Source organism: Lycium ferocissimum, chromosome 6 (genome assembly GCF_029784015.1).
Source record: "Lycium ferocissimum isolate CSIRO_LF1 chromosome 6, AGI_CSIRO_Lferr_CH_V1, whole genome shotgun sequence".
Lineage (NCBI taxonomy): Eukaryota > Viridiplantae > Streptophyta > Magnoliopsida > Solanales > Solanaceae > Lycium > Lycium ferocissimum.
Genome location: NC_081347.1, coordinates 66,453,747 through 66,516,525, shown reverse-complemented (window position 1 = coordinate 66,516,525; position 62,779 = coordinate 66,453,747). Strand labels below are relative to the sequence as shown.

Genomic DNA, 62,779 nt, shown 5'->3' with positions numbered 1-62,779 from the left:
AGTTGGTTATTCTTCAGAACTTCAAAGACTGCTTCTAAGTGTTGTACATGTTCTTCTAAACTGACACTATAGATGAGAATGTCATCGAAAAAAAACAAGTACAAACTTCCTGATAAAAGGCCCAAAAACTTCTTGCATAAGGGCTTGGAAGGTGGCAGGTGCATTGGTGAGCCCGAAGGGCATCACCTTGAATTCCCATAGTCCATGATGTGTTCTAAATGCTGTTTTAATTTCATCACTTGGCTTCATTCGTATTTGGTGATACCCCGACCTCAAGTCCAATTTAGAAAAGAACTTTGCTCCATGTAATTCATCCAGTAGGTCTTCCACAACTGGAATGGGGTACTTGTTTTTAATAGTAATATCATTTAACCTTCTATAATCCACACAAAAACGCCAAGTTGAGTATTTCTTTTTTACCAAGATTACGGGCGAAGCATAAGGGGAAGTACTGGGGGTAATTATTTGTGCTTCAACCATGTCTTTCACCATCTTTTCAATGGTATTCTTTTGTTCGTAAGAATACCTGTAAGGTCTCTGGTTAACAGGCTTGGATCCTGGCACTAGCTCAATAGCGTGGTCACAAGATCTGTTAGGAGGAAGTCCTTTGGGCTCTAGGAAAATTTCTGCAAAACTGTTTAAAAGCACATGAACTGGCATGGGTGGGCTGTCCCCTGTATTAGCGATATCCATTGTCGATAATTGGGCTGAGATGGAGCCTTGGCCCACTCTGAGTAAATCTTGTATTGCTTTAATGTCACTAATGACATTCGGCCCAGTTACATTGCAACCCATTAATGTCACAAGCCTATCCCCTTTAAAAAATGAAATGCTATGAGGCCTCGTATTTAATACAATAGGAGCAACTGCATCAACCCAATCCATTCCAAGGATAATATCAGCTCCCCCTGCTCGTAATACTCGCAAATTAAAAGAAAAATTTTCACCATTCATTTTTCATTTAAAAACTGGACATATTTTGTTGCAAAACATCATCTGGCCATTAGCTACTCGCACATGCATGGACCTGGTCAATTTTTCAGTCTTGAGGCGCAATTGTTGCACCAATAATGGGTCAACAAAACTGTGAGTTGACCCACTATCAATCAACACGCTGATATTTTGCCTTTGTACGAGCCCAATTATGCGTATTGTGGTAGGGGCATTATCCAGGCCCATCATTGCATTTAGGGACACTTCAGCTTGTTCCATTTCCTCTCCACCCTCAACTTCTTCAATTGGTTCCACTTGCTCCATTGGTCCATTGTCCTCTTGACCCTCGGCCTGGCCCTCCAATGTATTTAATGTTTTGGGCTTGCATCTATGCCCTGGATGAAAGGGTTCGTGGCACCTATAACACAAATTCTTTTCTCTCAACGTCTCTATGGTAGGTTTTGGGCTTGGAAATTTAGATGGGACTGTTGGGATTTTTTGGTTGTAAGAGCTCAAAGGGTTGGGTGTCTTATAATTGGGTACAAATTGAGTGGGCCTGGGAAATTTGGGTGTGCTGCTCTTGGCATGAGCATTTAGTGATTGTTCGTACAACTTTGCCATGTTGTAAGCTGCCACGAGGTTTTTAGGATTTGCGACCTTGACCATGGGTCCAATTTCATCTTTCAGTCCACCAACGAAGCAAGTAACAAAATAGAGCTCATCCAAATGGGGTCTCACCACTTGGACCCTACAACGGAGGTCCTCAAATTTCTTTTGATAACTCTCAACATCAGATGTTTGTTGTAAACGATTAAAAGTGGTAATTATATCTAGTGGTCCCATTCCATCGTAACGTTCACAAATGTCATTACAAAATTGGCTCCAACAAATTTGACCCCTATGGTCAATAACATATGAATCGAACCAACTATCAAATTTATCTTTAACATTAACAGCCACGTATGTCATTTTAGCATTATCGGGTACCTGGTAGTAATCAAAGAAATATTCACATCGCCTTATCCAACCTCGAACATTTTTATCATCAAATTCTGGAAATTCTAATTTGGCTTTTAGAAATCTCATGTTTTGAGAATTAACATCTTGGTTAGAAAATAGAGTGGGTATGGTATTATGGGATTGTGTCATATATTGGGCTTGGGCAATATTCTGGGGAATTTGAGCATTATAATGAAAGTTTTGGGCTGTAGGGACTGGTTGGGCCGATGGAATAGTGTAATGGGGGTTATAGTGAGAAAATGGGGCTGGATTTTGTGTTGTATTGGCCATTTGGGCCGCTGGAACAGAGTATTGAGGATTGTTGTTGGAAAATGGGGCTGAGAATGGGTGATTTGGTCCATGGGCTAATGAAGGGGTGTGTGTTTCAGTGATAGTCATAGGGAGGAAGTGACCAAACGTTAAAGGGTTTCCTGATGTATTGACGCCTAGGGCTGAGTAAGGACCACCTGACATCGAAATACTTGGGAAGGGTCTCGAAGCACTAAGAGAAACTGGTAAGGTGGAGTTTATGGCGGTCGACAGGGAGTGAGAAAAGTAAGGGTTCATGGGTGCAAAAGAGCGTGTTTCATTTTGAGGAGACAAGTTATTATGACGGACAGTGATAGTGTTAGGGTTGGTCAGGGCTAAACTCCGGTTCACATTCGACGTCGCTGTCGCGACTGCTATGGGGGTTGAATAAACTTGGCTCAACGGAGTTGATGGCTGAGGACGATGAGCTCCATTAACCGATGACTGACCCGTTTCAGAATACAACCCTCCTTGCCATATACCCAGATACGAGCGACTCCCCGCATTAGAACCGTCCTTACTACGCATTTCCATCACCATGTTTTCCATCCGTTGGTTGCTTTCCATGTTCTTATGTTGCATCTCCTCCATCTGTTCCATACGTTTTGTTGAAACCTCCATAAAGGTTTGCAATTGTAACCCTAGATTTGCAGAATCTGTTTCTTCAGCAGATGATAACGGTGGAGCTGGTGGGTTCACCATGGTCCCCAAGATCAGTGGCTCTAGATACCAAATGTAGCACTCAAGCTACTGTTTTTTAAAACCAAAGAAAAATTACAGAAAAATAATAAGGGAAAGAAATTGTTTCAATATTCATAGATGATTCTAAACTCACACAAACGGAAATATAAAGGACAATGCTAGCTACAGCTGGCCCTATGGTTGTACTATTCGGGACAGGTGGCAAAATGCCACTTAGGGAAAATATTAAAAGCTGAAAATAAGGCCTAATATATTGGCCCATCTGAAATAGGACTTAAGACAATCTAGCACTAGTGAATATTTGGCCCAACTGCTGAATTGGCCCATTGTCACATTAAGAATCGTGACAGTTTCCATATCTGAAAAGAAAAAAGAGTTGATTGCTTACCATGTAAACAGCAAGTGAAGAGAGAAAAGTTTTTTTCATTTTCTTTATTGATGTCATATTACTTGTGGACAGTGTACTGTCCTTTGAGCAGCTCAATCTGTGGTCATAACAGGACCATTGAAATTCTGACACGTATATACTCTCATTTTAGCCTACTAAAGATGGGGAAAAGAGAATTATATAGTGCTATTTGTAATTTGTGTGCTTTCCTTTTCTTTTCCTCACAAAATTGAATAGGAGTGATAATAAAGCAAAATGAAAAGCAAATTATTTGATGGTCTTAACTTAACCAAAATTCTATTTCTTTTTTATCATTGGTATCCGATCCAAAATAGCTGAAGGGCTTGTCCCGTGCGCAAAGCATCCCGCATTAGTAGGGTTCAAGAAAGAGCTCATCTCAAGGGGTGTGATTTAGACAGTTTATTCTAATGTAAGCATTAGTATCCGTACAACAAAATGATCTAGTGATCTATAGATTCTGGAAGCGATTTCTTTATTCTTTCGAAGATCCAAAATACACTGGATGGACTAAATGTAGACGTGTCATTTATAAGAATTTCTTCATTTTGAGATCTCAAAGCTTATGCTTCTAATCAAGCTGACCATAGTACTTGATGGTTAAAAATAGATTTACGTTACATATACATAGTTTAATATTAGTGCAAAAGAGTTGATTATAACATCTTATAATCTATATTTTGAATTAGTATATCAAATTTATTATTAATGATTAGATATTATTGTAGATCAATTGAAACCTAATAAGTTTAATATATCATACATTTATACATTTTGAAATTTGGAGTAAATTAGTATTTTACACTAATTCCGCTTCCTAATTCTGGTAATACTGGTGCTTTGAGTGATGGGAGCAAATTCGTACTTTTCTGATGAGTAAATTAAGAGATAATGACAAAAATCATCCCCTTATATTTGAGAGTAGGTTCGAAATAGTCCCTCAAGCATGTTTTGAACAGTCTTGATCCTTTATGTTTGTCAAAGTTAACATATTCAATCTCTATTAAATATTTAACGAATTTTATCGGTTAGATTTGAGGGGAACTCTCAAAAAAATATTTAATCTAAAACCTATAGAAGTGCCATCAAATCTCAGTAATATAAAAAAACTTTACAAGACACAAGAACTAATGAACCAAAAATAGCACAAAGTGCACTAGAAAAAATGCAGCAAACTCTAGAAAGAAACCAAAATTAACAAAAACTATACCTCTAAATATTTAACAAGACAAAAAGTATTAACTTTTGACAAGGACCCGTTTGGCAATAAGAATTATTAACTTTTTTTCATAATTTTTTTTTTATTTTTTTATTTTTTTCAAAAATTAATGTTTGGTCATGAAAATTCCAAATAGAAAAGGTCATTTTATCATTTTCTCAGTAAATAAACATAGAATAAGTACATCTTTATTTCAAAGTTTGATGTGGTAAATAAAAATACCACAAAGAAAAAAGGAATTATATTTGGTATCGTCCACTTATAAGTAAATTCATTACTTGTCGTGCATATATGTGTTAGCTTTTTTAGTGGCTGTGAATGTAAAGATAAAAATGGGAAGCTCTAGTTCAAGTAAGGATGATTTTTCAGTGTTGGTGTTAGCATCGGATCTTGGTATTGATGCCCGACCCTTTTTAACCCATCATCAAGAACAACCCGAACCCGAACCCGAAGAAAGTTGGCATGATTGCCCTTCTCACCTTCCTTGTACTGAGGATCAAGATTTTGCTCATCTTGATTTCCTCCAATTCTTTCGCCTTCAACCCGGTTCTGATAAGTCGGGTAATCGGATCTTTCGGATTGTTGGAAAATACTTTCCCGGTAATTTCTTCTAAACCCCAATTTAGTTAGATAAAATTTTACTTTACAAATTAATGACCAATTTAAAGCTTGTTTAGGTTGGCTGAAATGACCAATTTTGAAAGAGGATGTTGTATTCTCTTTGTTTGTTCAATTTTTCGAGCAATTCACCGTGGGATTCGTCTTACTTTTCTTTTTAGTCCGTTAAAAAAAAAAAAATCTCTTTCTTTTTTGGCAACTCTTTAATTTCAATTTTACACATGTTTAGTTTAAGACCATAATATTTAAAAGTATTCTTACTTTCTTAAACTCCGTGTCAAGTCACCAGACAAACGACAGAGGAGTAATAAAGTAGTTGCTGCACCAAATTAACTATATTGTGATGTGTGAATAATAAGATGATCAAGTTTTGAGAGAGGGTATTGTAGTCTCTCTGTTTTTATACAGTTTTTATGCATGAAATTGTGACCGAAATTCTAAGCCTTGAGCGAGATATACATATATATATTTTTTTTAATACATGAAGGGAAGCTCAGTGCACTATGAGATATACATATTTCATACCGTTTTCAATTCAGTTTTCATACACAACGAAATTTTTAAGCCTTGAGCGAATTTTCCAAGCCTTAGATAAAATTTCGTATATTTCAAGCTAGTTGTGGTTCGGTAATATGATCAACTTTGAGAGAGGTTATTGTGTTCTTTCCTTTTGTTCTGTTTTATTATGCTATTAAATTTTGGGAAGTAGAAATTTATGAAAAGTGGATGCTTAACCCTTGGGATAAGGCAGTACTCTAATCGAGTTTTTTCAAGAAAAACTACTGTTAGTCTATATATGGCTGTGTGTGTTGCTTTGCTTTGTGGTTTCGACTGTGAAGATAAAAATGGGAAGCTCCTGTTCGAGTAAGGATGATTTCTCAGTGTTGGTATTGGCATCGGATCTTGGTATTGTTGCCCGACCCTTTTTGACCCATTAAGAACTCGAACCCGAACCCGAACTCGAACCCGAAGACAGCTGGCATGATTGCCTTTCTTCTGAAGAACAAGATCTTGATTCACTACAATTCTTTCGCCTTGAATCCGGTTATGATAAGTCGAGTAATTGGATCTTTCGTATTGTCGGAAAATACTTTCCGGGTAATTTACTCCAAACCCCATTTCAGTTACCTTAAGCTTACTTTACACTTTAGTGACCAATTTGGAGAATTAGTAATCTATTGTGTCTTGATTTCAAGCAGTTTTGAGGTTCGGTAAATTGATCAATTTTGAGAGAGGACCATTTTGGGGTGCTGTGAATATATTTGGGAAGTCGAGATTCATATGAAAATTAGATGCTTTGCCCTTGGATTCCTGACCCCTTTGTTCATTTTGGGATGGAGGAAGTAGTAGGTTCGTTATTAAAATGGGATGTAGAGAATATCACATACTCCCTCTGTCCCAATTTAATTGTCTTACTTTCCTTCTTGTCTATCCCAAAAGTATGACTTTCTATATTCAGTAAGTTGACAATTCAGACATCCTACGTGGCAACTTTAAAACCACAAGATTCAATGGATACTTTAGTACATTACACACATCTTTAATTTAGGACCACAAGATTCAAAAGTTTCTTTTTATTCCTTAAATTCGTCCCCAGTCAAACTAAGACACTTAAATTGGGACGCAGGGAGTAATTAAGTAGTGGCTGCAAAAAATTAACCACCTACTTTTCCTCTTCTCTCTCTCTGTGTCTCTGTGTGTGTGTGTGTGTTAGCTTCTGTTCTGCTCCAATAGCGTGCAGCTATGCTCAGTATTTTTGTAAAAGCTTAAAGATCAGTCTTTTGGTGATATGGTAATAATGGTTTCACTTCTATGGTCTCTACTGACTATCTGAACTGTTGGTTTCGACTGAGGCGTAGTAGTAGTTGTTGCTGCTGCTGCTGCTGCTGCCGTCTGATTGTAATGAGACAAAAAATAGCTTGCTTGATTGATAGTGTTTTCCATGCATCCGGATTCTGATGTCATTGTGTTTGGTCATGTTTTTTGTGTCACTGTTGCTGGAGCTTACTTTGAAACCTTCATCTGTATCTAATAAACCTTCAATATTCCTATTTTACTGTTTGTTTTTATTAGTTTTCTAAAAATAAAATTGGGGTATTTTGAGCGGGTTGTGATACTCTCGCTCACCTATTGTTTCAACGTCCTCGGCGTAAGTACACTCCAAGTATGCTTGCACTTGGTCTCGGAATTGCCACTAGTCTCTTTCTTTCTTCCAAGTAGCTTCTCTGGCCGGTAACCCCTTTACAATATATTGGGTAGTTCGGTAGTAGAGTTAATGGTTCCCTGGCCACGATTCTGCTATTTGATGGTTCATGGTAGTCTTAATGGACGCAGTCAAGTAAATAGATTAGTATGATGTTTCTGCCTTCTGCAATTGCAGACTGATAAGAAAGCTACGTTGGTGTTTGAGCTTTATTTTCCTTTACTCTTTTTGGTTTGCAACTGTTCCAGTGTCTATGTTGATGGAAAGAATGCACCATGCAAGCATGTTATGTTATCTAATGTCTGAAGTATGCTTTTCCCTTCAACAGAATGAATATCAAGTCAATTAAGTGCTAAAACTTGCTTTGAAGTTCTCTTACGTTGTTTTGAACAAATCATAGATTCATAAGATGGGTCATTGATAATTTCACGTATCAAGTAAGGAAAATGAATTTGGAGCAAATCTTTTTTGGGTTATCAATTACATGAGGGACACTTATGTGAGGAATTGACTAGAATGCTTCTTGTTTGATTCTTATAGGCCTCTATGCCAAGTTATATTGCTTCAACTCTTCAAAATACTTGTAAATAGATTTTATTGGATTTGCTTGCGTGAACTCATCGTCTGGAGTCATTTGTGATGCTACGATTGGTTCAAGACAATTATCCATTATTGTTCATTTGTGTGTAAAACAGTGGAAAAGCCTTGGCTTTTTCTTCTCCTCATTAGTTCCTATGGCCTTCTTGCTTCAACTCTGTTTTATCGAATTCAGCTGTTTGTTTCCTTCACATGAAAGCGCATTGACTATAACCATGAGATGATTGACTAGTCTCATACCGTACAATGTTGGACAAATACATATGCATGGATGGGAGACCTTTCCAAAGGCCTGATGTTAACCTCTAGGCTAAGTCGATTACCTCTTTGTTTTTCTTTGTGGTGACATCCACATCTTGCTCCTCCGCAGATTTCAAATCTGTTTAATTTTAATGCATGTTGGGATTCATTTGAAATTATTCGCAAAAAGATATATATACACGTGACCAGTGATATTCCATCTCACATTTCTTGGTTGCTGTTTCCTTTCTGTTTGTTACCTGAGATTTTTTTAACACCTATTTACAATAATATACAGCTCTAGTTATAAGTGCTGAGCGGCTGAAAAAGTATGTCTTCAACAAAATTAGCGCGGAGCTGCCTGAGGGGCCATTCTGCATTGTCTACATGCATAGTACTGTTCAGACGGAGGATAACAACCCTGGATTGACCATCTTGAGGTGGATATACGAAGATCTGCCTTCTGACCATAAGGACAGACTTCAGGCAGTATATTTTGTGCATCCTGGGATCCGGTCAAGGCTTGTTCTTGCAACGCTAGGCAGATTTTTCCTAAGTGGAGGGTAAGTAGTTAATTGGTTAGTTAAACTCTGCATTTTTCCCTGGCATGTTTAGTGACAGTGAAATGAAGTACCTCTATGAATATAGATAACCATCTTTAGAAATCATCTTTTGATTACTCATATTCAAATTTGTGAGGTATCATTTACTTAAAAAAAATTCTGGTGTAAGGGTCATATATTTTATCCTTATCAAAATTTGTTGGTTTACAGAAGGCCCTTGTAAATTAAAAACTGAGTTTTCATCTTGAAAAAGGGGGCCTTTGACTCCAGTTACAAGGAGTCCTTATCAAGTTGAGAGTTTCTGCAGGAACTTTGACCCCAATAATTACATTTTTTGTCGTGAAAAGTTGAAACCGTCTTTCCATCGAACACGTACGTTAGACCATAATGAGCATCAATTCCAGGACAAGCAATGCTTATGTCATTGCATAACCTCGTAACATGTAAATATTTCCCATAGCCCAAGTTAGAAGCATGTTGTTTCCTTCATTTGAGAGAAATACATAGGGCATTCACTATACTATGTTTTTCTCTTGGTGTAGCTTGTATTGGAAAATAAAGTATGTTAGTCGCCTGCAATACCTTTGGGACGACATGAAGAAAGGAGAGCTTGAGATTCCTGAATTTGTTCAAAAGCATGATGACATTCTAGAGCACAGGCCACTGACTGATTATGGAATTGAACCCGATCCCCTCCACCTGTCGCAGATGCCACCGACAGCCTATTCGTTCGGGAGACATGATTCTGGATGGTCATCTAGAGAGTACATGTCTTAGAAAAACTGCTAAATTCTGTACAGCATGGTAACTTATGTACCAAATCTAAGGGTTTTTTTTTTTGTTTGGGTTTAGTGATGTTTCTACAACTAATATGAGCTTTGCCCTAAGCTTTCTTCTGTTTCTCTCAAGTTCAACATTTGTGTTACCATAAATTGGTACTCCATAAGTGATCTTTATCAGAATATAGAAAGTGAAGGAAAGCTGCCCTCTTTCTAAATTCCCCCTTTTTGTGTTTATTTGTGTTGCTCCTTGAGATTGTAGGTTAAGAATAAAGGTATCCTGAGTAATACATTCATATGGTGTACTTTCTTATTTGGCTAGTATCTAACAAGCATGATTTGGCTGACAAGGAAAATTTATGGACCGATCTCATCATCTCCACTTTGTCTGAACTACGAGATCAACCAAGGATGCCTTGGACATCTCTTTGATGCAGTGGGACGAGCGACTTGACATACTAGGATCATGAACAAAAGTGTTGCCTGTCTCGGCAAATATGGGACCTCTTAACTATTCCTGTCCTTTTATGGGATCCTACTGGGATAGGTAGGCCTGAGCCTTTCTTTCCCTCCAGGGGTTAATAGCTGATCATAGAACCCTTTTCAATAAGTAGGAATCGCTATCCAACCACTCTCAGATTGGGTAGTCAGAGTCGGAGATGGGTAATTACTCATTCTTAAAAACCAACTTAATGCAAATGGCTAAAACAGAATCTGCTTTATATAAATATCAATTAAATAAAAAGCTGTTTCATGTATTTGACATCTTATGACATGAGCCAACAAGGTACACATAATGATCTTGGTAACAAAACAAACTTACAAAGATGCTTGTTTGTAGAATCCAACATCTCTTGTTCAGTTAGTGAAACTTTCTTATTGTTTTGGTTTTAGTGACAATGATTTTCATCTCAAAATTTCTTTTCTTCTTTGGCAAATATTCGACGTGGAACTCTTTGATATTGAATATTGCTAATTATACATGACAATGCTACTGATTGCCAGCACTAGTTGTGTTGTCAGTAAAGGGGTAACCAACATCTTTTGAAGCACTTTCTATTTCTGGTATAGTGCTATTTATTTTTTGCAGCTAGAAAGCCACAAGGAGGAGAGGGATATCCAAGTATGAAGTATGTGAAGGAAACAAGAGCTGTATTATCTCAAGGATTTCTTACACACGGTACAACTCTTCGGACCTCAAAAAGATACAAAACAAATAGAAAGATAAATAACACACCTCAACCAGTATACAGAGAGTCTCAGATCCTAAGAATACATGGTTAATACAAAAATTTAGAGGATAGCATAAGTATATATTACATCACTAGTTAAATAGATCATCATGGAATTTTCTTTATATGTGCCCAAATCCGAAGTATTTAATCAGAAGCAAACTTCACATATCCAGCAGCAGCATAGTGCAAAGAGGCTGCAAAAACAAAAGCAAAGAGCGGTTATATTAAGAATTCAACACGAACAATTAACATGTTGAACAATTAACAAATTGTGTGTAATAAATTTCCTTAACAGGATCAATATTTCAGGAGTTCAACTTATATACACTGACATCATAAAGTTCTTAAACACTAGTAGATCACTTTTACCTATAAAAATCGTGGCAATTGAACAGCTTTATTTTCAAGATTACTGATTTCATGCACCTTTTGCACGGTCTAATAATACTAAAGTTTCTTATACAATCTACGCATATAAGTTAAACTCATATTTCCGGCAGTCAAAGCAATATAGATGCAAATAAACATGAAAATCATTTTTCAGGCAGTCAAAGCGTGGAAGCCAATAAACATGACAATCAGAAAAACGTACCATCCTTCAAGGAAGCCCCTTTCTCCTTTTGGTTTACTTCTTGGGAAGCACTTCATCTTCTTCTTACTCTTTCCAGTTGGTGTAGATTCAGTAGGGTAGCCTTTAAGCAAAACACAAAAAAATAAAAAATAAAAATAATAATAAAAAAAATTACTCCAATAAGATAAGTGAGTTCAACTTCATGTTTCTTGTGTGTGTATGTGTGCAAGAGAAAGGGTTAATCCAATTCACCTTTACCGAAAAATTATATTTTCTTTATATAATTATTTGCTATCTGGAATCCACTGACCGAATCAATCCAATTCGGCTTGTGTAAGCGCTCCATTAAGGGGATCTTCAGACTCAGGATCCTATGCATCCCGCCATATGGCATGAACAACCGTACTAAAATCGTTCTTCGTCGAAAAGTTATAGTTTTCTGTATATGGAGTCAATATTACATACTTAATACATATATACATTAAATATTGAATATAAATTCTTAAAAGTACGTATATATTAGATATTGAACAAATTCCTGTCTTCGTATGATCAGTTGAACACAATAATTTTCTTTATATAATTATTGGCTATCCGGGATCCACTGACCCAATCAATTCGGCTTGTGTAATTCGGCTTGTGTAAGCGCTCCATTAAGGGGATCTTCAGACTCAGAATCCTATCTATCCCACCATATGGTCTGAACAACTATACTAAAATCGTTCTTTGTCGAAAAGTTATAGTTTTGTGTATATGGGGTCAATATTACATACATAATACATATATCCATTAAATATTGAATATAAATTCTTAAAAGTAAATATATATTAGATATTGAACAAATTCCTGACTTCGTTACTGCATAGGAAGATAGGGCGTGCTCGGAAAAGAAAAACATACCTGGAGGAGGTTGGTTCAATTGGTTTTCTTGATTTTGCATAATGAAAGATGTTCGAACACAGGACAAAGAAAGAGTTATATGGAGGAAAAGAATATATCACTATATGGCAAGTAAAGAAACTGATCACTGTATGCAAAAATGAAAAGGAATATGTTGAGAATTTTGTTTGCAAATGACCACCTTTTATATATAGTATAAGTATAGTTTTGTGATGGATGGATGAGGATCAACTAAGAGCCTGTTTGGAAAGCCACCTGGTAATTGGAATTGGTGTAATTACTACCCTAGTAATTACACAGCCTAGTAATTACACAGTATTGTAATTACAACGATCTGTTTGTTTGTCATAATGTAATTACAGTGTAATTACAACGTCTTTTGCACGATTAATTTAATTTAAAAATAAAATTTAATTATAAAAAATTTAAAATTAATATTTAAAAAATATGTGTCATTATAAATAATATTAAGTTAGTTATTTAATAATACATTGTTTCTTGAAAATATGTTAATTAATAATCATATATTTGTAACTAATATTGTAAAAAATAATTGATATATAATTTCAAATTAATAATATTTTAATTTAATTGATTATAAAATTAAAAGCATACCTTTTTTGTGAGAACATTATGGGATTGGATATTTGACAAAAATAAATATTTATAAATATAATGCCATAACACTATTCAAATGTTTGACAATAATTAACTCAAGGTAAGTGAAAAATAAACAAGCATACGATATACGAAATAACAAGTCAATAGTACTAAAGCAAATATTTTTAAAATCGAAAATATAACCTAAATTCAAAATCCGAAAGAATATTTTTAACATAATACCCTTATGTCAAATTCTAACGTTACATAAGTAAGTTTCAATATAACATAAGTAAATACTCCTATAATTCAAAAGAAACGAAAAATATAAGTCAATAACCTCATTCACAACGAAATTCTACTTTAATAACTTCACTTTTTATATGTCAAGTTTGCTAATGACTCATTCTTTCTAATATTAAGAGATGTAGTTTCAAAAATTAGAATATTAACACGGTTATGCTAAATGAATAAAATAAAAAAATAAAAAATACGAGCAATTACATGGAACCACAAGAAGTAAAGGTTGGAATGAGAAGAAAGGAAATGAAATATAAATTCTATAAAAAGAAAAATATATTTTAAAAAATACAAATAATTAAAAAGTAAAAATAAAAAAGAAATTAAATAATAGAAATAAAAATAAATTAAAAAAGAAAAGAAATTAAATAATAGAAATAAAAATAAATTAAAAAAGAAAAGAAATTAAAATAAAACTAAAAAGAAATAACTAAAAAGTAACCCTCCATCCTTGAGAATTGGAGAGTGTAATTACACCCTCTCAATTACACTCAATTCCCACCTACGTGTTTATTGGTGGCTTTCCAAACAGGCCCTAAAGGAAACTAGAAGGCAGCATCCGGTTTTTTTCTTTTTTTACTTTTTATTGGTGGCCCCACACGGTTTTTATTTGTCAAAAAATGAGATATGGGTAAAGTCGATTTGAAAGATAAGAACTTTTTGTCACCTTTCTATCCCACTTTTTGCTATAAAACTTCAATAATTAGTGTTAGAGTCCACTTGTGCGCATTTTTATTTGTTAAATTAGATATCAATTATTTTCTATCTGTATATTTGTATTAGATAAATCTTTCAATCAGGGTCGATAGGACTTACATGAAATAAAAAGAAATTATGAATGTTTTTGTCTCTATTGGAAATAAATTTTTTATCTCTCATAATTTTGACTAACTTCATATATCGATAGATCGAAATTACGTGACATTTATTGTCGGTTGGAATTAAAGTTTGATCTCCCATAATTTTGACTCATTTCATTAATTGGTAAGCGAAATTACGTAGTAATATTTTTGTCTCGATCGAAACTGAATTTTAGTTTTTCATAATTTTGATTCTCTTCATTGACTGATAGACTACTCTCATGAATAATTATTTCTAAAACAATAGCAGCAATCCACAGTATGAAACAAATGTTCTTTTTCTGTTTGCCTGTTTCTTCTTTACTTTACATAAAAGCTATCCTCAAAAGAGAAATATCAAATAAACAAACAAACAAAAAAGTTAATAAAATGAAAGAGGAGAAAGTGAAGATGATCACGAAAATGGTTTTCAACTTTGTATATTTTGATTGCTTTATCGTGCTAGATTCGCGTAGGGAATATTACTGGTAAAGAGGCCTCATCAAACTGATCTTTAAAAAAGGGAAAAGAATAACTGTAGTATGTGAAAATTTAAGAGATCGATATGAAAAAGCTATAGGAATATATTCTCAAAAATAGATTTTATTAAAACGTTAAAAGATTGGAAATTAAAGACAACACGGTTTTCCCTTTTTTTTTTTGCAATTTGAAAAGAAAAAAAAAAAAAACACCTTTGCAACCTATATTTTCTACATTTAAATAATAAAAGGGGAAAAGATTCCCCCACTTCTCAAAGTCTATTTCAACTTTTAAGATTGTATAAAATTATTATAAGAGGGAAAAAAAAGTCGAATTACATGTGTCATTCGGGCTAATTTACATGGACGATGGTAAATTAGTGGCAAGTGGAAACAAGGAATTTGCTGAGCTGAAAAACAAAAGTTTATATGATATGTTTGATAACAACAAAAAAAATTGATCGTAATTGTAACACATGGCGTGATTAAGCTATAGTCTATAGCTCAGAACCGAATTTAAGCATTTTCTTAATTCGAGTAAAGTCATAGTATTGGTAAAAGGTTATACCTTAAAAAACAAACTTAGTCCGGAAAATATTTATATAAGTTGAACATAACTACGCTTTTTTTTTTTTTTTTCTCTTCCCGGGACAATTCTTCATCAAATCATAAAGACTACTACTATGGTTTTCTTTAGTTTTACAAGTTTAGTCACTACATATGTATTTTTAGTTAAAATTGGCATTATAAAATTGCTTTGAATAGAATTTAGTCGATAAAAACGTTAAAATTTAAAAAGAAGATGTACATAATGGTAGTTCAATTAAGAATTTAATTGATAGACAACTTAAGAAGATTGTAAACAGAATTGATTATAAAATTCTAAACACAATTGCTTAACTGATAAGGAACTAATTATTTTTGTTCCAAGTGAATACTGGAATTTTCTGTTTGTAATCATAGTTTATTGGCAAGCCATTTTCAGAAATTGTGGTTGAAACGCTTTGGATTTGTTTCCTTAATGCTTAAATTTTTCGAAACCAGATTTGCTTATGTTACAACTTTCCTGGTATAAACTTGCTGACATTGCTTGTCACAAATTCAAATGAAGAAGGGAAATTATGATAAGTTGAAAGCAGCATAAAACTAATTAATTTATAAAAGGCTAAAGTAGAGTTAAATGAAGTGGTATTGACCATGAAAATTCAAATAATCAACCCCAAATTATTTAGAATTGCGGTGAAATTGTATTAGATTATATCATGATCACAAACACTACTATAAATAGAGTTTTTTCCAACCAACATTTAGTGGGAAATTTGTGCTATAAAACATGATTTTCTCACCTCATTCCTGCTGAATCAGCTCATTGGGAAAACGCATGGTCGGAAACAGTTTCCCATTAAAACGCTGGGAAACTTTCTAATTTTTCCGTGTGAAAACACTACTAGTTAAATTTTTGCCCACTAACATTCCATGGGAAATAGCCATTGAACCTTTTTCAATGGGAAATTCAGTAGGAAAATAGAAATTTTTTAGTAGTGAAATAATGCATCCACGTGGCTGATGATGACTTGTTTCAAATGGTCCAACTTATTATCACCCCTTAATGGATTGTGAAGTCATATCCGTAGTAAAATTAGTGAAAGTGGAATATATTAGGGGGAAAAGTCATTTTCTTGATATTTTCTCTTTTTGCCTTGAAGTAAGATATGTAGTAGGCTTTTTCACACCGCTAGATAGCGAAACAAAAGAGATTAGAATCGTTAGTGGGTTTAATATTCAATCTAATGAGGTGAAATGGACCTTAGTCTTAAGTGTGAAGTGATATCATCACACAATGACAAGTCAATTTTACAATTAACAAGTCCATTTATTATCATCATTAAAATTTTAACGGAGAATAACCTATATATACATAACAACAGGATATATTTACAAAATATGACGATACTTTTCAGTTTACAAAATATACTAACAGATTTCTTACAACACATGTACGAAATTTTTTGTGTATGAAATATGTATATCTCGCTCAGAGCTTAAAATTTTCGCTCAGAATTTCGTGTATGAAATATGTATATCTCGCTCAAGGCTTAAAAATTTCGCTCAAATTTTTGTGTATGAAAACTGTATATCTCGCTCAAGGCTTAGAATTCTCACATTTTTCGATGTTAAAACTGTATAAAAACAGTATGAAATATGCATATAACTGCAAAAAATTTGTATAAAATTCATGTTAGTTTTTTGGAAATTTAATACAACTACAACATCATTATATATAATTTCGATACAAATTTAGTACAATTTTGAATCTCGCTTCGAAATTCGGATGAAATATAAAACAACTACAACAATTTGTATACAATTTTCATACAATATTTAATACAAAATTTATTGAATATAAAATTCAAATATTCAAAATTTTCAGCAACAACAGGAGATAAAAAGCTTAAGTTCTATGCTTCTTAGTTGTTATACAAGAGCTAAATCAAAAGCCAAATGAACATTAGGCTAGATCAAGGGTCCATGAAATCATTGAGGGTGTCGCTTTGGTCTGAATTACATGCAGTACCACAACTCTAACCATAGCGGCTTATGGTTAGAATCACAGCAAACAGCAGGAGATAAAAAACTTGTCGACAAGTATGCTTTGTTGATGAAGAAGAGAAAGAGATAGAGAATCGCCTCGTTGAAAAGTTGGGATAGTGCCAGAAAGCATGGACGAAACAGAGCATCGACAAGCGGTTTTTTTTTCAGATCTGGGCAGATTGTGATAGAGAAGGAGAAGGGAAGGGTCGGTTGATTTTTTTTTTTTTTTTTCCAGATCTAGACAGATTGTGATAGAAAAGGGAAAGGGAAGGGTGAACTTTTATTTTTTTCAAATCCATTATGTTTTGTAATTAAATTGGTGTATTTTGTAAATAAGAAAAAGTATCCCTACATTTTGTAATATAGAGTCTTAAGTAGTATTATTAGGTCATTTTCCCATTAATCGTGCTTACATGAAAATGTTTTAACTGCTAACTAATCCATTTAGCTTAAGAACTTTTATTTTCGAAGAGGACTATTCAACTTGTTTAATTTCATTAAAGAAACTTGTTTAACTTTGGATTACTCAAGTTATAACCATCGCAAGGAATCTGCTTTTTTAAATACTCCCTCTGTCCCAATTTTTGAGGCCATTCGGATTTCGAGAGTCAAATAGTTTAATTTTGGTTCAGGAATTCGCATCAATCGAATCTTTACGTTTTTTGAAATAAATTTTACATATTTGAAAACTACATAAAAAGTACTATAATTCACAATAATTGATAATTCAAAATGTTAAAAGATATATGAAAAAATTATGAAAAAAAAAAACTTATTTGAATTTCGAAATCTACAAGGTGCCACCTAAATTGGGACGGAGGGAGTAATTATTATTTTTAAATTGGAAATGAAAAGTTTTATATCCAATAATCATCTATGCTCTTCATCTTTTATAGGCCTTGTTTGGGCTTGATGAGACAAGTCCATACTATCCTACGGATCAGTATGGGCCTGGGCCACTAAGCAATTGACTCCACTTCCCAAATTGCGCTGCCTCTAAGAAGCAGCTGCCTATCATAGGTCATTGGCACTTTTGTGCCTATTTTGAGCTGGTCTTCAATTTTTGGAAGAATGATGTATATATACATAAGAATAGGGTGTATTTACAAAATATGAAGGTATTTTTCAGTTTACAAATCATAACAATAGATATCTTACAAAACATATATGAAATCTTTTGCTCAAGGCCTAAAAATTTCACTCAAACTTTGTTTATGAAGACCGTATGAAATGTGTATATCTCGCTCAAGGCTTAAAATTTCTGCTCAATATTGTGTATGAAATATGTATATCTCGCTCAATGCTTAGAATTCTCACATTTTTCGTTTTTCAAAATTGTATAAAAATGATATGAAATATGTATATAACTGTATAAAATTTATGTTAGGTTTTTGAAAATTTAATACAACTACAGCAATATTGTATACAACTTTCATACAAATTTAACACAATGTTGATCTTCACTTCGAAATTCGGATGAAATTTAATCCAACTACAACATTGTATACAACTATTATATAATATTTATACAAATTTAATACAAAATTGTCGTCTTATTAAATGTACATAAAGAGAATAACACTAAAAAGCTAATTTTATGCCTCCATTTCTCAGATTTGTTGAGAAGTTTTGTGTCTCTGATTTTCGGAACCGAGAGAATAACGTTTTAGTAGGGTTTGTGTTTTGATTCATAACCCAAAAAACTCATAAATATAATAAAGATCTAAAACTCAATAAATTCAAATCAAAACTTCTATATCAAATCAACTGAAAGCGGTAGATCTTATCTAGAAAGGTAGCAAAAATGAAGAAAGCAACAGATCTGCTTTCATCACCGTAATTACCGTTCTCATTCAAATCAGATGAATCAACAGATCTAATGGAGAATTTCAATGGTTCTGAATCACACCTAAACTTTAACAATAGGAATGAAAACACTGTTAATACCCAAAAATGACTATGAACAGTAAGAATGATGAAAAAGTGGTTTGAAGAAGAAAAAAAATGTGTTTTTGTTGATGAAATCGTGGTTTAAAAATTGAGAGAATATCACGTTAAGAATATTTCTATAGAGAGAGAAATATTTTGAAAAGAGATTGGAATTAAATGGGTAATTGCCTAGAATTCAACTCAAAATCAGATCCCTAAAGTTTTAGAACCAAATCGTGGGTCTATGCATAACCCAAATCTGGTATGTTTTGTAATTAACTTATTATGTTTTATAAATAAGGAAAAGTATCCCTATATTTTGTAATATATGGTCTTAACTAGTATTATTAGGTCATTTTCCCTCAATTTCCCTTCAAATGGGTCGGTCTTTAATGTTTTCCCTTCAAAATCGAACTTATGCTTAGAGGGGCATAAGTTACGCATCATAATATTCACAAGTTATGTCAGCGTCCTTAAAGAACTTATGCCCCACTAGGGATAAGTTCAATTTTGAAGGCCAAAAATTAAAAACCAGCCCATTTGAAGGTCAAAAATTAAAGACCAATCCATTTGAAGGACAAAACCGTGCAATTACTCAGTCTATCATCATTTAATTGCACGGTTTGTCCTTCAAATGGGCTGGTCTTTAATTTTTTCACTTCAAATGGGCTGATTTTTAATTTTTGTCCTTCAACATTGGATTTTCCCCTGTGGGAAATAAGTTTTTTAAGTACGTGGAACATAAGTTGTGAGATTTATGACTCAAAAATATAAAATTATGTCCCGTGAAAAGTTGTTTGTTATGAGGGACTAAGATTAGTGACCAGCACAAAATTGGATCAGAAGTGCAAATGACCCAGTTTTCCTCGTTTCTTTCTAAGGCCCATTATCCCGTTTTAACTTATAGGTCAATTGGTAGAACTTCCTCCTCCTGCTTTACTTTTTGTTACTGTATTGAAAAGTGTTGAAATTTAATGTCAGTAATACATTATACGGTCGCTCAAAACCATTTACATTCGCTAGCTAAATATACACTATTATGTATCAAAATATACATTTGCTAGCTATTATTTCGACGGATGGCTATTTATGCCAATTTCTCAACTTTAAACCAAGAATCTTGCATTTCTAGGAATATTCAGAGAGGGTGGATTTGACCCACTGTTATTTTCACGGAACCTATAAACGAACATTAATGAAGTATATAAGTAAGAAATAGCAAGCAAACGACTATAATTCTTCCTATATATAAGATAAGGAAGCTTTCAATATTATGTTCATATATGATGGTTCATACTAGCCTTTCAAACAACATTCATTATACGATTCGTTTACTCTTGAACAATACAAGTAAGCTCTATCAAGACAAAAAAATTGTAAATAATTTAACAAGATAGGAGAAAGAAAATTATACAAAAATTCATATTTCAGGACGGGTAATTCGCACGAATGCCTTTATTTTGGGGTGGTCTTTAATTTTTTCCCCTCAAATTTGAAATATTTAACTTTTGCCCTTCGCTAAAAATCTCTTGATTTCGGGTTCGAACTCTCGCTCAGTTAAAAATAAATAATAAAAATCGCAAGGTAGAGTTTGGATTAGCAAGATAGAATTTTGCCATCAAAACTCTGCCTTAAGGCAGAATTTTGCCTTAACAAAACTCTACCTTACATCCAAAACTCTACCCTCGCAAGAGCGCCCAATCGAGATTTACACGCGGGTTTACTACTAAAAAAAAAAAGAAGGAAAAAACGTATTAAGTGGAATTGATTCCTAATGCTCTAGGTAAATAACTCAACCTTCAACCAAGTCAAAGACCATTTAGCCTTCTTGTACCATGTGTTCCAGTAATTAATATTATACTAATTTTTAAAAATATATACATAAAATACCTAATTTTACGGAAAAACTACGTATTCACGTGACCCAAATTATATATGAATCGCCCTTACTGCTCATGAAAGCGCAGTTTTACGCAAAATTACATTTTTATGAATCAAATACCGCTGCGCTTGAAAGTTCTTTATTTATTTTTTATTTTTTAACTAAGTTAGGGTTCGAACCCAAAATCTTAAGGTATTAGGTGAAGGGCAAAAATTAAAGACCACCAATATGAGCAACAAAAATTAAAGACAAGTGCTTTTGAAGGACAATCCGTGTAAAAAAAAAAGTTTCAGGACAATAGCGTGAAGTTCGTACTATATAAGTGATCTTCAACATCAGGTTGCGTCTTGAAGTTGGACCTATAAGACTAGTACTGAACTAAAAGTTGTGGGCTGTGTTTTAATGATATGGAAAAAGTACTAAAACTTTCAAAAACTCTTTTGCAGCTTCAATCAAATATTATCCGGATGTCTATTTAATACCTCTCTCCCCTTAAAAAAGAGTATCAACTTAGTTATTTACACTCCTTAAGAAAATGCAAATATATAATTTGATTAAAATATCTCTAATTAAATAGCTATTGGATTTGATTACTTAATAATTAATAAGGATAAATCTGTAAAAGTAAGGCTAATTCATTCTTAATTTGATAAGTTTACACTTTTTTTGAACAAAAAATTAGAATATAAGTGGACACTATTGTTGAACCGGAGGGTGTAATTTGATTCTCATACTTTAAATTTAATACTACCATACATTGAAACTAAGAGAGCATTAATTACTCCCTATGTTTCAAAATATTTGCTAGTTTTGACTTAGCAAGATATGTAAGAAATTAAAAAGTCTTTTGAAACTTGTGTGCTATCAAAAATAGAGATTTTTTTCACTGACATTTAATGAAAAATTTATGCTATAAAATATAATTTTTTAACCTCTTTCCCACCATACAATCTCACTGAAAAAATGCATTGTGAAAAATAAGTTTCCATTAAAACGCTGAGAAATTTTTTAATTTTTTCATGTGAAAATACTACTATGTAGAATTTTTCCACCGATATTCGATGCGAAATAGCCAATGAATATTTTTCCGTGGGAACTGTTCAGCGAGAGAATAGTAATTTTTTAATAGTGGTGGTTGTCAATTAAAGATATGTAGAATGCATTAAAATGTACTTTAATCTTATAGTCTTAAACATGTCATGTGAAATGTTGGAATTAAAGAGTTGCAAAAACAAAAACAAAAAATTTCTTTTCAAAATGAACTAAAAAGGCAAGTAAGACAAACATTTTGAAATGGATGGAGTATTGAGTAGGTGTTTCGGCATGAAAATAAAATATTTTTCACTTTATTTAGAATTTTGAAGTTGGAGTTGTGTTTGGTTTTTTGTTTTTATAAAGAATTTTTATTTGTTTGAATGTATTGAAAGTGAAAAAAGTGAAAATTACCTATTTTTCAAATTTTCATGACAAATATTAATTTTTAAATAAAGTAAAATTATCATGAGCAGGGTCCTTAAATTTCGTTGATAAGAAGGGGAAAAAAGGGACAAAAAGCAAGAAGTCTGGAATTTGTCATCGTCCCGTCACTTCAGACCTGTTGTCCACTTGACTACTCATATATCCAATCAAATTAAAGTCATATATATAATAAATAAAACGAAAAAAAAAAAGAAAAAAAAAACCCACAAAAATGACTCCCACTTTGAAAAACTAATCTAGTCTAATCTTAATTAAATCCGAAATCCATATACGTCAACCCCAGATCTTTTTCCCCTAAAAGAAAGAATCTTTAAATCTAAGCTTGTCGATTCTTTTATTTTATCTTAATCTTTCATATATTCTAATAATTCTTACTGTTTTTTTCACCATTGGCCAAAAAGTGTACGGATTGTGACAGGAGAAAAAGAAGAAAGAGGAAACAGTTAAGTAGAAGAAATAAAAAGTTATAAACGTCACCTGAAGATTTGGATTATGCTCAACTAGCATGATTTGGCTTTAAAGACTGATCATTAATTAGTTCCTACATGCTTATTATAACTAGTACTAGTACTAGTAGTACCATATTAAGTCAAAGGGCCACCTTAATCAACCTTTGCCAGTTGCCTTTACTAAGATTATATTGTTGTGAATGTTGAAAAGATTTGTCACTCCTTTTTGTAATTGTGATTATATTTATATGTTTACAAAATATAAGCAACTTTTATCATTTTGTACTTGTATTAGTATAATATTGCTATGATCTGAGTTTAAACAGAATAACATGATCGATTAGTGGGGGATCATATAGCCAATTCTCAACTTTATTAGAATTGAGGACTGTTATGTTAGTAATTGAAATTTTCTAGCTAAAAAAAAGTTAGTCAATCATTTTTGAAAATTTAGAACTCTAAAGACTTTTCTGCCATTCATAGGCCATTGCCCTAGAGGCCTAGAGTTGCAACTTGTTAAAAACAATAATTTTAAGTTTTAGAGTCAAACAAACAGCTTTCTTCAAGATATAGATATTGTTTTGTTTGTTCTCAAAGTTTATCAGGTCAAAGAATAACTTCACCTTTTTGCTTTTTTTGCTCATTTCTATAAGCTGTTTGCATGTTTGATATCTACTCCAGGGTCTTATTTACCCTAAATAGCTATAGTTTGTGTAGGGGCCGCCCGTAGCTAAATTTTAATTCTAGATTTTTTGGCATGCCGAACTATAGGAGATATAAAACATTAAAAACGAGCTACATGGAAGAATTCAATCAGATTTCTCCCCGTTTCATTTCTAATAAGGCGATACAAAGTTGTCAGTATTCAAATTTTAGGTATGACTTGCTCACTTTTTAGGATGGATGTTATAGCCTTGAAACATACATGAATTATACATTCCACTTTTGAAATTTTTGTATCTTGCAGTATTCATGATACAAATAGTCAACTATGAACAACTAGATGAAATCGTAGCTAAGTACAACCTTCAAATTTTTAAACCCCAAAGTGTAGTCATTTATGTAAAATTCAGAATAAGAAAAAAATTTGTCTCTTGGAAACATCAAAGTTCCAAAACTTGGAATTACTTTAATTATTTTCAATGCAAAAAAAACATTTCATACATAAACAAACGTATGTATAAATTAATTAAAGTGGTCACCAAGATTATATAGTGATCCAGCTAACAACATTCTTGTTACACTGAAATTAAAACCTTGACATTCTTATAGAATTATTTTCAATGCAAAAAAATTTATATGTGTATAATTTGTCACTCAAGATTATATAGTATTAACATCTTAAAACCTTGACATTCTTATAGAAAGCTTTAAATATTTCCTTTACCACCACACGTTGACCTTTCTAAACACTTTATATCTACTCCAACTTGCTTTACTTTTTGCTTTTAACCTTCTTAATTACTAGTAAATAAAGCTATAAAAATTAAAATTATATAAAAGCTAAGTCAAAAGATTCTGTAAATTAAATAACCTTTGATGTGCTCTAGATGCGTGCTGCGAGACCACATCAAAGGACCTTTTTTGGATGCAATAAAATTCTTTGAGAAAAAAATGTATCAACTTTATCAACTAAATAAAAGTACAGTTTGATAGAAGAAAACTTCAAATTATAGTTTTTTTACTTCTTAAATATTTAAATGTATAATGGATTTTTCGTAACTTTTGAAAGGTGTTTAAAATATACGTAATTACTAGTAATACGACTTGAATCCTTTAACTTGCTCATCTCTGTGCTTAATTTTACAACTGTAATCCCATATAATCTTATTAGAGCTTCTAGATAAAAAGTTCATACATAAAAAAGAAAATAAACGAAAAGAAAATACAGGTTATAAGCCAAGACACGAAAGTATACTGTATACCCAAGGGCGGATCTATAGTATCACTTATGGGTTTACGTGACTGCATAATTTTTGACTAGATTCCGTATATGTATTCTAATTAAAATTCACTAGATGTCTATAACTATTTAATCATGAATTCAATTATTATTGGACATTAATAGCCTGTTTGGCCAATTTTATAAAAATAATTTATTTTTAAAAAGATTTCTTGGCTAAAAAGTAGTTTGTGTTTGGCCAATTAATTTAAAAAGTACTTTTGATAAGTAATTAATGTTTTAAAAAAGTGTTTCTTATGTATTTTTCCTCAACTTTTAAAAAATTCTTCTGAAGTGTATCCCCAAAAGCACTTTTTTCTCCCAAAAGTACTTTTCAAAAAGTGCTTTTGAAAAAAAAACTATTTTTTTGGTGTAATTACTAGGTAGTAATTACACAAGAAGCAGTAATTAAAAACTTGTCATTATAGCCCTACAAGCCATCACCTAAAATAAAATTTAATTATAAAAATTTAAAAATTAATATTTAAAAATATTGTTTTATAAACATATTAAATTAGTTATTTATCGCCAAAATATCACTTTTTTTTTAAAATAAGCATATATATTAAAAAAATAAATACTTTTTTTTGGGGAAAAAAATAATATTAATAAATATAATGCCATAACATTATTCAAATAGACACAAAATCCATCAAATGGCTATAAATCTTGATCACCCCAAGGAAATTACTTACCTCACAGGCCCTCTTTCCCATCCGTTCTTCATCTTTTTGTACATTTTTAATTTGGAGTGACTTGGAAAACGGGAACAAGAGACAAAAAAGAGGATTTTACATAAAAGATGAATTTAAAATTAATTAATTAAATAAAGTATAGGTAACAAATTAAGGATGTGGTGCGAGAGATGAGAGTTCTTGTCAATTACACCCAATTAATAAGATTTCGGGGTTCGAGCGCTTCACCATATATAAAAAATCTTTGGTATCACCCAAAGGAAATTACTTACCTCATTGGTTTCCCCTAATGGAGGCTCGGGAACAAGAGACAAAAAAGAGGATTTTACATAAAAGATGAATTTAAAATTAATTAATTAACAAAGTATAGGTAACAAATTAAGGATATAATCGAATTTGATGCGAATCTTTGCGGTAAGGAGCGGTTTCCCCCAATGGGGCCCTAAAAAAAAAAAAAAAAAAACAAAAAAAAAAAAAACAAAGAAAAAAAGGTATATGCAACAAATTCCGTCATTTAGCCACACTCAATGTTGAATTCATGCAAGACGACAGATATAATTTTCTAATACCAAATCATGTCTTACATAATATGAGCACTTCTTTAATTAGAAAATTATAAATCAGAGCCACTCATGTTTCTTAGCATAGTGCACTTGATTAAATAAAATAACATTATTATTAAATATATAAAAGGGAACTGAAGAGCCAGCTCAATTCCCTCATCAGAGAAAAAAAGTCTAATGTACCCAAATATGGCCTCAAAAGAACCATCTAACCCCACCATATACAAGAAGCCAAATAACATCCATTCTTGAAAATTTTCATGCACATGATGTTACATTTAAAATAATATCAAGTTACATTTAAAATAATATCAACAAGAAAAAATAAAATAAAAAGGTTTTGTTTCATATTTTGATATGTTCCACTCCAGCATTAAATGTATTTGAAATATATTGTATTTAATATAACCTTTTTGGTGCGACAGCAAGAAAATGTAAGGAAGAAGTTGGGAGGTGCGATATATGGTAGACAAGAAAATTATTGGTCAAAGAAAATAGTCCAATATCAGATGCTATGAGAACCACCTTATTATACTTAAAAACTAGTACTAGTTTAATTTTTTTCTATAAACATTCTTTTTAGTAATAATTGTAAAGCTCAATCGGTTTGTCTTTCTCAACTACTGCTTATCGGTTTTAGGTCTTATTAATCCACAATAATCGACAATAAAATCACCACCACTGTCAGCTTACAGACACAGCGTAGGACCTAAAAAATGAACTTCTTCTCTTTCTCAACAAAAAGAACTCATCGCTGTCTCGGCTCAATTGTCCTACCAGAGACTTGTGGAGATCAGAATAGGAGAGCACTCATTCTTAAATGCTTTCAGCAGTTATCCGCTTACATCTCAAATGCTTTTAGCAGTTATCCGCTCGGCACTTTCTATCAAGGCTCAAACATATATGGCAAGGAATCATCTCTATCTCCCTCTATCCCAATTTATGTGAGAGTGTTTAACTTGATACGGAGTTTAAGAATGAAATAAAGCTTTTAAAACTTGTGGTTCAAAATAAACCATAAATTATAATTGTGTAACTATAAAGCATTTCATTAAGGATTAAATGGTTAGTTAAAATTTAAATTGTAACTAAATATAGAAATGTGTCATCTTTTTGGGACTAACCAAAAATAAAAAAAGTGTCACAAGAATTGAGACGGAGGGAGAGTAGTAATTTTGTCTCCACCGAAATTTGAACCTTTAACGTCTTGTTTCTCAACCTATTTCATTGACCACTAAACCACATCTTAAAAAAATAATAAGTGAAACTAATTACCTTATTAGAAAATAAATAAAGTAATCTACTATGACTGATTATATTCTACTTACAATATGAAAAAAAAAAAATTACACAATCAGTATATTATTATATCCTTTAAATAAAACAAAAAGGAGTTGACAGGACAGAGTTGACAAGATCGACTTGCGTCCCTTCCTCTTCACAAAGCAAAAACTCAGATTCTCCTTTGTCCCATCCACTAATTTTCCCATTGCATTTTCATCTGAGTGCCCTAGAAATAAATCATGAAACAAAAAAAAAAAATCCACAAAAGACTTATGTTGCCTGAACTTAAAAATGTCGTCAAGCATTACTTTGGAGAATCCGATACAAGTGTGACAATAACTTACACAAAAATAGGAAGTGAAAAAAAAAAAAAAGACCACAAGAGAGCAAACAAAAAACAGAAGAAGAATTCATATCATGAAAAAGTGGATAGTATAAGTAAACCTATCTGAATGGTATTAAGTAAATCTAGATCATCAGACATTATAGTCTGTCTCAATTAATGAATTGTTCAAATAAAATATGTATAATATAAATAATCTTAATACTCATGTGAATGGTGGTACATTGATGAAGGATCATGAGTTGAAGTATTAGTAACTCCACCACCTAGATTTAAATACACCATTCTTGAATCAATGTTAAGATTTGATCCAATGTTCCCAGTACCACTGCTTGTTCTAGAAGTATGATCATCACTCATATTAGGTGGATAAATATTCGTCGAAGACGGGTCCATATTCGTGTTCCCTTCCTCTCTTGAAATCACCATAGCTGCTGATTGAACGAGTTCGAGGCAAAGTCTTAACTTATTCGGTTCAATGTGAGGGATTCCTGGGACAGCCCCTTTAAATAGAAAATCGGACGTTAGGGTACGTAAAATGTCCAAAGGAGTGATACCATCTAACGTTCGGACGTTAGGATCAGCATGGTGGTCTAATAGAACCGCTACCATATCTGGTGACACCATTTCAGCTGCAATGTGCAGCGGAGTTTTCCCTGCAGGACCTGCAGGGAAATTAACATCCGCTGCACCTAGCTCGAGTAACGCTTTCACTACTTCCCTGCTACAATTTTCAACCGCATAATGCAATGCAATTGATTCATCAAGATTTAGGCCTTCTCCCATTACCATGAGCTTGACAAGCTCAACGTCGGACGAGTCTAGTGCTCGTCTCATGCGACGGATTTTCTGGTCCTCGAGCTCGGCTGCAGAACCAGGATCTTGGTGGTGGTGATGATGTGGCATTAGTGATCGACGTGCTAGATTGGATTTGAGGCGGAGTTCTTCGATTTTGGCTACAACATCAATGGGAAGGTGTTTGGCTAAGATTTCAGGTGGAAGGCCTGATTTTGCTACCAAATGTGAACAAGTAGTCCATAGTTGGTTCATGTCTTGCTTCCTTGATGCTATTAGAACTCTCATCACATCCTCAATTGAAGCTTTTTCTACCATGATTGCCAATTGCTTCTGCACAATCCAAAAGAAAAAAAACATAAAAAGCCTGTTTGGTTTAACTGATTGAAAATAGCTGATAAGTATCAAGTGCCAAAAAACTGTCGCAAATGTTAAAACTTAATATTTGACATAGATTGTATTTTGTTATCCAAACTACTAATGTTCATATTTGGACACCCAAGAAAAAACATAAAAATATTATGAGCCTCTTTGATTTAACTGATTGAAAATAGCTAATAAGTATGAAGTGTTGAAAACGATCGCAAATGCTAAAACTCAATGGTTGCACAAATTTAGATTGTACTCGGATATCCAAATTAAAGTACTACAGTAATATGTTTGTTCAAAACTGTGTACTAATAGTTCTTTCTTGTAACCAAATGAGGAAAGTAGATCACCACTGGGGAAAGATTTGGTTTTATCACTTTTGAAAGACAGAGAAATCAAGAACCATATTTGGAAACATTTGAGTGTGTGGCATGAAGACAAGAGAAGGCCAATTCAAGAAACTGAAATAATTTATCCCACATGAAATCAAGGTAACAATTGTGAGATGAGACAGCTAGTATGAAAACTCCATCACAAAAATCATTAAACAACGCAAAAAGAGGAAAAAGGATAAAGCTTGCCCCCTTTTTTTTTTTTTGGGTATTCACTTTAGCTATTTCTACATAAGTTAAAAAAAATACGTAAATAAATTAAAACAAGAAGAAGTTCTTGGATCAGATGATTCTGCAAAAAGAAATCTAGTACTAACAGAAAACAGAGAAGAAGTTATTACTAGTAAAGTACTACTACTAGATTTGTCTTTGAACAAATCTAACAACCTTTGATAAATTAAATATCTTTGTCCAACAAACAGGAAACGAAAACTCAAACAAAATTAACAATACCCCATTTCCCAAAAGAAAATGAAAATGGAAAAATCTGATTCCTCTCTTCCAAAAATCCAAAACACCCATATACAATAAATAAAATTAAACAAAAATTAAGTAAGAGTTTACACTATCAGGTCATCTTACCTATTATGGTAGATAATAGGACTTTTTTCAAGATTACAAATTTGGAAAAGTTACTTAAAAATATCTTTTGAATGACCCGATAAATATAAAAATTCACTTACACTGTAGGCGGATATTAGTTAAACTCATTAAAGAAATGAAAGAAGAAATGATTAACCTGAGTGAACAAAACAAGTTCTTCAACACCAAAAGATCTAGCGGCTGAGAGAGTATCAAGTGCAAGATCAACGGCTGAGGTACAATGTGTATGCCAACAACCTCTTTCTCCACAATTAGGCCTAGGCTCATGTTTTTGTGGCACAATTGATACTTGTCCACTATACAAAAACTGCATCATCAATAAGAACACCTCGTACCCTACCGAATTAACCGGTATCACACCCTGAGAGCCCGCATCCCTCGGGGATCCGGGCCCTAAGTTTCTCAGCCCGGGGTCGAGTTGCGGGCCGGACTGAGGGGAGCCCGGCCCGCAGAAGAATTTCCGGAAGAAATGACTCCGGGCTGCCAGGATACACTTATGAGCATGGACTAAACGACCTTCAACATTAAAAGTAACATCACTAAAAGCTTGACCATTGATAAGGAGATTGAGATAATCTAAAGAGAGACTTCTTAAGGAGTCTTCAGGACTACTACTCATTTTTGTTCTGTTTTCTGGGGCTGTGTATAAAGCAATTTTTTTTTCTTTTTCCTCTCTCTATCTATAGTACTAAAAGCTTTTAGTTCATGTTTGTATAGTTTCAAGTACTGTTTGGATGAAGAAGAAGTATTCAGAGTTACAGTGAGATTCTTCTCTCCATATGGTTGGTGTTTTCTGTTGTGTTGTGTGGTTAAATATTTAGAGAGAGATAGAGGGGTTTGGAGCAATGTGGATGGTTATTATGGCTGAGGTATTTAAAAACATAAAAGAAGAAGAAGAGAGAATATGGATAGAATAGAAAAAAAAAAAATTAAGAGAAAACAAGAAATGAAAAAGATTGAAGAGGAAATGATGGATCATAAATAAACTAATCAACTCCCTGTGTCCGTATCTGATACACTTTCTTTTTTAATCTGTCTAAAAAGAATGATGCATTTTTATAATTAAAAATAATTTAACTTTAAATTTTTCTCTTTATAAATTAAAAATATATTTAACTTTAAATTTTTCTTTTCTTTCTCAAATTTCATACCTAATGGATTGAATAGATTTTTTATAAAATGATTTATAAAAATATGGGTAGTCCAACTTATTTTTTTTGGCTTATGATTATAAGCCACTTTTTAAAAGTCTTCAATTCAATTATTTTTTTGAGCTTATTTTAAGCACAAAATGACTTTAAATACCTACCAAACACTAAAAAAAAAAACGTATAAGTCAACTTATAAGCATAAACTATATCACATAAAGCTTAGGGCGAAGGAGTATATCGTTTCTTTCTTCTTCTTCTTTGGTTCCTTTTTTTTATATATAGTTCTTGGTGTGGGCTAATTTAAACATGTAGATATTGTTGGTAAACTGGGTGTTGAAATTAAGGAAAAGAATAATAAAGAGAAATGAAAAAGCTCTTACCGGAGGTTATGAAGGCATAAAAATGCTTTAGTCCGCTTGTGAGTTGATAGTTCTTGGAAAATGCATTGTAATTCAGATTTACGTACTATTACATGTTGAAGATAAATGAGAGAAAGATTATTTTTTGAAAAGATTTTGTGTCATTTCATATTGACATTTAGATAATTAAGTTTGAAAGTTTGGTGAATGAAGGCGTTAAAAGTGAACAAGATAGACAAAAAATAATTAGAAAGAAAATCGTGGTGAAAAAAGACAACCCATTGAAGGAGATCTATATAGATGATACCAATTAAATAATATTAAGTTTTTGAAAGAAAAAAAAAAATTACAACCCCAGGGGGTTGTTTCTATTAATAAAATATTAAGGTCCAAACAGCAAAAAAAATAAAAATAAAAAGCGTACAGGAAAATAAAGGATTACATTTGCAATAAAATTAATATTAAGATTCATGTCATGTTAATACGTTTACTTTAGGTCAGAAACTCATCAGAATCTTTTAGGGCCATTTATTTTATTCTTAATAGAAGTATAAATTGAAATTGTTGAGATCTTTATCCACTAATTAAGTGCATTTATTATTTTTATTTTATAACCATTTATTTATTTAGCATTCAAATTTTAATACAATAATTATATGTATTTACTATTCCGACATCTTAATTTCAATAAAGATAAATGGGGCCTAAGCTCCTAATTGGCTCCTTCTTTAACTTGTCTTTTTTTCGTCCATTTATAGTTTTTCCTAAAAAAAGAAATTCTTAGCTTTTCTATCACTTTTTTTTTTACACTATTTTTGAAGAAATTATAGACAACATAATTGAAATTTTATCCCAAAAAATAGCTAGAACACGTTTTTAACAAAATACAAAGAAAAGAACAGCTTAATATATGTAAGAGACAAATCCTTTCATTTCTAAAATAAGAATATATTTTATATGATGAGTACCATTTTTGTTTAATAAAAATGAAGGAATTGACATGTAATGTCCGTATTAGAGGAGCTGTTATTTTCTCCTCTCATTGTGGGGAAGTTTAGGTCTCTCTCAAAGGAAAAGAAAGAAGAAAATAGCACTGAATGACAATACATCACTGCCTGTCTTATAATTCTGAAATCCTACGATTTGACGTTTGAGTTGTCATCTTTATTTCCCATACTCCCCACAACTAAACACTACCAATCGACCTTTTGCTAACGTACTTCATGTATGTCATGATTTTCCTACAGAAAAAAGGACCAGCACCACTTAAATTTGTCTCGTAATAAGTCACACACGTAAATTAACGAATAACATTTTTTTATCATGTAACTTATATGGTTGATTTTTCATTGGATATTCTATATTTATTTTAATTTAGACTAATTCGAGTTTGCATGGGAAAAAATTAATATAACATTATTACTAGACAACCAAATTTATATTGGTCAAAAAATCAGAAAGACGGGTATGGTTTACTAATTTAATACGTTAGCGAAAAAACGAGGGAGGCTAGAGAGGGGTCTTATAGTTGTTATTTGCTAATAAGCTCCCTTGTAATTTATATATAATATAAAATTATGCATAAACAAGGTGACGTGGCACCTCTCTATGGTCACCATTGGTATTTATCTTTTTCTCTCCTTTTTTTGGCCTTTTTCCTATTTTTCCTAATTTATGTGCTATATTAAAAAGTTTAAAAGTCACATATTAATTTCTTATTAATTAATTCTTTTTCTAATGTAGGAGACATGTAGCCTGTAAGTGACATACTATTTAGTTAGAATATTTTGGCCTAATTAATATCAGCATTTAGCATTTGGAGTCCTTTTGTCTACCATTTTGTAGTATTTACTTCTCCATTAAATTCCCACTATCTACTATTTCTCTCTCCCACTTGTGGTATTTATTTGCCTATTAAACTCCCATTATTTACTTCTTCATCAGAATATAACCTTTAAACCCATTAATAGTATTACTCATCTAACTTTTTACTTATCAATAGTATTCTATTTAAGAGAATGAGTATTCCAGTACTCTTCCACATGAAAACAAAGTTTCTTTGAGACAGAGTTTGCTTTACAGATTCAGTTGATTGTTTGAACATATTCAGGTAAATATAATATTGTTTTAACTTTTCTAAAATGATTGTATTAGTTTTTTATATTATTTTTATACTGAAAAAAACTTAGATCTCTATTCGAGGTGGTCATATTTTTTAGACCTCTTCTATTGAAAGAGAGAGAAAAATGCACTCGAATATCAATTTGTGGGAAAATGTTGTCCAATACATCATAGGTGATTTTCATGGATGCTATTTTGTTAATTTCATTACTATAGTACTTAAAGGAGATGGAAATATGGAACATGCACAATATGAATCATCCCTTGGATTTAAAAATGTACTTTAAATGTAAATACTGATATTTATATTGTTTATTAATATTGATTGATTTATATCATCTTACCCTTCATCTTTGCAAAGTTAATACTTCCTACGTTCCAAATAGGTGACTGTGCTTGACAAATGAAAAAAAGATGCCAGTGACGCTATTAAAGATGGCCGCCTTAATTAAGATTTAAGATTAACGAGAACAAATTGCTCTCCAAGAAGAAATGGCGAACTCCTTAAGGAAATACAAAGTGCAATATTTGGAAGCAACAAATGCATCAAGATGTTAAGCACGTTGGCTTTCGGTGTCTCTCTGGACATCTACTTTAATGAAGGTGGATTAGCTCTATCGATGTATAATAGAAATGAGGCTTAGTAAATGATATTTTGTCAAAGTTGATTGATGATCTTTTTAGATTTTTAAACACTATTTTTCCATTTTTTTTTATGTAGAACATTAAAGTCATGTACCAAAAGCTACAAGAAGAAAAATGCTTTATCTTTTGCTTTCAGCTTTTACCTTCAACAATTAATTTTCTACTCATGTGCTAAGATGGATACCATTTACAGACCTTTCAAAATTTCCTTTTTCTCTTTCTAATTATTTATTTTTATTCTCTAATTCATATGAATAATACGTATTAATGTCTACGCGTTTCTTAATACCTTTGTAATAACTTTGACACACTCCTCTTTGTTCAGCTAAAGCATGAGAACAATGATCTATGCTAAAATCAGATATGCAATACTTGAATGAATAACTTAATAAGTATTGCACACTTTTCCAAAAATTCTCCTCGATATTATAGAAAACATAAGAGAATTGAATAAAATGAGAGGTGCCACAAAGAGGGTGGGAGAAAGAGAGAGAAAGAAGGGATGTGAAAGAATAAACACAAGAAATTAAGATCTAAATAAGTTAAGTCATCACAAGTTAGTTAACAACATGAAGCAAAACAAATGCTAATACGTGAGAATATCATTACCAAATTATTATTTGCAAGTCTGCAACCATTTTATACCATGACAAAATCTAGAAAAGAATATATAATTCTTTTGTTTTGGTTTGTTCATGCATATTTTTCTTTTATATTGTTTTTTTTTCCGTCTGTATTGCCTAATACATTTGTTATTTATATATACTTGAGCAAGTTTTTAGAAGTTTTAGATTAATAAGGAGTATCTCATAACATATAAATGTTTGATCTAATTATATATTAACTTTTTAATTCAAGCCGCGCGAAGCACAGACCAATTTATAACTATTGGAGAGAATAGCGGAATGGTGTAACAGTTCAGGTCCAACTGCTAAGTTATCGCCTGTTTTAACTCAATCGAGCCTCATAGTTTTGAAATTTCCTTGGGCTTTAATTTCCTTCCCTTTTCAATATACGGAATTTTCCTAAGCCAAGCTTCATAGCGAGCCTCTATTTATGTTCAATCATTAGCGATCGTTGGGCTATTACATTTACTTTCCTTATAGATACCACGTTTTTGCTGAGGTTTACCCGATCATCATACTAGAGGAATTACCGACTTTGGTAATAGTTGTAATAGTCCAGACCTAACTACCAAAATATTGTCCGTTTTGGTCCAACCTTTAGGGGTCGTTTGGTAGCTGGACAAGAGACAGGTTATTCATGTATTAATTTCCACTACAAGAGAACATGGAATTAGCTATAGAGTTTGTCAGTAATCCCTAACTAATCTGTCGCTAAATAGCTCCTCGATAATTAGATTTTCTTATAATCCGTCGCTAATTCGTAACTAAATGAGATTAGCATGGGATTTTTACTACTTAGCTACGAAATTTTGTCCGTCGCTAATTTCTTGTTTTCTAATAGTGTTCTGCTCTAACGTATACCATGTTTGGTAGCTAGTAAAGAGACACCTTATTCATGTATTAATTTATGCATACTTATACCGCGTTTGATAGCTAGTTAAGAAGTAAGTTATTCATGAATAAAATTAGTACGACGTTTGGTTTGCAATTTAGAAACCCGCATCACCAATACATGTATAAGTTATGAGGGAACCTACGTATTATTTTTGCGGGGTACTAATTTATGCCATATTTTGGGATTATTTTATCCCATCTAGGAGATGGGATAAATAGTCCCGGGATAAGTGGGATAGGAAGGGATATCCCAGCTTATACCATGGATGCATTTTGTACCATGTTTAGTACAAGGTATAAATTTATCCCAGGATAAATTTATACCTTCTACCAAACATGAGAAAAATTAGTGCTGAAATATCCCAGCTTATACCATGCACCAAACGACCCTTCATAGTTTTCTACTCTTTTGACTTTAATTCAGAAGGCACTTCAACAATTAAATACTTGCTCTCCCTTTATGTAGTCATGACCAGTTACTATTTTAAAACCTTTTATTGATGGAGTTAATTAAAGAATATACGAAGTGAATCCTAACTTCCACTTTCAAGTTTTAAATCGCTCCAAGGTTAAAAAGGCATGTATTTTTTTTACTTTCCACACATATTCTTATATGGATGAATAACATTTTCTTTCAACGTCATCTCTTAACAAGACATTAATTCCACTCCAAAAACGAAAACAAGAGGACACGTACAAAATTTACTTGTGTGATTTAGAAATCGGGGACAAATTTAATCATATACATGTGGGGTCGTTAGGTACACAGTATTAGCTGGGATATCCCAAAGATAATTGTGGAATTAATTTTGTACCATGTTTGGTAGAAGGTATAAATTTATCTTGGGATAAATTTATACCTTATACCAAACAAAGTATAAAGTGTATCCCAAACTTAAAGATGGGATATCTCATCTTATCCCATTATTCCTGAGATTTAATCTCATCTCCTAGATGGGATAAATTAGTCTCAAAAGATGAAATAAATTAATCTTAGAATTATAATCCTGAAATAATTTTATCTGGGTACCAAACCACCACGTATAGTACAAGCTAGACTAGAAGTCATTTTCTACATGTCTATTTTGTCACCATGCTTTCCCCTAAAATTAGGCTTTTTGATATGCTTTCTTTAACATTTGTTTTCTGTCCTTTTCGTCAATGTTAACTTATCTATTCTCCAAAAGAAATCACAGGCCAGCAGACCTACAGCGGGTCGTTTGGTGTGATGGATAAGCAAAAATAGTCTTAAAATAAAATTTTAGTGTCTTGTTATTCCATATTTAATTGGAATAATAATTCGAAATAATTAATCCCGAAATTAGTAACGAATTCCGAAATTGTAGACTTATTTTATCCCACCTTGAGAGTGAAATAACTAATTTTGGAATAATTTATCCCGATATTAGTTATACCGGGATAAGTTGTTTCCCAACCAAACGAGCCCTTAAAACCACCAAGTACAAAATTATATGATATAGGTGCATAGTGCAAGAAAAATAACAGAACTTAAAACTAACGAATCAATAGATTTGGCCAAAGCAAAGCTAGCTAGAATTGTTCTATTGAACATACTATTGGTAGCCTAGCATCGTAAAGTCCGAACAGAAAAGATTGTTGGGATTCTTCTCTTTTTATATTTTTGGACAAAACAAATATTAAAAAAAAAGAGATAATTTATTGTCCAACTTATTATTAGTTGAATTTACAAGAATTATAGTAGCATTTAGGCTTTGAGACTTCAATCTATGTATAGCGCCCATAATGTCGGTATGATTGACAAGAGTTCTTGATTTGCAAGCAATTGATTTGTGGAAAATTACTATAGTTAAGTTGTAAAAATGTCAATTTGAAGCGAAAACGATGGGCAAAACAAAAATAAATTAGGGTCGATACCTTCCAAAGTGGTTGCTTTACTTGTTTTTCCACTAAAACATATGGATCGGATCTAGAATAAAAGTTAAAAACTTCAACTTTTTATTTGTTTTCTACCTAGCGTGTGATATTCATATTAGGACTTTGACTAATCGGGAATTGTATCGCATGAAGCACGTTAAAGGAGAAAGCACTCCTAACCAAAAAAAATTCCTATTAATAGCACATGCTAGCCACTTTTCAGCACCTTATAATTGAAAAATAGATTGGATTTTCAACTGTGTGGAATTATATTTTCAACTCCTTGAGTTGATTATTTTTGAAATTACAACAGGTGGAAAGTGGCTATTTGTTTTCATGCTCAAAATTCGAAGCTGAAATCTCTAGTTAGTGATGAAGGAATATAATCACATTTCAAACTAGAATATCACTAAAGGAATAATTGGTGGTGTAGTTAAAAAAAAAAATATATCAATAGGGAAGTGGTCAATAATAGTTTAGGAGGTGTGGAGGAGGCAAGAATATATTAATTATTATCTTTATTATAGAAATTATATATCAAAGCCACTTGCTTTTGATTCAAAAATTTCAAATTAATCTCAACTTGTACTATATAAAAGAGGTTTTTGGATACCAATTGCAAGTGCTTAAGGGGCGGCATCTGAATTTTGAGGGGCATGGCCCTAGCCCCCATGTAAGAGCTCCCCCTTTAATTGAGTTGCATTTCAAGAACCTGAAAGATCAAAAGATTTCTGTTTTCAAGAAAATAAATCACTTTTGAAAGGTATTTTAAGAAAATATTTGTTATATGCCAAATGCACAAATGTGCAAAAAATTAATCATGGTTATGTACAAGTAATTTCAATTGGGCATATTTAGGTGGGTCAAACAGCTCTCTCGACCCGACACACTTCCTAGGTCTGATTCCAGGCATAAATAAAATGAAGGGAGATATGTCTAAACAATAGCGCACATAGAATTTTTCTTAAACACTTTTAATATAAATTGAAGACACAAATAGATGAATAAATCACCACAATAATAAGCAATGTCAATTTTTATATATTTATACGCATTATTTCTATTTTACTTATTATATATATACGACGAAGTGGTGTCCCGTGATACCTCGTGAAGCAAGGTATATCCGCCCGTGCATATGAAACTATTGAGATGCATAACTAATAAGGGTCGTGGTATTATGATCGGAATTCTTTTCTTCTCAATTTTGAAATCTCTTTTTCAAGCCCTGAAACTAGGGTAGCATATCGGTTGGTTCGGTTCGGTTCGGGTTTGAAAGTTATCGGTTCAACTTATTGGTTATCGGTTTGTAGAATTGTTAAACCATTAAAGAACCGTTAAGATATCGGTTAATGGGTTATCGGTTAATCCGTTGTTGTTTCTTATCAGTTTTGTTATCGGTTTAACAGTTAAGATTTCACACAAAAAAAATTCAAGAACTTCGGCTACTATTGTAGTCAATCGCGTAAAGTTTGACCTAGTATCAAAAGAGGAAAATAAAGATGAATTTCTAAATCAACTAGTCGAAGAAAGATAAGTTCCTTAATCATCAACCATGTACACCATCACTGTAATTATCTAGTGTACAGGGAACTGTAGTATTAAAAAATGGACAATTTTCATAAGAATATAGTACAAAAAGAATAGAATCAAAGTTTAGAATCCATTGAAAATAAAAAAATAGCACTTTCAGCGGGAAAACAAAAAATAATCTCACATCAATACCATTGACATGTCCTGATGATCTGAGAAAACAAGAAAAATGGTTATGAAGTGAAAATCAAGTGAACCCTAAATCTAGTCAAGTGATTTAATGTATGGAAGGGTAGAATTGCAATTAAATAAATGGTTATCGAGTTATCTGTTCACCCGTTAACAAAAATGGTCAAACCATGACCCGACCCAATAAGCCAATAACCATAGGGCACCACCCGATACCCGAATCAGTAATCTATTAACTCGAACCATTAACTCAATAACCCAATAATCAGTTCGGGTTATTGATTTAACCGTTAATTTGCCAGCCATACTTGAAATTGTAGAGCTTTCAATAAAAACGCTTTATTTAGAACATATATTTTGCGAGTCTAAATTAATCAAACCAGTAAGCTTCAGATACTAAATGATTAAAGAAAAAAATAGAGATGCTTAGTCCCTTAATTTGATGGATTCGAATAAGGGACCCTCTTTAGGAAAATTACACATTAGACTTTGTCATGTTTTGCCTTTGAACCCCACAATATTGACCCCTCTCTATATCTATATATGTGTGTTTTAGTCACTTCGATTTGATGTTGGTGAGTCATGAATTGGTCTTACTATTTCTACTACTACTAACATTATTGGAACACGTCGATAATTCCATATGGAGCAAAAAAGTGGGTAAAGATCATAAATCATAATGCTACTCCAACTTCTTATGGAGAGTAAAGAGTCAAAAATGTTAGAATTGTTTTTTTTTTTCTTCTCTTTTTTGACAAAAGTAGTGGTTGATTATTGGGGACAAGAACTTCTTTAATCATTGTATATTCCAAATCTATTATTTAGACTTACATCATATATATAAATTCACTATATATGTACAACTATGATAACATATTAGCTTGATTTTATTCATGACGGCTTGAATGGAAAACCGCTTATTCATGAGTAAAGGACGCTCGATCTTCCTAACTCCTTCCACTTATGTCCTAGAGGCTAGAGATATAACCTCTTAGTCCCTCTAATCGGGTGGGCACCAGTCAGTTTTGCCACCAGATCCCCCTTAAAGACTAGTGCAGGTCTCCCCACATGAGAGGTGTGAAACGCTCCTTATACCAAGTTCTTTTTCTCATTTTTAAAGTCTGAATTCAAAACTTTTGAGATTTTTTCACTTTTTTCCGAAAAACGTTTTCCTTTTATCTGGAAATCAATGTTTTTGGCCATGAAAATTCCAAATACAACTTGAAGTTGTAATTTAGATTTTGAAAAACACCAAAAAACTTGTTTTCACTTTCAATACATTCAAACAATTAAATATTCTTTGCAAAAACTGTAACCAAATACAACTCCATCTTCGATTCCTACTTCAACTCCAATTCTAAAATACCAAATAAAGTGAAAAATATTTGGTTTTCATGGACAAATGCCGACTAAGGATAATTATTAAACAAATTTCACACGTCTTGTCACATCCTTTGACCTTAAAAAAGAACCTTCGCATGCACATTCTACCAATGAAGAGACTCTTCAACACACACACACTCTCTCTCTTTATTTTTACATTAAATTTTGTAATTCATTCTCTCTCAACCTTTAGAATTTTGGAGGAGGCACATTCGAGGGTCGGCCGTTTGACCTGTCTTGGTGAACCATGCACCAAAAGCTTAAAGTATATATATATTGAATGTATATATTAATGTAGGGTTGACTATATATTTTGCCAATTGGTCTTGGCAAAAATTATTATAAATACGACTGCCTTTTCATGGAATATATTTCAAGTCAACCTTGATGAACTAAATGCTTCCATCTATTACTTCATCATTCTGTTTCAAGTTTCGTTGTTTGACTTGAAGAAAAAAGATTTTAAGATCGTAGTATAACTTATACATTATGTAGTAACTAGTGGTGGGCAAATATTAAGATATTTTGAAATGGTTAATGTGATTGAGCAAATATATCATTGGCCCCTGCAGCCGCTTGTGACGAGCACCAACGTGAAAAAATCTTACTCGCACTTAGTATTTACATCAAATAATTATTAATATTGCAAAATATGTTGCACATAATATATATTTGTAAAATTTTAACTTATCAGTTAACATGATTAAGTAATATAAATTTTCTCTTTAATTAACTCTTACTGTTATAATATTTGATTTGATGCACACACTAAATTCAAATAAAAATATTTTGACAAAAATGGGGTCGCTAGTATTTGTTGGAAAATAAATACTACTATATATATTTCTATATTCAATTTGGGTGTCACAAGGAGTTATATATTAATTAATTTGACTTCCTAGGGGAGTCCTAGGTACCATTTATATATTGGGTGTATTGCCTATAACTATTTTATTTATGCCTAAATTGTTACTAACACATTACCTCGTGGATATGTTCTTAATTTGTTGCCAAAAGATCTCCACATCATTAATTAGTCAATGCAAAACAATTTGATGAAAGCTAGTTTCAAATTTTTAAACAAGCAGTCCTTTGTTCTCTGTCTTTTGGGCATATATATACAAATAAAATAATACAATGTCTTAATAAGAGGACATAAATTATAAACATAATTTATGGCCAAATTGCATGAGGTTAAGATCGTGCATGTTATGTTTTCAACAAATTTTAACTAAGATGAATAAGAAATACCAAAATAATTATAGCAAGTTGTAAACCAAGTGGAGAGAAAGTGGGGACATGATTAATCACTTAATTAGATGCGTTTTCAAGTAATCACATATAACTTTTACAGAGAGATTTGATTAACTTTATAGATTTGTGCTTTCATCTTTAATTTGCCCCCATCAACATTTCCTAATAGGGAAAAAGTTGAAAAGAGAACACATGAGAATATTTTATATTGCCTTAAAGAAAGACTAGTTGTTCTTTTTCAAATAGATGGTACACCTTTCATATATTATTTTATTTAATGGTACACCTTAATCTATTGTTTTAAATATCCGCCTTCTCCAATCAAATTAAATGACTCCTCCAAAATGTTATTTTATCTTTGAACTTTAGGATGTCAAAATCATATAATTTAGTTGGTGGGATTAAAAGTTATGACTTCAAATCACAATTAAGAAGATAGGATCTTAGTCTTTCCGAAAGTGATATAAACAAAAAAAAATGTTATATGATGGTAGGAATTAAATTCCAAATAGGGAAAGGATATAATTAACGATCAGTAAGTACGAGTAAATATTTGTTTTTTGCTTTTTAAGTAAAAAAAATAGAAAAGTGGGTTGACAGAAAAACTTATACTATTAAGAAAAAGGGCCCTAAAAAAAAAGGAAATAACGATGAAGAAAAAATTCGGTAGGTAACAACAAAATCCATCACTAATCCTATTTAGGGATGGATTATTAGAAAATTTTATTAACTACAAGCTATTTATCGACAAATTCGCGACGAACTTCATAGCTAAATTCAATTTTTTTTTTTTTAGTAGTGATAGTAAATAATTTAGGGCAATTGAAGCGACAATTATATGATGATTAAGGGCCCATTTAAGCAAACATAGTACAACGCGGATACTAAATACATATGGCTTGTTGTTTAGATCAGTTGTACTTAGTAAATATATGTAATATGTATGTATTATGATAAGCAAAGGTGACCGTGATTAATTATTAGTGTTTGGGGTAAAAAGTTTTTTTTTAGGTCCCTAATTGATCCTGCTTGCTTTTGGGGGGACAAACTATGTATATGTAAAAACATAGGCCCCCCATTGCAAAATCCACTTTCAACTTTTTTTCCCCTCCCCTTTGACTTCCTCCTGTTCTAGCCAACCCTATCATCATAAAAAGTCCCCAATAATTCCCCAATTTTGACCATTAAGTTAATGGCCCCCACCTCCTCTATCTCACACAATACACAAGTACACTAAATTAGGACACGAAAATCAAATATTTTTTACTTTATTTAGAATTTTAAAGTTGGAGTTGAAAATGGAGTTATTTTTTGTTGCAAAGAACTTGGTTGTTTGAATATACTGAAAGTGAAAAAAGTGAAGGAAAAAAAAATTTGAAAACAGGGTTTTAGGTTTTCTCTAGATTTTTGAAATTTTTCTGGTCAAACGCTGATTTTAGAATAAAGTAAAAAAAATTCTCAAAAAAAAGTGAAAAATTTTCATGGCCAAATAGGTCCTAAATTTTGATGTTTGACAGGCAAAATAAATTTATTTACTATAAAGAAATTTGTCACTTTGCTTCACTTTTATTGCTAATGTAGGATCATCATCCCTCATTTTTGGGCAATATATATTTTACTTCATAACTAACTCAACTTTAAACTTCATACCAGATAAACCTGAAAATACATTGATATATTTCCAGAAATTTATAATTTTAAAAATGCTGATACTATAAATCAAAGTAAGTCCTTGTTATCTTTCTATATTCGAAAATATATTCTAGAGACAGAAATTAAATAAATTCATAATTGAAGAAGAAGCAAAATTAACGATGAACAATCCGAGCCTACTAAATTCACAGTGTATCCTTAAGGAACTTAATCCCCCCAAGCACCCAAGGTTATAGATTATTTCTTCTTAGGATAGAATGAATTATCGTCACTGGCGTAGCGGTACCTCAAACGCCGGTGTGCAGCGAACGCAAATGAACAGCCAAATCACACTTAGTAGTTTTCTATTTTGTGAAGAAAGTTTTCATAAGGAAAAAATATGTGAAATAGCCAGTATTTATAACCTGAGGTTTGAGTCCAGTCTGAAGAGATGCAACTCTTCCAAGTGACTTTTCGCAAAATGGTTGTTTATGTAAAACGGCTATGTCCGAAAAATTAATGGAAAAATGATACCGAAGAGGAAATTAAATTACCATTACAAAACGGTCATGAAACGTTAATACAAAATTAATATTAAAGAAATAAATTTGGTCCAAAAAATATATCAATCAAATCATTTGACTGAATTCGAATCGATGACGGCGCGAAGGGAGACTCTTTTCTCAACTCTTTATGAGCTAGAAGAAGTGCTTCTACATATAAGTACACAAGTATTACTTTCCCCACCCAATGAGGGACAAAGTTCCTTTGTAAAACGGAACTTGTTCATTTCCCTCCATTTTGAGTTCTTTCATTTCCCATTCACACCTCATTCAAAAACCCAACAATCCTTATATTAAAGAAATAATAAGAGGATGTAATTAAGACTGAAACGGATTAAAAATTTAAATTTTATTGGTTCGATCTTCAACTCTTGTCTGACCTTTTTGACATATTTTTTCTTGAGCCAAGTGTCTTTCGGAAACAGCCTCTCTACCTCCCAAGTAGGGGTAAGATTTGAAAGACACTCTACCCTCTCCAGACCCTACTTTGTGGGATTTCATTGGGTATGTTGTTGTTGTTGGTTGATCTTCTAATTTAATGTTTAACTAAATTCATGTAAGACAACAGTGAAATCCAACACTTGTGGATGTGTTTGTTAAGGATGTCAGAGATATAAGTGTTGGAAACTGTAGAGAAAAAATTTAACGAATATATACACAATCTTGTTTCTAAAGTATGTCTGTCAGTTGCAAAACTCAAACCAAAGCTAGAAGCTTTTAACTAAGCTCCTTTTGCTTTTCAACTATGAGTCTACGATATGGCTTAGATTTTTGGCAGAAGTTCATCAATGACAAACAGTAGTTTTCAGTTAGGCTTTAATAGCTTTTTGGTTTTCAAGCATTAAGTATACAACCAATGTTATTGGACTATGTTTCATGACACACTACTAAAAGATCTCTAATTTCCCACTGAATGTGGGAGTACTGTTTTCACAGGGAAAAAATTAGAAAGTTTCTCAACGTTTTAATGGGAATCTGTTTCCCATCATGCGTTTTCTCAGTAAGCTGGTTCAGTGGGAATGAGGTGAAAAAAATCTTATTTCATAAAGACAAATTTCCAACTAAATGTCGGTGGAAAAACCTTTGTTTCTAAAAGTGACATGAATCATCCTGACAATAGAAAATAAAGGCCTAATACATCGACAAGTCCTTCAACTTGACAAGAATTTTATTTAGACATTCGAACAATGATCTGTTTCAATTAAGCAACTGAATACATGATAAAATGTTTTATTAGAGGAGCTCATGTTTTGAAAAAATTTCTGCGCGTGTTCGCAAGCGCCGATTATGTAAATAAGTTAATCACATAAAATATATCTTCTCTTCTAATTATACACATCAGAATCAATTGGAAAATGCATGAGAATTTACGGCTTATTGAGGTTAATGAATATAATTGGAGGAGATGACATATTTTAAGTGGTTAACTTATCTACTTATGGGCATATGAGCCCATACGCAAAAGCTTTTTCATAATTTTGAATCGGAAGTGTCTAATAGGAACACATTCATATGTCCAGATGATCAATCGAAACATGTTGTAGTTCAAGTGTCTACATAAAATTTACTGACAAATTTAAAGGGTTGTCGATATACTATGCCAAATAAAACTTTATATTTAAGAGATATGTATTAGGTCGCTCCAAAAACACTGATATCTTTATATTTTGAAAATAATGTAACATTTAAAATTTATCAGTTTATCCTTATTGACATGCTTGTATAAAAAATGTCATGATGGCTAATGACTAAAATTTTATTTTATTTTTTTAAGAAAGTTTTTTTCTTAAATTTTGTGTCAAATCAAAATCTATCACTTGCGAAAATGAGAAAGGATGGAGTATGACACTTTATCTTACAGGGTAGTGCTAAACATCACAACCACAAACATCACAATTCATCACAACCACCGTAAAAAGACTCGTGTACCCTTTGGCTCCAAATACTCTTCTTTTCCTCCAAAATATTTCCCTCCAAGACATACACATGATTACACCTAGGCCTGCTCAACTTTTCCATTTTTCCAAACACCTCGAGCAGATTAATCGCGTTTCTATACATACATGCGTCATACTTTATATATACACCTACTAATTAAATGGTATTTTATACGGTCTACTAATTAACGCCTATTTTATACGGTCTGCTAATTAATTCCAATAGTTGCCTCTTATTCTCATCTCTTCTACAACAATTGCCTATTATTCTTGTGCCTTCTTTGTTTGCCAAAATCACACACATAAAATGGACCCAAACAATGGAAATTCGGACAATGATTTAAGGGAAACCTTGAATAATGTTTTAGAGATTCAAGAGAATGACAGTTTGTTCTCTAATGTTGGTGGTGGAGAAGGTGAAGATTCAGACGGGAGTTTTATTGGTGGTCCAGACGCATATTTGGACAGTGAGGATGAAGAGCTCAACTTGATGTGTCTAGAGGAAGAGGCAAATATGCCTGATCAATTGGAGGAAGACGACGAGGATCCTATGCCGGATCAACATAAATATGAGGCTCATGTGACAGATGAAGATGAAGATGAAGATAGAGAAGGAATGGATGAGGATACATTTACTCATCAACAACTTGTACAAGGTACTACTGAAGGAATGATATTCAATACTAAAGATTCAATGTTTGCATTTTACAGAGAGCACGCCAGATTGAAAGGGTTTGGTGTGTTGAAAAAATCAGCGGTAAAAAAATGTAGTGATACAATTAATTATATTGTGTTTGCTTGTGATAAGAGAGGTAAAGTAAAAAGATATAAACAGAGCAAAAAGATTAAATGTAAAGCTCAAATTAATGATATTTTGCTGCATGATGGATCATGGCGTGTTAATAAGCTCGTTGGAGATCATAATCATCCATTGGATCCCAAACTATCACGCTTTATGCCCTCGCATAGGGATGTGAGCAATAGTTTGAAGAGGCATCTAGTAGCTCACGACATTGTAGGCATAAGACCTTCAAAGAGCATAAGACTCTTGGAAGTTCAAGCTGGTGGTCCTGAAAATTTGAGATGTACCCCCAAGGACTGCAGAAATTACATTCTACATCAGAGGAGGTTGAGAACCTTGTCCACTGATGCAGAAGCAATAAACAGGTTTTTTCTTGAGATGCAGATTCAGGATAGGGAGTTTTTCTATGCAGTACACAATGATAATTCTGGCAGGCTCCGTAACTGTGTATGGTTTCATACACATTGTAAGTATGCATATCGCGAGTTTTGTGATGTGATATGTTTTGATACAACCTACCTTGTGAATCAATGGCGCATGCCGTTTGCTTCATTTATTGGTATAAATCAAAGACCGCCAGTCCATACTTCTGGGTTGTGCTTTGATTACTAGTGAGGATGCTAAAACTTACAAATATGTGTTCTCTACTTGTCTTAGAGCCATGAATGGTTTACCTCCAACGGCTATCTTGACCGACCAATGCGAGAGCATTAAGGTAGCTATTAGAGAAGTGATGCCAGATGCAATCCACAGGTATTGCATTTGGCACATTTAAACAAAGTTGCCTTTTAGGCTAAAGCGAGTTCATGATCATAAAATTGCCAGGAGAGAATTTAAATCCGTAGTCCTTGATAGCATTACTATTGATGAATTTGTTGGAAAATGGGAGGCATTTGCTGAAAAATATGGCTTAGGAAATAAAAGATGGTTCTCTAATCTATTTTCAGAAAAAGAGAATTAGGTTCCTGTTTATCTAAAGAACTACTTTTGGGCTGGTATGTTGTCCACACAAAGGTGTGAGGGTATGCATGCTTTCTTTGATGGCTATATCAGTGGTTATAGCACCCTGAAGCAGTTTGTTGAGAAATACGAGATGGCCTTGAGAGCCAAGTATGATAAAGAGCTAGAAGTTGAATTTAGTTCTAGATATACAAAAGCAAGAATTTTTTCTGGATTCGAGTAGAATTTTTAAATACAAAGACATTACACTCGTATAATATATGATCTTTTCTTCGTGCAGGAACAAAGGATTTTGCATTGTGCATTGAGCATTCATGAAAATGCTGAATTAGTGGAGGGGGTGGAGAAGTACATCATTACAGATTTTTCAATTAGGAATGATTTCCATGGGAATCAATTTGTGTTTTTGGTGGAATATAGACTAGGAGGCCCATATTTGGAATGCAATGGCAAAAACTTTGAATCTACTGGCATAGTGTGATGCCACATACTAAAAGTTATGGCACAAAAGAGGATACAACGCCTCCCTGATAGGTGCATAATGAGAAGGTGGAGAAGAGACATAATTCGTCCCCACCTGAAGAAATTATTTCCTGGAGGTTACCCCACTGTGACTGATCAGCTCAAAAAGTATAATGAGTTGAAGAAATGGTTTGACAAGGTGTGTGATGTGGCATTGGATAGTGACGTGAAAATTCAAGACTTTAAAAATGTAATGAAAGCAAGATTGGCTGCATATTTGAATTGGAATGATGATATGGTTGTCCTAGAAGTTGATGGCGATGGATCAGATGATGATGATTCAACATACATAATAAACCCAAGAGAGGCTCATCCACGTGGAAGGCCACTAATTAACAGATATAGAGGTGCACGTTCAAACATATTTAGGCGAGGGGGTGGACAAGGGTTTAGCGATAGAACTGGAGGTGATAATAATGGTGGTAATAGGGGAGGTAAAAGGAGAGGTAGGAGTACTCGTACAAGTACAAGAGGTGGAGGTGTAGGGGGTGGTAGAAGTAGTGGTAGGAATAGTAGAAGTAGTGGAAGTGGGGATGTTGAAACAGACCAACTTGTGTAATTTTTTTGCCAAGTTTAATTGAATTGTAAGTTGAATTTTGTATCTCAAAAGTGTGTAATGGTACTAGATGATGCATTGTTTGTTAGTATTGGAAGTACTAAATTATTTAATTAACTTTCCTAGTACTAAATTATTTAACTTGCCTAGTCTAATTGTAGTACAAAAATTTCGTATACGCGAGTAGTATAGTTTATTTATTGTGTACCAAATAGAAGTTGTTCTAAATATGGTAGCAGTCACTATAAGTTTGAATGCATTTTTTTTTTTTCGTTTTGAAACCCACTGTGAGGAGAGAGGGAAAAAAGTGAAAAGGTGGCTCCAAACCCTAACATTTAAGTTCCTTCCTATTTATTGAGGCAACTAACCATCATATCAAACATTGCATATATTTTGTTGTAATGACCCTTTTGGTCGTTATTGAAATCCTCCTCGAACCTCGTACAAAAGTCAAGCTTCACGTTATAAAAGTCTAGGCTTATTAAAAAGTTTCGCGTAAAATCAAAATTGGGATCAAATTTGTAGAAGTCAAAACTGTGGACCCAGGGTCAAGACCCTTTGCTGCAGTGGTCCAGTGACCGCCGCAGTGGGACCGTTGCAGCGGGAAGCCCACCAGTGCAGTGAAGGAGCGTGGGCCAGATTTCTATAAAAGTCTTATTTCAGGATTTTGTCCCGCTTTTCTCCAAAACCTTATTCTAAGACAACTTCTATGAGGGTTCTTGGATAGGGCACCCAAAAAACTTCACCAAGGTAAGCCTCCAAACATCATTCTTGATTACCATTTATAAAATAAATTCTTCCCGTAGATAAAACTTGTCCCTCAAAGTTAGTAAAAGAGAAAGATGTGATGCATGTATGATTGTGGTGTAACCCTTGTACTCGTGTTCGTAAATTCCTAGGGTTCTCGATCAAGATTCAGTTCCGCAATGCGGTTGAGAGGGTTGTACGCACGTTCGTGATAGCTACTTGGCATCGAGGTAGGTAATGGTTTACTTGAGTTAGACTTTTATTCGTGAAACGTATATATGACGTAGAATTGATGGTAGAAAGCATGATTAGGTCTTCGAACAAGGAGTCAGTTGGACATACAATAGGTTGACAATGTTAGCATTAAAAAGGGCTTGTAGTAGCGAGAAACTTAGCCAATTGTTCTAAGAGGGACATTAGTGGAAGGTCTAGAGGGGTTGGGCTTGATGCGGTTGTAAATTGGTCTTAGTTTAGGTTAGATTACGATATTTTAGGTGACGCGTACTTCACTATAGTAATTTCCATTGTGGGTATGCATGATTAATATCGAGTTCTAGTATGACTTGTGGTAATTCGATCGGTACATCACAGACTCTGGCATCACTTCGTGCTTATGATTTGATTATGTTCGACTAAGAAATTATGGTTAATAGCTTGTAACGGAAATCAATGATAATATATTGTGATGGATAATACTGATAATTATTGAAGATAGAACATATACATCTACGTAAGGCACATTTGACAGGGGGTGACGATGAAGCCTTGTTGTGAACTCGTGGTCTGAGGTTCGTTCCGGAATGAGTGGTACATGGACACCATGGGTCCCCTGCAGATCATGGCTATTTGGGAAAAACATTACCATTTAGCATGTGTGTACATGATTGGTGAGAGACTATATTTACTTTATTGTACTTCCGTAATTATTTCTTATATATATATATTCTATTGATGGTGTTCATGGGTTTGTGGTAATGTATTGAGGTATGACTCACTTTCGAGATTTCAAAAGTTGGATACTTTCGTAGTCAAGTAATTGTGACTTCTCTTGCATTTAATGTTTATGTCGGGAAGGGCTAAGAATGAGATATTTGAATTTGATGTTCCGTTGTTAATGGGTTGTTGTTAATTGTTAGAAGGAATAATCTATAAGTAGATAGCATCTGAAGGCGGTCTAGAATCGTATTACTATTGTGTCTACCATTTAATTAATACATTAGGCCGTTGGGTTATGTTATTCCTTATCATGGGAATAAATAAGTGATAGTAATAGAGAGGATCCGAGTAATTTCATGATGCGTTGTTATTTAATGGGAATAGCTTATAAGAGTAATTGTTAATTAACATATATGTTTATTCTGTCTAATTTTATATTATATCGCGTGAATTAATTGTAGTCGGCCTATGATACTTACCAGTACGTGTGATGTACTGATAGACTCTTGCTACATTCCTTTCGGAGTGTAGGTGCGCTTTCAGGAAATTGCTTAGAGGTTTTATCATGTTGCAGCGGTAGATATCCTCGGACAACTTTTGTATATATCCTTCCAGACAGAAGCTGCGTCATTATTTTATTTTCGGCCTATTCCTTGTTTTATAGAAGCTTTTGTACATGTCTAGACTAGATCTCGGGGGATGGGAAGTTTTCTCTTGATTTTATGAAAAGGATTATGATATTTTCCACCTATTACTTATGTTAGTAGTTACATGTTTGTAAAGACGAGTTTTGAATAATGGGTTGGTTGGAAGGGTTCGCCCACTAGGTGATAATACGGTAGGTGCCCGCGTGATCCGTAATCTGGGTCTGATATTTTTCCTTCACAATAGTCCTCACAAATGGCAGGGTTCACTCGGGTAAACCCAAATCGATGGCCCCTAATCCGTTTCACAATCACGCTAAGCCAATCTTATGCAACGTTGGATGATGTGGTACGTTTACTTTATTTTGTTAATTCAACATTAAAATAATTTTTTTAAAAAAATTGTTTATAGTGGTTGCCAGGGAATATTGCTCAGTTTATTCCTTCAGAAGCAACGGAAAGAAGCAACGGAAACTACTATTCGTCATTTGTATATCATTTGGACAGCACAAGTTGTACCTTGTGGAAGGAGAAGGCGAATCATGTTTGGTTGGAAGGTTTTCGTTGAGGAGGCTGATTTTCAAGAGGGAGACGTTCTTGATGTAGTTTTGTACAAAAGCTTGCTACAACTTGTCAAATTTGTCGTTGTTAATAATGACCCAATCTGGATGAATTTCGATGGCTAGTTTAGGCTTGATTATTTTGGATTATCATGTTGGTTATTATATTTCTTTTGCCTATCTACATGTTAATGAAAGCAGTAAATTTCTATGTATATGCAAGTATTTTTTTCAAGTATTTATTGCGTAACAACCAGAAAAAAACATGAATTGAACAAGTTCAGAAATACACCAGCAACATAAACAAACACGAAATCTTGCATTACGAAAGGTTGTTACTACATTAAGTTCATGAACCCCCACAAAAAAATAAAATAAAGGGTGATGGATAAAACAGCCAACAGAGCACAACTAGACCATCCTAACATATTTCAAAACAAAAACTAAACAATCCCACCACCAACATCTTTCAAAACAAGAATTAAACCATCACACCACCAAAAAGTAAATCATCCTTACCTATTGATCACCAATATTGTTAACTTCTTCAACGTAGGCCCAAAACCTGTGCCTCAGCTCCCAAAGTTCTTCCCTAACATTATTCAAACGATAAGAAAGGTCTTTCACTTGCGCCTTCAAAGCCGTAATCACCCACAATGGATCGGGCAGTAGATCATCCGAAGAACCCTGAGAATTTGAAGTTATGTTTTGGGAAGACATTTGTTTTTCAAAAATTTTAGGAAGGATTTTTGAAAGAAATGAGATATTTTTTTGCTTGTTAGGGTTTGATATCTATAGGGGTAAAAGCAAAACATTTAATAGGTTGGTTGTACCTCTCAGATGTCATTTTTTTTTTTTACAAGCCCAATGTTGTCAATGCTCCGAGTTGTGTGAATTTGAATTTAAATTTCACTTTTTTTTTTCTTTCTTTTAAGAAAGAAACTTACTAGGTACTCCTTTGCTAATGAAAGTTCAAGTATCATATACGGACCTATCATGTAATGCGTCTTTTCGTGTCCAATTAATCTAGTGTTCAAAGAGAAATATTGGCATAACAATCACTTGTGTAACATAAAGGAGTAAGAATGCAAAATAACATACCTTAACAAAAAGTAAAATTTTCACAAATAGCTATCTTTTAGCTGCTTCTAACAAGCTATAACTACAAGTTCATTATTTACAATTGAAATGGTTTTTCCTATATTTAGGTCCCGACGCGTCGCATAAATATAGCCAAAATATAGACTAAATACACGGAACCGTTGAGCAAATAATGCCTCTATTTAAGGGGAAAAATCTTTTTCAAACTAAACAGTAACCGTTTTTAATGTTCCATAAATCACGCAAATCTCATTCTCTTCCATATCTAATCACATATCTCATTCAACATCTAATCATTCACATAAAATTTGAATTCAAAAACACTCATCATATTTTTTCCCAAAATATAACTAAAAAAAAAACCTCTTTTAATGTTCCATAAATCATGCAAAGCTTGATTTGTTCATCAACTGAATTGCATAGTGACAAGTTGAGATTGTCTCCTGATGCTATGACCATCGATTTTGTGTTCGTCATTAAAAATATTCAATGAAATTACATTATTAAAAATCAAAAATATTAGTTATTGAGTGCAATAAGCTGATATTGAATATTATTTAGTAACTTTAATAAGATGGGAAAACTTGACTCCATAAAAAAAACTTTAATCCCTAAGGGTGGCTTTTGATTCACTGTATTTTATCTGTATTATGATTGTATTTTTGAGTGTATTCTAATTGATACGTAAGATTTGAATCGTAATGAATATATTTACAATATATTTCACTTGTATTTTGTATGTATTTTAGAAGTATTAAAATTGTTCTTTAATTTTTGAAGTCTATTGTACAGAAAAATGGATTTTATGGTTCAATAATGAATTCAAGTGTACCATGAATATGTATAGAAAATGCATAGAACTCTTTCTGGTTCATCAATAAAATATAGTGAAAACATGTAGGAAATACAAACTTGATATTGAAGTGCACTTTGTAATTTTTTAGCAGCACTATACAAGAAAAAAATATAAATGTAATAAAAACATAATTCAAATCTACGATTAGACTATACAACAAGCTTTTTAGGATCATTACCAAAATACATAAAACTTCTTCTAAAATCTTCATAAAAATAATGTCGCAACTGTTGATGTTATACATAAAAAAAAAGTTGGAGAAAAAAACAACAACTTAAAACATAAACCGTTCGTCTACAAATCTACTCCCGAACATCTACTAAAATCACCGCATCATAATCAACGGTAGTCTTGACAGTATTGGTGGTTGCTCGTTATCAATAAATGCATTCAGGGTTGCCCGTCGATTTGCGTCGTACCTCATAATGAGAAACTTTGCATCAATTTCAGCTGGAATGCGTCAAGATATACTGAAACTTTACATTAACAAAACATGAAAAAATAAAAAAATAACAAATTAACCACAATAAATAACAACACATTCAAGATATACTGAAAATATACTATAAATATAATGCAAATATATCAATGTCAAATGCACTGTGGTTGTCACTACAACAGTGTGTGACTGTGCTGTAAAAATACACTTCAAATACACTGAATATATACTACAAAATATACTTTGATAAAAAGTAAACACAAATTCAAAATCACATAAATTTACAAGTAACAAATTAGGTAGAAAAAATATATCACACACAATTAAAAACACAAACTAATTGAAATAATAAAAAATACAACAAAAATATACTTAAAATGTACGCAAAATACGTATCCGGTGAATTGAAAAACAGAATTAACCAAGTTCAAAACACAAACTAATTGAAATAATAAAAAATACGACAAAAATATACTTAAAATATATGCAAAATATAGATCTGGTGAATTGAAAAAACGAGAATTAACTGAAATCGAAAAATACGATAAAAATATACTTAAAATGCAAGTAAAATACATATCTGGTGAAGTGAATCATTAATAAAAAAAAAAATACCTCTTGGAGAACATGAATATTTTTACTCTTGTCCAATAACAAAAACTTCGTATCCGTATTCAAAAATTCCGGTGGCCGCGTGGAAGTGAGGGCATCTAGGAACAGTCATGGCGGTTAAATGATTTGGTGTTTAATATTTTCTGTTCAAATAGGCTGATCTTTTTAATTGCTATAGATCTGACCGTGTCAAATAAGCTGGTGTTTGTAATTGCTACAGATCTGACCATGCAATTGCCACAGATTAGATCGGAAAAGAGAAGACGACTGACGCCGGTCAGATCACGCCGGAGAAAACGGTGGTCTAAAACGACATGAGGATGAATGATACATGGATCCCTCAAAACAAAAACAAAAAAAAACCTTTAAACTTCCACTGAATACAGGGAAAGATGAAAATCTGTGGCTTAGTAAAGCCCAAAAAGAAACAAAGATGATGAGGGAGAACACAAAAATAACAGAGAATCTTACATATTTTAGGAAATAGAGTTGAATTTTGGGGGTAAAAGGTTGAAATTAATGAGCAGTTAATACAGAGTAAAAAAAGGAAGTGAAAGAAATCAGAAACTGATTTGAAAAGCATGAAATTAGGGGAGATGGGGAGTTAGAAAAGTGTATATTTAGGAAAAGGGGAGAGAGAGAAAGTGTGCAGCTAAAAAATAGGGGTGTGGGGAGTGTTAAGTTAATTGGTAGAAAAGTGGGTAGCTATAAGTTGTAAAAATATAATATTATAGCTACTAAACTTAATTATTAAAAAGTATAGTTATGTTCCATAAATATGTAACATAGTAAGCTATACCAAGTAAAACTTACTAACAAAGTACCATATTGCTAATAATTAACTTGTCTAGTTGAAAGGACTAGGAATTTAAAATTACATCCCCATAACAAAATCATAACCATAGGAATGTAAAATATCATTCACATAACAAAAACTTAACCATAGGATCCAAATACCCACTAAAACGAAGGGGGAGAGGAGGGGGGAGTAACAACATCATCTGCATCCAACTTAGCATAATGAAATATGGATCTGAGCATCCTCTCCAATCTCCATCCAATTCCACTAAGGTGTCCCATGAATGTTCAGTGACGTACCTAATCTCGTTCAACTAAGAGTCTAAAGTATTCAAACATTGCATGAACATCTCATTGGTAAGATTAACACGGTTTTCCAAAGGCATTTGATTGGCGAATAGTCAAAAAATATGTGTCATCCAACTTACGCATGATCTTCTTAGTGTGACGTATTAGTAGGCGTTCCATTTCAATAAATAAAAAAATATAATCGTTTGTCGAAAAATTAATTTGATAAGCTCTTATTGAACCATTACATTAAAAAAAAATGCATGTACTATACCTACAGCTGATAGAGATAGGTTAGAGTATTGATTTGGGATGTATGTCAACAATGAGAATAAGGAATGTGGTGCAGTGTTCTCTTTAAATAGGGAAAATGTGGTTGAACTTCAATTAATGACTGTCAGTTATTTCAATACAGCTACTCATTAAATATTATTAATATAGAAATTTAAAAATTGAACGCAAGTTCCTCATAAAATTGTTCTGATATTAAAATTCATTCTGATTACAACGACACACACAAAAAAAAAAAAAAAAAAAAAAAAAAAAAAACCAAAATAGGTACATAAACTTTGTCTAAAACGAGCTTTGGGGGTCGCTCTTAGGCTCTCTGATAGAAGGCAGCATCATTATCTCCAACCTAGTCACAACAGTTTCCATAAGCATCATCCCCATCTCCTGCTTGTGGGTAATCTTATCCACACTGTGACTTAACTTAGCAACTTCCACTCTCAATTCATTAATCTGAGAAACAAGCGACTAAGCGGATTGTTCACTGGATACAGATGGATTTGGAGGCAAGGGTGAAAATAACTAGGAATATTCATTGAGTTATATTCACCTGCAAATAAAAAAAAAATAAGAACAATATATATAAGGTAGATGTAAATGAAGAGTAGTAATGATACCTTTCAAGATTTAATTTGATATATCTAAGATTTTTCAGGATTGCTTGTGATAAATCTTGTAGTAAATAGTAGGTTTAAATAGCAAATACCCTATGTGATATGTCTTACCAAAATTAGAAGCAAAGCACGCGTACCCAATAGTAGTTAGTGACTTGTCTTGGTATATGAAGAAATTTGTTTTTTGCCATATCCAATGTGCGCTGATACACATAAAGTCACAATTACCGCCACCATTTCTTCTTCCAATATCTCTAGTATCAGCGTGATAACAATGATGGTAGAAAGAAGAAACCGAGACGTTTCTTTCTTCTTTCAATATCCCTAGTTATTTAGTTTGTAAATTTCTTCTCTAGATTTATACCCTTCCCTTAAAAACATCTATACAATATAGTATTAAAACAATCTAAAATATATTATTTTTTATTTTATAAAACTATATATTGCATTTGGGTTGGTTCTTTGCATAAAATAACAATTAACCTGGAGTATTCTTTTGGTTCTTATGATACAATATGTGAAATAATTAACTAACATAAAATAATTATTTCATTAACTTTATTTATATTCCATACAATATATTTTTAATCCGACTGAACAATATAAAATATCTTGTATTTTATTTTTTACTGTATATTTGTAATTTTCGTGTTTACTGCATTTGTTAAATCAACAAAAAAAATTGTCTTTTTTTTTGGTCGAATAAACTGTATATTGCATTTAGGTTGGTTTCTATTGATTATTATGATATATTATACGAAATTAAATACGAGACGGTTAATAGTTTTAGCCATAAAATTTGCATAATTTTATATATATAAAAGCATCCTCCTCACAATACAACCAAAACAACAAAATCAAACCCCCTAAGTACCAACTAACCCTGCCAACAACATTCACATGCAGGGTGGGGATTTTTGGGGGGGGGGGGGGAGGGGTCACTAACAAACCCTAATCACCCTTAGGCAAAGGTGGGGGTGAGGGGGGTAACACTTCTTGAAGTTCGAGGCCAACGCCTCCGACTGTAGCCCTGACTAACCTCTCAATCTTCTCCTGATTGGCCTTCAACACAGCATGCTCCTCCATGATCTTGTCTAGTTTCTTGACCATGTCCACCAAAAGAAAATGAACCTCTATGAGACGCTCAGTCACACATTTAGGCGGATTGATGATATTTTCGTATTTGCCGAATCCACCCCACTGCTTGCCACCCATTCCTATGTAAACCACAAAAATTAGAAAGGAATAACTAAAAGAAGAGAGTAATTTATACAGTTTATTAATCAAAAAAAAAGAAAAGAGGAAGATGAACAGTTTAGAAAACCTTTCTTAAGTAGGTTCTGGAACTGTACAAGGAAAGTTGGAAAATGAACTTTGTGGTTGTAACAAGCTGGAAAATGAACTTTGTGCTTGTAATAAGCTCTTTATATATATATATACTACTAGAAAGGGCAGTTACATAAATAAAATATATATATAAAAAATAACCGCTCTGTTATAAATATTATTATAATATTGTGATGTCTATCTTTAGGAGAAATTTTAGGGTTTGCTAGGGTTTGTGACTTTGGCACCAAGTCAATTCTCTCCTATAAATAGAGAGGTTCTCTTCATTGTATTTCATTCCTCATAAGAGAAATAAAGAATTCCTCTCTTCTCTCTTTCCCTATAATATTCTTCTTGCTTGCTTTATTATTTTATAACACGTTATCAGCACGAGTCTCTAACTAATGGAAGACAGAACTAGAGAACGATTTGCTAGAGGATATTCACGTTTCGACGGTTATTTCTTGAACTATATTCTAGAACGTTTATATGCATTGTCCATTGTTCTTGTAAGCACTAATTTTTGTAAAATGATTTTGATGTGCATATTTTTGAATAATTAACATCATGAGCAATGCTTGCATCTAAATAGATAATCTAAAATATGCATACATGTAATTACGCAAAATAAAACCTTTTGAATTGTTCGACGGTTATAGTCTAGAACAAAAACAAATTTAAGGCTTCATGGATTTTTTTTAATTGTTTATGTTAATCAATTATCCACGAAAACGGTAAATGGGTGTAGCCGGTTTGGCTATTAAGTTTATTTTACCCGAGCATAGAAAATTACGCCATTGATTAGATCAAACTTTGGATAAAAAGACCCACTGATGCAATTCATCGTCGGTGGCTAATGAAAGTTGCAAATTTAGCGAAGGGTCTTGACCTACTTTTATTATTTATTATTAATAATTAATAATATTAAAATTGTACTATTACATGGGCGTCGGGTTTTATACAATAACACTTTATTCAAGGGCTTACTGCGACATCGTCCTTATTATATGTGTTATTTTTCTCATATGTTTGTTGTCTATAAATCAGATTTTTATGTGTGATATGACATCTGAAGTGATTATAATTCACATGCTTCATTGTAATTAAATTTGTTAACCACCGGAAGTGATAATATTTATATAAGCTTATGATTAAAACTGAAGATATGTTAGAGAAAGAAAAAAAATCTGAACATTATATGTGTCTCGATTTGTTCCTGAAGTAGCAATATCTTAAAAGAGATTTTGAACTTTCACAAATTGATATGGTTAAGACACGTTCAGATGATTATGTTCCATTCCTAGAGAATAGAACTATTGATAAATATTACAAATACAGATCCATTCCCTGAAGTGAATGTGATGATGTTTAGTAAAGATTATAAATACAGACGTGCTCTTGGTTGTGAAAATATCACGCCCCACCTCCAGAAGAGGTGAAATAATTAGAAAAGATATTCTAAATATTCTATGTTTTATTCCTGAAGTAAACAAATCTTAAGTAGCAAACTCTAAAATCTTCTCCGGAAGTAGCTAATTTTGGACTTTACTCCACGAAGCGGAAAACATTAAACTTTGCTTGACATAGTAAATGCGAAATTTACTCGAAGTAGCAAAACTCGAAATTTACTCCAGAAGTAGTATATTATCTCCGCCAAAGTTACGTTTCAATCCCTTCTATCCGCAAGGTATGATTAACCACTGACTTCTTGTTTGCCTATACGTGCTTACCATCCGAAGCCCTTCTGTAATTTCATATTATTTTAATCCTAGTTAAAACGTTTTGTTATTTTCTGGACTTGTATAAATATGACATGTGCTTTTTCCTATAGCAAGTATAACACTTCACATGACCATTCATATACTAACGGAAAGTCTAATTTTAAAGTTGTTAGACCAGTTTCAATTTGATGCAAATCTTTTGCGACGTATTTTCTGCCTATTTCTAGTTAATTTTGAGTTGATATGAGGCATATGATTAACTTAAGTCTACTATTTTGTGGCACTAACTAGTATAGGTTAAAGCTACTATGGATAACGATACTATGGATAACGAGACTTTTAAGAATTGAAAAAAAAAAAAATGGATATTACATACGGAAATTCTTATTTTCAACAAACAGTAGCATATATATAAGTTTATTGATGAGATCAAAATATGCTTGTGCAATTTTATTACTATGGATATGCTTGAAGTTTATTATAATTTGCTTATCCACAATTGTTATTATGAATTTGCTTATAGACGATGGTGTTAATTATATGCTCATAATATTTTCATATGTTTATTGTGCTTGAGTAAAATAATGAGCCGCTAAAAATTATGTATAAAGCTCATCTAAATGACCAAGTTTCATTCCCCGAAGTGAATGAAGAAATACCACAACACACCTCACCGAAGAGATAAAATAACAAAGGATATAGATGTTATTTTGTGGTATGAAGGTCATTGCTGCACGTACCTGTCGTATGTCAAATTATCTTGGATACCTTTATAACGTGTCATTCCATGGGATTTTGTAGAATATTTTCTATTATAACCACATTGATATAGCATTGGTTAGTTGTTATTTATTTTCCTGAAGGAAATAACAAATTCATATATTTTTTTGATCAAGGATGTAATTTTATGTGGTCACCGTTAAGATACAAAATATTTAGATGTTAATAGCGAATCTCCCTCAAGGAGATGTTTGAAATACTGAAGTTTAGAGCATAATGTTTATTGTTAGTTATTTATGAATTTATTATCTTTAAAAGTAAATTTGTTTACTGTATTCTTACATGACATCAGAAAGATCATCAAATTCTCTTTCGTGACACCAGCAGTGTCTAAGCAATATTTGGTAGTGCAAAATTAGTGACCAAGGTCTCCAGAAGAGCTTAATTATTTGTGCACAAGAATCATGACCTAGTAGTGTCCAAACAATATATGATTATGGAAAGCAAATTGAAAGCTCCTGAAGAGTTTATCTATTATTATGTCATTCTTCTTGTATCGCAATATAAAAAAGTTGTTATGATCGAAATACAAGTTGTAGTAAACCCGAAGTTTGCGATAAAAATGATCAATACTACAAAGGATTGGAAGATTGAATATCTTCAAGTTACTACGGGTAAGAAATATATTTATGAAAGTTTGCCCGATTTGTACTACAAATATAAGCATGATGAATCACATGAACAATAAACCGAAGTTTATATTGATATAAAATTCATGTCATAGTAAACCGAAGTTTACTAAAACAAATAGCACATGACATGGTAAACTTGAAGTTTACTAGTATAAATAATTTTATTAATCGGCATGAGCGATTTGATCATCCCGATTCAAATATGATGTGCAGATTGAGTATTTGACATATATTGAAGAACTAGAAGATTCTTCAATAATTTATTGTTGTTGCTTGTTCTCATGATAAGTTGATTATACTGGCTAAAGTTGAGATTGAGTTCCTTAAATTCTGAAAAAATATAAAAGGTGAATATGGGCCGTTCACCTATTATGTGATGTCTTAAATAGATGCATCGATAAGACGGTCACATGTGCGTTTATTGTCAACTGCAGTTTGACATATGCAAAGTTACTTGCTCAAAAAATAATTGAGTTGAGAACGCAATTTTCGGATTATGTAATCAAGATAATTCATCTTGTTAATGCTAGTTTGTATCCAAGCTGTTTGGCGTTGAATGCCTCCGATAAATAGCTAAACCATTGCTTATGAGAACAAAGCTTCACGTGGTGGTCTGAGATATGATATATTGTATACAACATCATTTGTATGCTTCAGACCAATAAATTATGATAATTCTCCCTTCACAATTGGTTCAGGGTTAGGAACCATATATTTCCATCTAACAGTTTTTTAATGTGTGGTATATGATTAATTAATCTACCATGATGCACAAAGATGAATTCCCCTAAAGAAGATGGGATATATGTTAGTTTTTCTAACATAAGGGGGAGAGAATAAGCAGCTGAGTAATATGTTATGAATTATCATTAGTGTGATCCTCATTCAAAAGATAATTCAACTCAAATGCCGAAGCATTTGTTCGACCCAAAATTAATTTCTAATTTCAGCCGTAAAATGCTCCTATTAAATTCATGTCTACGAAGGACGAGTCTACAACATGCATGAAGCGTGGTAGACTAATCGGTTCCAAACGCAATAATCATTGAAAAGAAAGAGGAGCAAATGATCAATGATCATTATAAGGAGGCAATGTGCTCTTGAAGAGCCTTCGACATAACACTTCATGAAACCTCATGAGAGGTTTAGGTATCTAATATAATGAAAGTGATGAGATCTCAATAATTTATGTCATATTGCGAACCGATATAAATGATATATCATTGACAAAATCTTTGGTACAATATAGCGCAATATTGTAAAAGATTGCGAGGATTTAAATTCTACGTCTATTAAAGCATGCTAACATAGAAATTATTATCAAGTGAAATGATGCATCTTGCTAAGCGTAAAGCTTATTGGACCAACGGATCCAGACACCAGAAGATATCACATCATTTTGATAAATATTGTCACTTGAAAAAATTTATATGAAAATTCCTGAAGAATTTTAAATGCCTGAAGCATTTACAAGTTGTAGAAATTTATTCATAATTCTTATATGAATTAAGTTAAGCAAGGTGAATGTGATTTTATCATCTTAATGAATATTTAATGACTAAGGGCACAAATGACTCTATTTATCCTTACGTCTTTGTGAAAGTC

At 32.6% G+C, this 62,779-nt stretch overlaps 4 protein-coding genes across 4 annotated transcripts; 3 read left to right on the top strand and 1 right to left on the bottom strand.

Moving 5' to 3' along the window:
• The first annotated feature begins 4,857 nt into the window (after nucleotides 1-4,857).
• On the top strand, nucleotides 4,858-9,786 carry LOC132060120 (uncharacterized). Its single transcript, XM_059453018.1, has 3 exons — nucleotides 4,858-5,168; nucleotides 8,525-8,789; nucleotides 9,332-9,786. The coding sequence occupies exons 1-3, from the start codon at nucleotides 4,901-4,903 to the stop codon at nucleotides 9,564-9,566; spliced, it is 768 nt and encodes a 255-aa protein (XP_059309001.1). The 5' UTR covers nucleotides 4,858-4,900; the 3' UTR covers nucleotides 9,567-9,786.
• Nucleotides 9,787-27,690: 17,904 nt separating this feature from the next.
• LOC132060119 (regulatory protein NPR5-like) lies at nucleotides 27,691-30,684 on the bottom strand. Its single transcript, XM_059453017.1, has 2 exons — nucleotides 29,946-30,684; nucleotides 27,691-28,778 (listed from the first exon to the last, which is right to left on the bottom strand). The coding sequence occupies exons 1-2, from the start codon at nucleotides 30,426-30,428 to the stop codon at nucleotides 27,849-27,851; spliced, it is 1,413 nt and encodes a 470-aa protein (XP_059309000.1). The 5' UTR covers nucleotides 30,429-30,684; the 3' UTR covers nucleotides 27,691-27,848.
• Nucleotides 30,685-46,299: 15,615 nt separating this feature from the next.
• On the top strand, nucleotides 46,300-48,235 carry LOC132061556 (protein FAR1-RELATED SEQUENCE 8-like). The gene is made up of 4 exons (XM_059454346.1): nucleotides 46,300-47,260; nucleotides 47,367-47,547; nucleotides 47,848-47,923; nucleotides 48,035-48,235. The coding sequence occupies exons 1-4, from the start codon at nucleotides 46,300-46,302 to the stop codon at nucleotides 48,233-48,235; spliced, it is 1,419 nt and encodes a 472-aa protein (XP_059310329.1).
• Nucleotides 48,236-48,253: 18 nt separating this feature from the next.
• On the top strand, nucleotides 48,254-48,835 carry LOC132061555 (glycine-rich RNA-binding protein 8-like). Its single transcript, XM_059454345.1, has one exon. It carries the CDS (start codon nucleotides 48,254-48,256, stop codon nucleotides 48,833-48,835), a length of 582 nt encoding a protein of 193 aa, XP_059310328.1.
• Nucleotides 48,836-62,779: the final 13,944 nt, after the last annotated feature.

Excerpts from the sequence above, each read along its gene's own strand:
- LOC132060120 (XM_059453018.1), top strand. The coding sequence starts at position 4,901 with ATGGGAAGCTCTAGTTCAAGTAAGGATGATTTTTCAGTGTTGGTGTTA. Across the intron at positions 5,169-8,524 it reads TGTTGGAAAATACTTTCCCG|CTCTAGTTATAAGTGCTGAG; the intron begins GTAATTTCTTCT and ends AATAATATACAG. Across the intron at positions 8,790-9,331 it reads AGATTTTTCCTAAGTGGAGG|CTTGTATTGGAAAATAAAGT; the intron begins GTAAGTAGTTAA and ends CTCTTGGTGTAG.
- LOC132060119 (XM_059453017.1), bottom strand. The coding sequence starts at position 30,428 with ATGAGTAGTAGTCCTGAAGACTCCTTAAGAAGTCTCTCTTTAGATTAT. Across the intron at positions 28,779-29,945 it reads AACTTGTTTTGTTCACTCAG|AAGCAATTGGCAATCATGGT; the intron begins GTTAATCATTTC and ends TGGATTGTGCAG.
- LOC132061556 (XM_059454346.1), top strand. The coding sequence starts at position 46,300 with ATGGACCCAAACAATGGAAATTCGGACAATGATTTAAGGGAAACCTTG. Across the intron at positions 47,548-47,847 it reads ATGCCAGATGCAATCCACAG|TGGTTATAGCACCCTGAAGC; the intron begins GTATTGCATTTG and ends TGGCTATATCAG. Across the intron at positions 47,924-48,034 it reads AGTATGATAAAGAGCTAGAA|GAACAAAGGATTTTGCATTG; the intron begins GTTGAATTTAGT and ends TTCTTCGTGCAG.
- LOC132061555 (XM_059454345.1), top strand. The coding sequence starts at position 48,254 with ATGGCACAAAAGAGGATACAACGCCTCCCTGATAGGTGCATAATGAGA.